The 71,008-nt window shown below is 50.3% G+C and overlaps 1 protein-coding gene, 6 non-coding genes and 1 pseudogene across 9 annotated transcripts in view; 5 read left to right on the plus strand and 3 right to left on the minus strand.

The window, feature by feature from the left end:
* Positions 1-7,998: 7,998 nt before the first annotated feature.
* Positions 7,999-8,175, plus strand: LOC117868723. The gene has a single exon (XR_004643700.1). It is a non-coding gene; the product is annotated as a U2 spliceosomal RNA (small nuclear RNA).
* Positions 8,176-9,012: 837 nt separating this feature from the next.
* Positions 9,013-9,170, minus strand: LOC117868732. Its single transcript, XR_004643708.1, has one exon. It is a non-coding gene; the product is annotated as a U1 spliceosomal RNA (small nuclear RNA).
* A 4,199-nt stretch (positions 9,171-13,369) lies between these two features.
* On the plus strand, positions 13,370-13,556 carry LOC117868726. The gene has a single exon (XR_004643702.1). It is a non-coding gene; the product is annotated as a U2 spliceosomal RNA (small nuclear RNA).
* An 833-nt stretch (positions 13,557-14,389) lies between these two features.
* Positions 14,390-14,528, minus strand: LOC117868722 (annotated as a pseudogene).
* Positions 14,529-23,827: 9,299 nt separating this feature from the next.
* Positions 23,828-23,899, plus strand: TRNAQ-CUG. Its single transcript has one exon. It is a non-coding gene; the product is annotated as a tRNA-Gln (tRNA).
* Positions 23,900-37,757: 13,858 nt separating this feature from the next.
* On the plus strand, positions 37,758-37,830 carry TRNAF-GAA. The gene has a single exon. It is a non-coding gene; the product is annotated as a tRNA-Phe (tRNA).
* Positions 37,831-48,517: 10,687 nt separating this feature from the next.
* Positions 48,518-48,636, plus strand: LOC117868731. Its single transcript, XR_004643707.1, has one exon. It is a non-coding gene; the product is annotated as a 5S ribosomal RNA (ribosomal RNA).
* Positions 48,637-61,389: 12,753 nt separating this feature from the next.
* LOC117868503 (zinc finger protein 501-like) overlaps positions 61,390-71,008 on the minus strand; it is a 118,084-nt gene continuing 108,465 nt past the window's right edge. For all 3 annotated transcript variants that reach the window (XM_034754478.1, XM_034754477.1, XM_034754479.1), the window contains one exon: positions 61,390-64,903. In XM_034754478.1, the coding sequence (XP_034610369.1) occupies positions 63,796-64,899 (1,104 nt within the window). In that variant the 5' untranslated portion in view covers positions 64,900-64,903 and the 3' untranslated portion in view covers positions 61,390-63,795. The remainder of the gene's footprint in view (positions 64,904-71,008) is intronic.

Genomic DNA, 71,008 nt, shown 5'->3' on the forward strand with positions numbered 1-71,008 from the left:
CCTTGTCCCCTGACTGCCCCCTCCTGGGACCCCTGCCCCTAACTGCCCCCCAGGACCCCACCTCCTACCTAAGCCTCCCTGCTCCTGGCTTTCTTACTGTGCCACTCCGCAGCACGCTCCAGGGGGCATCTGGACACAGCCACAACTGGCTCAGAGGGCCTGGGGATGGGGAGACTTCAGAAGACATTAATGGGGGGGACCCCCTAAGGCCTCTAACCATCATCTGTCTGGGGCTTTGTTTTTTAAAATCTTCCCCAAAATCTATCCCCCAGGGCTCAGCACCAGGCTGGGCATGGCTACTGCTGCAAGGCGTCCTTTCCATCGGTCAAGTACCCCACAGTCACCCTCCCCCTGCCCCCGTTCCGTTCCAGCGAGGGCACGACCAGCACCCCGCGAGGAAACGGACACCTGGGCTCCAGACAGGAGCTAAACTCTGTTTTCCCTGCTGCGGGGCGGTTCTCTCCCCCCTACAAAAGCAAGTTAGAACAACCGTGCCCCAGCTCTCCCCAGGGAGCGGCACGCTGGGCAGCAAGGGAGGAGGGAGGAGCTCTAGAGCTGCCGGAAGCTGCCGGAGGCCGCCTGGCCAGTGATTTGAAGCTGCAGGGGAGACGAGGGGGGAAGGGGAGGAGAGGCTCTGGCTGCTAGAGCCCCATGCTAGTGGCTCAATCCAGCCAGCCGCCCTATCACCCGCGCCGTGCTCTGCAGGGGGGAGGAGAATGCCAGACATTTTAAGATATTTACAAATTCCCCCCCGGACGCTATTTTTAATCTAAAACGCCGGACATGTCTGGGAAAATCCAGACGAATGGTAACCCTACTGAGCCATCTGCATGACAGGGGCCTCAAAGTGCCTTAATCCCTCTCCTGGTGCGGAAAAGCAGCCAAAGCTGGAAATAGCCTGTTTTCATGCAAATATCCCTCCTAATTAAAACCCAGGGGATGGTGCTCTGAAGCCAGCCTGTTCCTAACTAGAATGGGTCGCAGTGTCACTCCAACCTGCCCTCACAAGCCAGGATGTGTTGGGGGTTGAGGCCAGATCATGTGATGGAAGCCAGGAGCTGCAAAGGCTGTGAGGCACCTGAAGAAATGCCCCCCACACACACACACACACACCCCTCCTCTGCCCCAATCCCTTGCCCTGAGCCCCTTCCTGCACACAGCACCCCCTCCCACACCCCGCCCTTTATGATGTTCCCCTTTTAAAAAAAAAATTCCCTGGGTGCACACCCTAATGAAATGTGCTGCGCACGCCTATGTGTGGGAAATGCTTGTGCCTCCACCTTTGCAGAAATTCTGCTTCACAGCCAGAAAAGTGAGCTCCATGGGGCAGCAGAGCAGGAGGAAATCAGCCAAGTAATTGCCTGTAGTACTCAGTCAGGCCACTGGCTGGCTTTGGATTAGACAGGAAGCTACAACTGTCTTTAGGTTCTTTAGTGTCCGTCTCTGTAGTTCTCCAACAAAGCTTTGAGCTGAGCACTGCAGGGCTTAGTGACCCAGGCCTTGTACTGCCTCCCTGATCTTCTTTTCGACTGGATGCATCCTACACACAAATCAAATCAAGTTAGCCAGATGCTGCTTGGCCAGCTTACCCAGACCTGTGCTCATGGCTTGGGGAGATGTCGCAACCCAGCTCAGATTTGCTGTCTTTTGTCCTTTAAATGTTTAGTAACTCAGAAAACTTGAAGCTCTCCCCCCAGATTTGAGGGGCAAATACAGCAGGTTGCCCTGGACCCAGTGTGGCTGTGGGTTAGAGCCCTGCAGCAGGCCTGGGATCCCGCAGGACCCGCTCCCATAAGAGCGGGAGAGGATAAAATGTTGCGGGTGGGATTGGGTGGGGAAAAAAAACAAACTGTGGGAATTTGCAGGAAAATACTAAATATCTCGTCAGTTTGTCATAAACAGAATTTCAGCAATGTGAAGCCACTTTCTCTTTAAAAAAATACAAGTTTTAATACTTACATTTAAGTGAAGGCTAGAAAGATTTGCTATCTATTATAACCAGACTTAAAATATTTTTGTCATGATTTAAACAAGATAGTGGTAAAAATGTCTGAAATGTAAATAATCTGACTTTTTCCCCTGAAGTTGCATGGGGAGACCTGTCTCTTGTGGGAGCTAAGGTTTTTGTGTGGGTGGGAGAGGGTATTGCAGGGCAGGACAGGAGGGGCATCCACTGGGGGCTGTGTCTCCGGCAGCAGCCTGGCTGCAGCAGGAATGCACACAGTCTCCAGCCCAGCATTCCCTCAGTGCTGCAGAGCAGCCTGTACATCAGGCTTGCTGTGTCACCTTGAAAAGCGCAGCTGAGAGGTTTGGAGGCCCTTGCCTACAGTGGAGTAAGAAGTGGTGGCTCTAGAGTTTGGAAAACTAGAACTAGCAGTTGGGCAGGTCTTGTGTCCAAGGGCAGGATCATAAGAACATAAAAACGGCCATACTGGGTCAGACCAAAGGTCCATCTAGCCCAGTATCCTGTCTACCATCAGTGGCTAGTGCCAGGTGCCCCAGAGGGAGTGAACCTAACAGGTAATGATCAAGTGATCTCTCTCCTGCCATCCATCTCCACCCTCTGACAAACAGAGGCTAGGGACACCATTCCTTACCCATCCTGGCTAATAGCCATTCATGGACTTAACCTCCATGAATTTATCCAGTTCTCTTTTAAACGCTGTTATAGTCCTAGCCTTCACAACCTCCTCAGGCAAGGAGTTCCACAAGTTGACTGTGCGCTGTGTGAAGAAGAACTTCCTTTTATTTGTTTTAAACCTGGTGCCCATTAATTTCATCTGGTGGCCCCTAGTTCTTGTATTATGGGAATAAGTAAATAATTTTTCCTTATCTACTTTCTCCACATCACTCATGAATTTATATACCTCTATCATATCCCCCCTTAGTCTCCTCTTTTCCAAGCTGAAAAGTCCTAGCCTCTTTAATCTCTCCTCATATGGGACCTGTTCCAAACCCCTTATTTTAGTTGCCCTTCTCTGAACCTTTTCTAGTGCCAGTATAAGATCAGACTCCTACTCCGTGAGTGTGGGTTTTAGAGCAGCAGTGACATGGACACAACTCTCAGGTGGTGCCAACCATGTCTCATTCCAGAACCTCAGAGGCATTTTTCAGGACACCGATGAGGCTGAAGATGACGACAATGACTGAGCTGGGCCACAGGCTGATTGCTGACTGGATGGCAGCCGCCAAACCCAGAGCAAAGCATTTTTCTGAGGCATCAAAATCCTGTGAAACGGAAGAGTGTTCTGAAAAGAAACAAAGCGTGCCAACTATCCCTGCAAGCCTGCCCTTAGCTGCCACTGCCTGGGGGGCCCTTTGGAATCCAGCAGTTGTTTGCATTTTCCTCCAGGGATTGATTCAGTGGAGACAGTTCATGGCCAGGCATCCCCTCAACTGCCCCTGTGGCAGAAAGGCTTGCAGCAGCCAGGGAAGGGTTAGAGGCCACTGCTGGTGCACTAGGAGAAGTCTGTGGTACCCTAGTTTCTCTGTCCAGTCCCCACTCTGATTTCTCCTTTGCTAGGTTGACTCATAGACTCTAAGGTCAGAAGGGACCATTATGATCATCTAGTCTGACCTCCTGCACAACGCAGGCCACAGAATCTCACACACCCACTTCTGTAATAAATCCCTAACCTATGCCTGAGCTACTGAAGTCCTCAAATCGTGGTTTAAAGACCTCAAGGTGCAGAGAATCCTCCAGCAAGTGACCCGTGCCCCACGCTGCAGAGGAAGACGAAAAACCTCCAGGGCCTCTGCCAATCTGCCCTGGAGGAAAATTCCTTCCTGACCCCAAATATGGTGATCAGTTAAACCCTGAGCATGTGGGCAAGACTCACCAGCCAGCACCCAGGAAAGACTTCTCTGTAGTAAATCAGATCCCACCCCATCTAATGTAGCAGTTGTTGCTTTGTGTGAGACTACTACAGCGGTGGGGTTCCTAGAATCAGATACTCACCCCTTACAAGCCAGGAGCTAGTGACCCTGACCGATTCCACTGTCTTTACATGGGATGGGAAAAGAGAGCTCCCATTCTCTGGGGATTGTGTCTGAACCTGGATTCTGGGGCTTGGAGCAGGCAGTGCTGGTCTGTGCCCTCTGCCTCCACTCCCTTGCCATCCCCTAGGCAGTGTGAACTCTCATTCAGTATAAATTGAATAGCTGGATTTCTTTTGAGCTGGGATCCCAGCTCTTCCTTCAGGAAACACTCTGCAGCCCCACTGCATTTATATCAGCAAGGATGCTTGATAGTGCCAAACCCCCTCCTACAAACTGAGTACCATTAAGTTTTGAAAGGCTTGTGCTGTACAAATGAAGGCTTCTGAATGAAGGTTGTCCTAGGTCTGTTCAGGGAAGAAAGGAATCCAACCGGTCCCAGTAAGGCTCAAACCTGACTGAAGTTTAGAGTCACAAGCTCCATACTTCTTCTCTTTGGTGCTAAATGATGGCTCCACTGGAAATGCAGGTGTGCCCTAGCACTGCAGCCTTCCAGAGCAGGGTAAAGAAAGTTCCTGATTGTAAATTTAAATCAAATCAGCTACCAGAGTGGTGCAAAGACTATCCAACAAAGTGAATAGGCATCCAGATCAAAGCAGCATCCAGGTATATATACCATCTATCCCTGCAATAGTGCTGAGAGGGCCCTACATCCATAGGTAGAAGGGGATGGAGAATACAGTCTCTCTTTTAGTGAGTGTGTGTATGTGTTTTTCCTTTGGGTCTGAGCACCCTAGGCTGTGTGCAGAGCTGCTTCTGCATTGACTTTCATGGCTCAAAGCACACAGGCAGCTCTTTGAGAATGGAGTAGTTTGATTAGGGTGGGAGAATTTGTATGAATAAAGACACTACAAAATAAGACCACTGGGTACTGTCTTTGGGGGGAGAGGGTCTGATATGTGTCCCCCAACTCAGTGTGGAGACTGGGACCATGCACAACCCCCTCTAGGTATTGAGCAGATAAGATGCTTTAGAGGGGAGGGCTAACTCAGTGGTTTCAGCATTAACCTGCTAAACCCAGGGTTGTGAGCGCAATCCTTGAGAGGGGGCCATTTAGGGATCTGGGGCAAAATCAGTACTTGGTCCTGCTAGTGAAGGCAGGGGACTGGACTTGATGACCTTTCAAGGTCCCTTCCAGCTCTATGAGATAGGTATATCTCCATATATTTATTTATAAATCCTTAGTCACCTCAAGTTTGGAAGAAGTTCCTCACAGATCACTGAAGAAAGATGGTCACTGAAATACTGCACTGCTGTGGCAACGGGAGGTCCTGCAGCCAAACCAGCTGCTCTAAGTCAATCCTGAGAGTTTTCCTGCACCATTTTAAGAGGCACAAGGCTATTGGAGGTGCCAACATTAGTTGTGCTGAGAAGCCCTACCCATGTGGTGGGATTAGAGCCCAGGGCCTCTTTGCAAGATCTTTGCTTTGCTCTGGTGTCCCCTCTTGGCTCACCAGGACCCTGCTATTCTGCTATTTAATGGCTCAAAGTATTCAGTATTAGTTTATTCATCACAGTACCACCTAGGTCTTACATAGTGCTCTTCCAGCCATTGATCTCACAGCACTTTACAAAGGAGGTCGGTATTATTCTCCACCATTTATAGATGGGGAATCTGAGGCACCAACAGGTGAAGTGACTTGTTCCAAGGTCACCCAGCAGGCCAGGAGTAGAGCCAAAACCAGCTACCTTGTGTCCCAGGCCAGTGTGCAATGCACTAGGTTATACTGTGTCACAGGGTACGTACATTTATTAAGAGTCGTAACACTGTAGAAAGGCAATTACACATTCCTCCAGTATATTTACAGGCCTCCCCTTTAGTCAGGCAGATGAAACCATAACAGAAGCTCTGGGACATCACCAGTGATGCTTTGGATATTCTTGCTGCAGCATTTCCCTTCTGAGCCCTATAAGCCCTAAAGCTCCAGATTCTCCTCTTCCAGCAGGGCCTCATTTTTATGAAACACAAACTGGCTCACATCCTCCATGGCCATTATTTCATCAAGAGAAGACACTACAGTGTCATGTTCCTTCAGCATCTCTGGGTAGTGGGATATGGCATGCTCTATCCGCAGAGAATGCCGCACTGGGGTTAAGAATTTCAAGTCTTGTGTATCAGACAGTACCTTCATTCTCCAAAGAGTAGAAGAGACATGAGGCAGGCCAAGAGCTCTGCGCAGCCTACAGGGAAGTGGGAGGGAGGTAGTCTTCGAGCCGGCGTGTCTCGTCCGTTTCTCCCTTGCCGCTTGGGCGGAGGCGGGAAGGGAGCGAAACGTTCCCGGCTGAAGGTTTTGCACTCGGCCTTGAGGATTAAGCCCGAGCCTCCAGCATGGCTGCTGGGAGATGGGTTTCTGAATGCCATCCAGCACGCTCTTCGGGCCACCATCTGAAAGCACTGAGGCCAAGAGGGACGGTTTTGAGGCGGCAAAAAGGGGCCTTTGAGACTCCCAGTAGGTCTCAAAGAGAGAGAAAGTAGCACAGGCTTACCGCTGTCCCTGGGTAGGCTTGAACCACCATCCTTTTAGTTAACAGCCAAAGGCGCTGACCCATTGCGCCACAGAGACAGGGCTGGGTTGAGCGCAAATGTCGGGAGTCAGCTCAGGGTAGGGTATACCATATGTGTGCAGTGGTTAGACAAGAAACAGCAAGGAACTGGACTGGTATGGAGTGAAACTGTATCTTATGTGTGCCTGATGACTGTACGTTTGAGATAGTTCTGTGGGAAGGAGCAGAAAAGACCATTGGGGCTGCGGTATAACGCTTGCGTATGCTTTCTTTGACCTGTTTTGCTGTAAGAGTTAACAGGGAGAGATTGTTAGTCACAGGTCAGTGGGTGGGTATATGCAAATTAGGAGTGTACAGGGAACCCAGCGAGAGGAAGGAGGCTGAAAGACTTCTCTGTCTTTTGAACAGAATTGTTTATTAACGGTTCTTGCTTTGAATTCCTCCACTGGAGTAATTTCGGGGAAGTGATCCTCACTTAGAGTTACCTAGTTCTCAAAGTCACGTGAACGGTGTTTGGTGCATGTCTGGGAGCTCGTCATGGTGAGGTAGAAAGCAGTGGAGGCAGAGAGGCTGCATAGCGTCTGAGGGCATCAGTCTTGCTTCTCAGTTCTCTATGAACTAAGATCAAGTGTAGTAGAGTACATCACTGGCTACCCACAGTACCAGGAGGTGTGAACCAGAGTAACATTGTTCTTTGGCTATAAGAAAGAGGCCAAGAGACTTTCTCCATTGAATCATATGACCTGGAACCATAAACTCTCTAAACATTAAATTTCACCCAATGAGGATCAATTCATTCTCATCATCATATTCACTCATTATACTCCACACCCGAACATAGCCGCTTTATGAATTTCATATCTCAATTCTAGTACTTTAACCCATCAACCTTTTACCCCCAATCGGGGATATTGCAGATTATGTATTCCTTATGCCACCAGATTTTAAACCAAACTTTGCATCCTCAATAATCTGTATGTTATTCCCTGATAACCAGAAACTTCTATGCTTAAACTCTGTACCGTTCACTTTTTTTTTAACATCATCTTAAAATGATGCATCTGAAGAAGTGGGTATTCACCCACGAAAGCTCATGCTCCAATACGTCTGTTAGTCTATAAGGTGCCACAGGACGCTTTGCTGCATCTTAATAGAGACATTTATAGGGAATGTATTACAGGACACAGTCAATACCACATTGAGTAATCGAGACCGCTGAGCAGGGAAATAACCCACTTCCTTCCCTGACATGTACTCATTCGCTACACCGATACTGACTTGGACTCCTTATACATTCCATGGGTGGCGTACCCGAGCCCACTTATCCACTGACACTTTAAAAACTCTTGCACCCCAATCTGGGTATATGCTGGTTATGGGTGATATGTATGTATCTCTTCACCCTTGCAACCAATACTTGAAATCCCTCATAAATCAAGCCTGACCCCAGATGCACAGTACCTTCCCTCTCAACTCGTGTATATTTAATTTTAAACATTAACTTCAATAAAAATTTTAAAACCTGTTCTTATCAGTTTAATAGCTGATATGTCCTTTATTTGAGGACTGTATGTTAAATTGATTTTTGAAACAGGAGGCTGGAATAGGAGCTTGCTCTGTCCACCTCATGCATTGACCTGGTATTGCAGTGTCTCTGGGAATGGGGCATCTCCTTTTGGGGATAGTCTTCTGGTTAGAAAAACAGGAAGAGTTTCACTGTGTTGATACTTCTTGAAAGCAGATATTTTTTTAAGTAGTTGAAAATTCTGAAATCTCCAGCGTTTTGGGTTCTTTATGAGACAATAGTGTTATGATTTATTGGGAGCGTTTTGGGAGTCGATAAACGTGAGGTTCTTTATTGCACCATCTGAAAAAAGATATATTGGAAGTGGAAAGATTCAGAAAAAAGGGCAACAAAAATGATGAGGAGATATGGAACAGCTTCTGTAGAAGAAGACATCAATGAGATTGGGACTTTTCAGCTGGGAAAAGAGACGACTAAAGGCGGATACGATGGAGGTCTATAAAATCATGACTGGTGTGGAGAAAGTAAACAAGGAAGTGTTATTGCCTCTTTCTCATAACACAAATTTAGGGGTCACCAAATGAAATTAATAACCAGCAGGTATAAAACAAAGAAAAGGAAGTATTTCTTCACACAACCCGTGGAACTCTTTGCCAGAGGATGTTGTGAAGGCCAAGACTATAACACGGCTCAAAAAAAGAACTAATTGCTTTCCTATTTTGCACCAACTGCTAGTGGGAAGAGCAAACGCACCAAGGGCTACAAGCAGGGGAAAAGAGAACAAAGGAGCCAGGCAGCTCCCCTCAAGCCAAGACAGGACACGGGGACTAAGCCATTCTAGAGCAACCTGCAGAAAAGAACAGTCATAACATGGGAAAATAACCACAACAAGAGAGGACAGAGGTTTCTTCAACATGGGCAAAGGAAGAACTTTAGAGCGCTCTAAAGGCAACCCCCAAAGTTTTTTTCTTCCTTGATCAAGTACCAGGAGAAAGCACGAATTCAGTTCTCTACTTTCACAAATTCTGTAGTTGAGTTTCCTGCATTTGGGGAAATCACAGGGGTCAGCACAGCCGCAGTATAATGGAGGAGCCCTGGGAAAAGCACCTTGGTAATCATGGTATCTCTCCTACCACATAAGTATAAACTCCTAGGGCCCAGCTGCCACCCACCCTCGCTCGTCCCACAGTCTCAACCCATGGTGGGGGACGCCACGCCCACGGCCGCCAGCCCCACCCACACCAGCCCCCACTGCCACAAGCTGCCCCGACCTTGCCACGGGGCCCCACTCTTCTCCACACCAAGCCCCAGGTGCCAAATTCAGGCCCTGCTTGGCAGCCTGCTTCCTCTCCCACAATGCTCTTCTCGCACACATATCTTCATACATGCTCAGGGGGCTCCAGCCCTCCAGTTGGGCCCTTCCCCCTGCCTGCCCGGGCCCAGCGCACTCCCCTGGCTGGGCCCGGCTCTTCAGCACTAAGAGCCCAGCCGCCAGCCCCACCAAGTGCCCTTGCCAAAGTGCCGCCCGGACCCCGCCGGGGCCTCTGCTGGGCCCGCTCTCCCCGGCGGACGGGCGGCTGCGTCACGGGCTGCAGCCCAGCTCAGAAAAGGAGGGGCCCGACAAAGCTGTAACCTGATTTCAAGAACACTTCAGTTATGCCCAAGAGTTGTAGCTGGGTCCAGTCCCAGGAATCCAAGGTATCAGAGAGACAAGGGAATAGCTTGTCTTGTGCACCAACTACTGCTGGGGAAAGAGAGAAGCTTGCATTTTGCTTCTCTCTCTCCCCACCAGAAGCTGGTCTAATACAAGAATTACCTCCCCTGCCTTGTCTCACCTCAGTTTCTTGTCATTGCAGAAGGTCAGGTGTTGTCATCCACTCCAGAAACTGGAAGGCCACTTGATGCCTTTTCTTACCTGCCAAGTGAGGGTAAGTGCACAGGCAGAGACGGCGCTGTTTTAAGCTGTTCCCGTGTACCAGGTGAGCTGCAGCTCAGCGAACCTCAAGGATCTGAGATGAGCTACTTTGCAGCAGAGGCAGACCAAACAGCGGGTAGAATGCCGGGTCGCACCCTGGCTGGCAGATAGAATGTCAATGTAGTGTGTTGTTTGAGATCCCGGCTCCTGTTACTTTGCAAGGCCTGTACGTTTGCTCCAGGTTTTAGCCTGGAAGGGGCTGGATGGAGGAACTGGCAAAGGCTGAGGACTTTGAGAACTTCGACACCCTGATGGACAGACTGACCGCAGAACTGTCTGCGGAAATTACAGCCAAAAGGAAGGAACCGCAGGAGGCCACACGGGCCACTCACAGATTCCCTGCGCTGAGCCATAACAACACCGTCAGAAAAGGCAGAAGAGGGGACGTCTGCCACCGCTACAATCCGGCAGCTGCATCCCGTATTCAGAAACAATACAGGATGAACCGGATGAAAGCCATGAGGGAGATCCTCGATGGGGCCTCCTCCTACTGTGCCATCCAGCCCGAGAGGCTCTACTCCTACTTCAAGGATGTGTTTGATCATAGGCCCAGACCAACTTGTGACGCCCAGAGTGCCTTCTTCCGCTACCCCGGATCGACCTCACGGAGGACCTGGAGCGAGATTTTTCCCCGCAGGAGGTGCAGGCGAGGCTGATGAGGACCAAAAACACCGCCCCATGGAAAGATGGCATCTGCTACCCCCTGCTGAAGAAGCGAGACCCCGGCTGCTTGGTGCTTGCTGCCATCTTCAACAAATGCAAGCAGTTCCATCGTGTTCCCCGCTCCTGGAAAAAGTCCATGACTGTGCTCATCCACAAAAAAGGTGAATGAGATGACCCTGGCAACTGGAGGCCCATCTCCCTCTGCTCCACCATCTACAAGCTGTATGCCAGCTGCCTCGCGGCAAGGATCGCAAACTGGTCAGTGTGCGGGGGCGCCATCAGCTCAGCACAGAAGGGTTTCATGTCCTGTGAGGGATGCTACAAGCACAACTTCCTCCTTCAGACGGCCATCCAGGAGGCCAGGAGGTCCAAGAGGGAGTGCACAGTAGCATGGCTTGACCTGACCAACGCCTTTGGGTCCATACCCCACCATCACATCTTTGCCACCCTGGGAGAGTTCAGGATGCCAGAAACCTTCATTCAGATCCTCCGGGACCTTTACAAGGATGGCACCACCACCATCCATGCCATGGATGGAGAGACGGACGCCATCCCCGTCCGCCGCGGCATGAAACAATGATGCCCCCTTGGCCCCATCATCTTCAACCTGGCCATGGAACCGCTCATCCGAGCCATCTCCAGCGGCCCAACCGGCTTCGACCTGCACAGCAAGAAAATCAGCATTCTGGCCTACGCGGACTATCTGGTCCCGATCGTGGATGACCCAGAGAGCCTCCAAGGTATGCTAGATGCCACCAGCCGAGCTACTGACTGGATGGGGCTCTGCTTCAATGCAAAGAAGTGCGTAACTCTGCACATTGACGGCAGGAAAAAGGGACTCAGTGCAGGTAACAGGGTTCCAGATCCAGGGTGAGCCCATCATCCCCCTGGCAGAGGGGCAGGCATACCAGCACCTGGGCACGCCAACAGGTTTCCGTGTCCGGCAGACACCCGAGAACACCATCCAGGAGATCCTGCAGGACGCCACCAAGATTGATGCCTCCCTGCTGGCACCGTGGCAGAAGATAAACGCCCTGAACACCTTCCTGATCCCATGCATCTCGTTCACCCTAAGGGGATCCGCTGTGGTGAAGGTGCCCCTCAACAAAGCAGACAAGATCATCCGGAAGCTGGTGAAGAGGTGGCTTTTCCTTCCCCAGAAAGCCAGCAACAAGCTGGTCTACATCGCCCACAGGAATGGCAGCACCATCGTCCCCTGCATGGGTGACCTGTACGACGTTGTGGTGATCACCCACGCCTTCCGCCTGCTGACATGTCCTGATGCCACGGTAAGGAACATCATGGCGAATGCCCGGCGTGATGCGACAGAGAAGCGGATCAGCAGAGACCCCACCAACCAAGACATCGCCACCTTCCTGAGCGGCTCCCTGGATGGGGAATTTGGACGGGACGGGCACAACATCGCTTCACTGTGGTCCTGCACTCGCAACGCCACGCATCACCTGGGGAAGCGCATCAGCTGCCACTGGGAGTGGTGCGAGGAGCGCCAAGAGCTGGGAGTCTGGGTGCCGCACAGCAGGTCCGACAACAACACCATTGTCACCCCAAGCTCCAGGGGCTTGCTGGAGAGAACTCTGAAGGCCACCATCCATTCGCTATATGTGGAAACCCTGAAGCGTAAACTAGACCAGGATAAAGCCTTTGAGTTAACCAGCAAGTGGGACGCCAGCAACCACTTCCTCACCAGGGGCGGCTTCACCCGTTTCGCCGACTGGCGGTTCATCCACCGTGCCTGGCTCAACTGCGTCCTGCTCAAAGGAGTCGTTCGCCACAGGAACCGAGACAAGCATTGCAGGAAGTGCAGCTACCCCAACGAGACCCTGCCCCATGTCCTGTGCAGCTGCAAACCCCACTCCAGAGCCTGGCAGCTGTGCCACAACACCATCCAGAACCGCCTGGTGAAAGCCATCGCGCCGCGCCTTGGGGAGATCTCCGTGAACTGCACCATCCCCGGTACCGACAGCCAGCTACGACCTGACGTGATCATCACCGACAAGGCCCAGAAAAAGATCATCCTCGTTGACGTCACGGTCTCCTTTGAGAACAGGACCCCGGCATTTTGCGATGCCCGAGCTCGTAAGCTGGAAAAGTACGCCCCCCTGGCTGACACCCTGAGAGCGAAGAGCTACGCGGTGCAGATGGACACCCTGATTGTCGGAGCCCTGGACACCTGGGACCCCTGCAACGAGCGTGTGATGCAGACCTGTGGGATCGGTCGATGCTACGCACAGCTCATGCGGTGCCTCATGGTCTCAGACGCCATCCGATGGTCCAAGGACATCTGCATTGAGCACATCACCGGCCACCGACAGTACCAGGAGGCGTGAGCCAGAGTGACATCGTTCTCCCACTACGAGAAAGGGACCAAGTGACCTTCTCCGTTGGATCATATGAACTGGAACCATAAACTCCCTGAACATTAAATCTCACCAAATGAGGGTCAATCCATTCTCATCATCATACCCACTCATTATACTCCACACCCAAACATAGCCACTTTATGAACTTCATACCCTCATATCTCAATGCCTGTTCTTGACCCATCAACCTTTTACCCCCAATCGGAGATATTGCAGATTATGTATTCCTCATACCACTTTATCTTAAACCAAACTTTGCACCCTCGATAATCTGTATATTATTCCCTGATGACCAGAAACTTCTATGCTCAAACTCTGTTCACTATTTTTTTAACATCATCTTATTAAAATTTTTAAACCTGTTCTTAGCAGTTTAATAGCTGATATGTCATTTATTTGAGGACTGTATGTTAAACTGATTTTTGAAACAGGAGGCTGGAATAGGAGCTTGCTCTGTCCACTCCATGCATTGACCTGGTATTGCAGTGTCTCCAGGACTGGTGCATCTCCTTCTGGGGAGAATGTTCTGGTTAGAAAAGCAGAAAGAGTTTTACTGTGGTGATACTTCTTGAAAACAGGTGGGTTTTTTTTTTTCAAGTAGTTGAAAAATCTGAAATCTCTAGCGTTTTCGTTTCTTTATGAGAAAATAGTTACAATTTCTTGGAAGCGTTCTGTTAGTCTATAAACGTGAGGTTCTTTGTCGCCCCATCTGAAAAAAGATATATTGGAATTGGAAAGATTCTGAAAAAAAGGGCAACAAAAATGATGAGGGGATATGGAACAGCTTCTGTAGAAGAAGAGATTAAAGAGATTGGGACTTTTCAGCTGGGAAGAGAGACGACTAAAGGGGGATAGGAGGGATGTCCATAAAATCATGACTGGTGTGGAGAAAGTAAATAAGGAAGTGTTATTGTCTCCTTTTCATAACACAAGATATAGGGGTCACCAAATGAAATTAATAGGCAGCAGGTTTAAAACAAAGAAAAGGAAATATTTCTTCACACAACACATAGTCAACCTGTGGAACTCTTTGCCAGAGGCTGTGGTGAAGATCAAGGCCATAACAGGGCTCAAAAGAGAACCAACTGCCAGTGGGAAGCACAAACATGCCAAGGGTTACAAGTAGGGAAAAAGAGAATAAAGGAGCCAGGCAGCTCTCCGTGAGTCAAGACAGGGCACAGGAACCAAGCTTTTCTCCAGCAAGCTGCAGAAAAGGGCAATTATAAAAACATGGGGAAATAATCACAGGAACAGAGAAGAACACAGCTTCAGCAGAGACTAAGGAAGAACTGTAGAGAGCTCCAAAGGGCACCACCCAAGCATTTTCTTTCCTTGACCGAGCACTAGGAGAAAGCACAAACACAGTCCCCCACTACCACAAATTCTGCAGTTCAGTTTCCTGCATTTGGGGAAATCACAGGGGTCAGCACACCCACTGTACAATAGATGAACCTCACCCTGAGAAAACTACCTTGATGAGTAGGGGGGCCCCGGGGCCCCACTCTTCTCCAAACCAAGCCCCAGGTGCCAAATTCGGGCCCTGCTCGGCAACCTGCTCCCACTCCCACAATGCTCTGCTCGCACACATATCTGCATACGTGCTCACGCGGCTCCAGCCCTCCAGTTGGGCCCTTCCCCCTGCCTGCCCGAGCCCGGCGCACTCCCCTGGCAGGGCCCGACTCTTCAGCGCTAAGAGCCCAGCCGCCAGCCCCACCAAGTGCCCTTGCCAAAGTGCCACCCGGTCCCCGCTGGGGCCTCTGCTGGGCCCGCTCTCCCCGGTGGACGGGCGGCTGCGTCACGGGCTGCAGCCCAGCTCAGAAAAGGAGGGGCCCGACAAAGCTATAACCTGATTTCAAGAACACTTCAGTTATGCCCAAGAGTTGTAGCTGGGTCCAGTCCCAGGAATCCAAGGTATCAGAGAGACAAGGGAATAGCTTGTCTTGTGGACCAACTACTGCTGGGGAAAGAGAGAAGCATCCATTGTGCTTCTCTCTCTCTCCTCACCAGAAGCTGGTCCAATACAAGAATTACCTCCTGTGATGGGTTGGATCACAGAAACCCCCTTGGGAACTGGCAACTGATGTGCCAAGACTATTTCTGATCCTGCTTTCCCGGCCAGCCTAGGACCCCAGCACCTTGTCTTGCTGAGCCAGACACGCCCGTCTGCTCCAACCCAGACCCAGAGTCTGAATTACTTGCCCCAAACAGCTGTAGGCTTAACTAAAAGAAACTTACAGAGGTGTTCTTGCCATTAACACTCAGATGCCCAACTCCCAAGGGGCTCCAAACCCTAAATAAATCCGTTTGACATCTTATACAGGGTAAACTCATAAATTGTTCACCCTCTATAACACTGATAGAGAGATAGGCACAGCTATTTGCCCCCCCCACCCTCCCCCCAGGTATTAATACATACTCTGGGTTAATTAATAAGTAAAAAGTGGATTTATTAAATACAGAAAGTAGGATTTAAGTGGTTCCAAGTAGTAACAGACAGAACAAAGTGAATTACCAGGCAAAATAAAATAAAACACCCAAGTCTAAGTCTAGTACAGTGATAAAAACTGAATACAGATATAATCCTCACCCACTAAGTTTCCTGTTACAGACTACTTTCCTTTTAGTCTGGGTCCAGCAATCACTCACCTCCCCACCCCTGTAGTTATTGTCCTTTGTTCCAGTTTCTTTCAAGTATCCTTGGGAGTGGAGAGGCTCTCTCTTTAGCCAGCTGAAGACAAAATGGAAGGGTTTCTCCCAGGCTTAAATAGACTTTCTCTTGTGGGTGGAGACCCCCTTCTCTTTCCTATGCAAAGTCCAGCTCCAAGATGGAGTTTTGGAGTCACCTGGGAAAGTCACATGTCCATGCATGACTCACAGTTTCTTACCAGGTAGCAGCCCTGGGTCACACGTGCTGCCTTGAATGTCCTCAAGTAGACTTCTTATGTGAATTGGAGCATTCCAAGATTCATTGTCCATTAAGTGTTTCTTGATTAGGTTCTTAATTTCAACATTCCTTTCTCCAGGAACTGACCAAAGCTCTGCTAAGGTTATTTAGAAATCAAGCCAGTACACAGCCAATATTCATAACTTTGAATACAAAAATGATACATGCATACAAATAGGATTAATAGATTCAGTAGATCATAACCGTTACATGGCATATGTAGCATAGAACATATTCCAGTTATGTCATATATATTCATAAGCATATTTCCATAAAGCCTTATGGGAGGTACCATCACACCTCCCCTGCCTTGTCTCACATCAGCTTCTTGTCATTTCAGAAGGTCGGGTGTTGTCATCCACTCCAGACACTGGAAGACCGCTTGATGTCTTTTGTTACCTGCCAGGCGAGGGTGAGTGCACAGGCAGACGGCGCTGTTTAAAGAATTACTTCTGTGAGAGAGACTGCTACTGACACAGTTCACACAGTGCTGAAAAGAGAGACATGCCCAATGTTAGGCCCAAGAAAATGGAGTACAGAACAGGTTGTTTGACCAGCTTAGCCAAAGTTAGGCTAACAGTAGTTGCTGGGCCATTCCTGTCTCTCCGTGAAACCTGAGGACATGCTTGCTTGATCTGCAAAGAACGAGATGGGGGGGGGGGGCGCATTCTTGTACCAGATGTGCTAGGAACAGTTTGTTTGGGCATATGAAGACTTGCAGTCTCCACTCCCTGTTTCTGTTCTTCATCTGTTCTTAACTCCCTCCTTTCTCCTAGTTTCTGGTGCATGACAACAAAGCTGATAAAAAGTTGCTGAGGCATCATGAATTGTTTGTAGTGTCAAAGAAAATAAATATACATAAATATTAGAAGCTTTCTAACTAATAAAGGGGGGTTGGGTTGTTTTAACTATGACGCGACGGAACTATCTATATAACCCTACTAGTTGTTAAAACCATGGCTGGTTCTCTCTGGAGACGGGCTGCTCTCTATTGTTGTGTGCACTCCTCAATAAAGAGCTTGTCACTGGACCTTGCTGGTGTTGCCTGTCTCTCTCTGCGGTCAGACAACGAACCTTGTCGTCTGAGTTCTGAGTCCCCGACAACAACTTTTCCTTCATTGCACACCTGCAGGTCAGGGAAAGGTGCTCACAGCCTCCCAGATCACAACTCTTCCCATCATTCAATGCAGCTCCCCCAACACAGTGACTGCATCTGATGTTCATGCAGAGAATTCCCTGGGGCTATTGCCAGCTCCAAGAGGCAGAGTGAAGTTTGTATGAGCATTGACTTTAACTCTGTATTTCCAGTTTTCCAGGCATTTGAGGCCTGGTCTACTCTACAGAGTTAGGTTGACCTTACACGTCTGGCTCTGTTGATTTGTTTCTTTATTTCCTTGTGTGGGTATCGTAGTTTTGAGAATGCTTGGTGAAGATCTTGTAGGTGTTGGTCTCTGTCTGAGGGGTTGGAGCAGATGCAATTGTACCTCAGTGCTTGGCTGTAGACGATGGATTGTGTGGTGTGACCAGGATGGAAGCTGGAGGCATGAAGGTAGGCGTAGTGGTCGGTGGGTTTTCGGTATAGGGTGGTGTTAATGTGGCCATCGCTTATTTGTACGGTGGTGTCTAGGAAGTGGACCTCCCGTGTAGATTGGTCCAGGCTGAGGTTGATGGTGGGGTGGAAGCTGTTGAAATCATGGTGGACCCATGTGTACCCACGTGTACCCAGAAGCCTCCTGCTACAAGACAGGCCCCAAAAAGAAACCAACAGAACTCCACTGGCCATCACCTACAGTCCTCAGCTTAAACCTCTCCAATGCATCATCAGTGATCTACAACCCATCCTGGACAATGATCCCTCACTTTCACAGACCTTGGGAGGCAGGCCAGTCCTCGCCCACAGATAACCTGCCAACCTTAAGCATATTCTCACCAGCAACCACACACCGCACCATAACAACTCTAACTCAGGAACCAACTCATGCAACAAACCTCGATGACAACTCTGTCCACATATCTACACCAGCAACACCATCACAGGACCTAACTAGATCAGCTACAACATCACCGGCTCATTCACCTGCATGTCCACCAATGTTATATATGCCATCATATGCCAGCAATGCCCCTCTGCTATGTACATTGGCCAAACTGCACAGTCACTACGCAAGAGGATAAATGGACACAAGTCAGATATCAGGAATGGTAATATACAAAAACCTGTAGGAGAGCACTTCAACCTCCCTGGCCACACAATAGCAGATGTAAAGGTAGCCATCTTACAGCAAAAAAACTACAGGACCAGACTCCAAAGAGAAACTGCTGAGCTCCAGTTCATTTGCAAATTTGACATCATCAGATCAGGATTAAACAAAGACTGTGAATGGCTATCCAACTACAGAAGCAGTTTCTCCTCCCTTGGTGTTCACACCTCAACTGCTAGCAGAGCACCTCACCCACCTTGATTGAACTAACCTCATTATCTCCATACTGATTTATACCTGCCTCTGGAGATTTCCATTACTTGCATCTGTAGAAGTGAGGTTCTTACCCAAGAAAGCTTATGCTCCCAATACTTCTGTTAGTCTTAAAGGTGCCACAGGACCCCCTGTTGCCTTCTGCACAGTAAAGTTTCAAAGCCATATTTAGTCAATGTTCAGTTGTAAACTTTTGAAAGAACCATAATGCCTACTGTCTGTAACTCTTAGGTTCCGCTGTACTGCCAGTTTCATCAAAATGTTCCACCATTGGTGGTGGATTCTCTGTCACTTGGGGTCTTCCCAAAAGATGCACTTTACCTTAACCAGATATTTTTTGCTTGATCTAGAAATTACTGTTTTCAGTTCATTTACCTGACCACGCAGTGACAAGTGTGAGTGAAAGTCTCTAGTCTGCATTATGCAAGAGGTCAGACTGGACCAGTGATTCTCAAATGTGGCCACCATGACTTTTGGAGCCCGGGAGCCCCATCCTCCAGGTCCTGGCTGTGGCCATCGGCTCTGCTCCCTGAAGCAGGAGCAGCCCAAGCCCGAGGTGGGGCTGGTGGGGTTTCATTAGAGTGTAATACGGCTGCTGCCTCTGGCTGTGGGAGGGAACTAGCCCTCTCCATCCCCACCCCCTTTGCCGTGATTGACACGGGATACTGGCAGGGCACTGATTGGCCAGAAACATTTTGTTATAAACTTTTTTAAAAACAGGAGATAGTAAGAACTCATGTTTGTGGTATTAACACATATTATTCTTTACATTGAAGAGATTCATTAGTCGCATGACACTTCCAAAGAATAATATCTCTAACCCAGCCCTAGCCTAACATTTTAACTGTCAAAGCAGCAGCCATTTTGAATTTGCCGTGGCCATAAGTTCAACCAAAGTAAAATGTGTTTGAGAATCACTGGACTAGATACTATCGGCCTAGTGGCATTACAATCTCTGACTGGTGTAATGCCTGTGACACCTCTCAAAAGCAGCTGCTCATAGGGTAAGAGGCTCTTCTGACACTTGAAAACATGTGGCAGTTCTACTGCTGGAAGGGCAGGAGAAGAGGAGAGGCCCAGCCACCTGCCACAGAATTCGGCATTTCCTCAGGATTATGGGACCGTCACTGAAGACTGTTACAGGCATCAATTTATTTTATGGGGGGGGGGCTGTTAGACAGTCATTTACGATTTTTCCCTTTATATACTTAAGCAACCAAATAAAATATTGTAAACAGCAGAATTCTGTAGCTCTGGTCCCTGTTGCTGCTGCCCCATTCTGTAGCCCTTGGTCCCATTTTTACTCCTTTCTTGCTGTCTCAGTTGGATTGGTCTGTAGGATGAGCTCCTGGGCAATACGGAGCCAGCTGGGCTTGCCTGAAGAACAAGTGGAGCTCTGCAAGGTATCTGCAACCCTAGCTCCTCTCCCAGGGCCTACAGCCGGCCAGTACAGCCCATTAACTACATTGGAGGCTTGCGCTTCCTGCTTAAGTCCTCTCCAGTTAGTTTTACTTCATAGCAGGATACCAATGTAATGCAATGAGTGACATCTGGTCTGTACTGCCTCTGCCCTCATCACTCTGCTGCAATGCTGTCTGTGGAATATTTTAACTGTTCAGACTGTGGCCACTGTGAATTTGCTATGACTGCACGTGCAGACAGAGCAAAAATTCATTTGCGAACTGCTAATCTAGGCACTTCTTCAATTCAGATCACTACGTATCTAAATCCCCATGACTGCTCTGAAAGTCTCAGCCTCCATATTGCCACCACGTGATTTTATCATGGGTCTCATGGTATTTGGGGTTTCCAGCTCCTGGTGTCCAATGGCTATATGAGAACTTCAGCTTTCATTTAAAATAATAAAATTAAGTTTCTGGTCCTAGTGGTTGCAGAAGATTGAACATTGAACAGCAAAGAGTGCCTCTTACAGCAGGGTTTGGGGGACCCTGGGGAAGAGCAGATACCCAGCCCAGCATTAAAACACAAGACTATTTCTATATAAGGCTCTGTGGGGTGAAGTGAATCAGCTTTCTGGTCTAGCTAGGTTCTTATAACATGCTCGGTAGCTTTCCTGTGTTGTGTCTCTTCTCACACAGCCCAGTTCCCTTCACCCCAAGTCCCATTTCTACTGGGTGGAGTGATAGTGCTCCTTGCTCTTCTCCCCTCATTCCCTCCCCCATCCCCATTCTCTCCCCTCACTCCCCTTAGTGTTTATAGCACCTATCGGATCTAACCCCAGGATTTTGGCTTTGACACCCAAACAAACCCAGGATTGTGGTACCCAAAATCTGGAGGCCTGTTTGTGCTGGGGTGTACCTGGCCCCTTGTGGCCCCCTCCTGGACGCCCTGTGGTCCTACTACTCCCTGCCCCAGGAAGGAGCAGCAGAGTTGGCTCCTCTAGGCTTGCCTAGAGAAGCCTCATGGAAGCAGCCAATCAGAGCCCAGCAGTCTCATATCAAAAGGAGTTGCAGGACCTTAGCAGCTCAGTGCCTTGCGGGGGGGAGAGGAGTAAAGAAGGGTGCTCAGCTCTGGCCAAAAGGCATTTGAGAGGCTTCATGTGCTAAACCTGGGAGTGAGAGACACTGAAAACTTTAAGTTTAAGAGGTAGGGGTGGGGAGAGGCCCAGGGAATGTAGCAGTAATGAATTAAAGGAAGCAGTATGTGCTTGCTGTGTACAAGGTTGCTGAGCTGGAATCTGGAGCTGTGAGTGGGCCTGGGTTCCTCCAGTGATGAAGTGATCTAAGCCCTGGGCAGGGGATGAGACTCCTCTAGAAACCTGAGCAAAGGGCTGGATTTAAAGGGCCCTGAGTTGGGGCTGAAGACCCTGGGGATGGCAGAAAGGCAGACAGCTCCTTGAACTCTTTGCTACCCTGGAAGGGGTTCATTTTTGACTGTGAGACCTGGCTGGAGGCGTGAGTCACTGGAGACATGCCTTGTGAGGTCAGCAAGGTACAGGGGGCACCAGGAGTGGGGGAAAAGATTGCAGTACCACACCCAGCTGCTAGGAGGTACTCAAGAGATGAATGCCACTCTGTTCCACTATGGGTAAGTGCTTAAATAATCATTGGGCCAGAGAACATGAATGACTCTGTAGTCCAGTGGTCAGGGCATCCACCTGGGAGGAGACCCTGGGTCTAGTCCACCTGCTCCAATCACTCTTTCATTATTTATCCCCAGGAGAACAGCTTCACCAGGAGAAACTTAGGGAGCCCCATATCAGAATATCCCCTATCCCAGTGGTTAGAGCACCTCCTGAGAAGCAGGAGACTCCTGTTCAAATCCTCTCTTTCCTTCTGGCAGACAGGAAGGAACTGAACCTGTGTCTCCCAAGTTCCCAGATGAGTGCTCTGACCACGGAGCTAAAAGTTATAAAGTGGGGACCACAACATCCTGCAGACTTGTAGAAAGTTTGTTACCTCAGTTCTGTACATAGTTCTGGTCATAGTAAAGGATTTATCTAGACACCGAGCTGCTCATCACTAAGGCTACATCTACACTAGAAGATGCTCTAAGCTGCTCTCGTCAGCTTAATTACTCCACTCGCCATGAGAGGCAGTAGCTCTGTCAGTGGGAGATGCTCTGCTGCCGACATAGCACTCTCTACAACGGCGCTTAGATCGGGATCACTTACGTCACTCAGGGCTGTGGATTATTCACCCCCCTGAGCGACGTAAGTTATACCAAAGTATGGTCTAGTGTAGACAAGGTCTAAGATACCAGAACAACTGCTGCTGCTATTTGAACAGGAAGAGAAGGAGGAGGCTGCAAGATGGTGGAGGAGAGAAAAGCAGCACTGCAGCAGCTGGAGAAGGTAAAGAACAGGAGAATCCAGAAGCCAAGTCACCAGAGAGGTGCAACCTCCCCAAAGCTCTCATATTAAGAGGGGAGTGGTCTGTAGAGTATGTAGCTTTCTCCCATAAATTGTGAAGAAATAGCTTTGTGCTCTACTGCTCTATGTCAGGTCAGTTCTGTGATGGGGTTAGTGAGGGGTTCAATGCCATTTAACGAAGCCACTTTCAAGTCACACCTTTTGCTAATCAAAATTCGTTTTGCTGAGTGTCCCCCTGTAGGCAAGCCCTGAATTCGACGCTCTGCTTTGTCTCTTCAGTGCCCGGGGTTTGTGGCACAGAAAGGGCAGCAGGCCAGAAGCCAGGCAGTGTCTGCCGTTGTTCCTAGGCACTGGGGCTCTCTCACTTTTTATAGCGGGGGAGATGAAAGCCTGCGAACTGGGCCCATGTGTGTTCACAAGCAGTGTGAAAACGTGCAATTCCCGCTCAAACTACACAGGGCAGCACAGCTCCAGGGTTCTCCAGAATCACACAATAATGCTGGCTTTGTTCCCACCTGGAGCTTTTCACAGTGAGACATGGGGGTGCTGCAGCACCCGCCACACCCCTCGTTCCCGCACCTCTGTTCTCTGCAGGGAACTTGTTATGCCGCGAGGGGGGCAGGGAGACGGTTCAGGAGACCCAGGCCCACACCCCGAGCACGGCAGCTCCAGGGCTGTGTTCCGGATTCATTTCTGCTCTCTGATAAAACTGCCCCAGGCTCCTCTGTCCAACTAATATTCATCCAGGCTCCCCAGCGCTGTTAGTATCTGTATCAAGCTTTCGCCAGCCCTGCCACAGGACAGCTGGGCACTCGCCCTGCTCTAGGAGAGCCAGGCAGGCCTGAGCGGGGCGGCAAAGTGCACTAGAATGTGTGGGGGGACACAAGGCCCTGCACCCCGGCTTCCTGCGATTCACCATGACTCTCAGCCAGCCAGTAAAGCAGAAGGTTTATTCAGATGACAGGAACACAGTCCAAGACAGGTCTTGCAGGCACAGACAACAGGACCCCGCACCCAGTTAGGTCCATCTTGGGGTCCCAGGGGCACCACAGCCCCAATGGGGGAGGGGCAGAGCCCCATCTGCACTCCCTCCATTACCAGCCAATTCCTGAAACTCTCTCCCCAGCGTCTCCTCCCCCAGCCTTTGTTCAGTTTCCCGGGCACAGGTGTCACCTGGCCTCTAAACCCTTCCTGGGTTCTCATGTTACATGCTCAGGTATTCTCCCTCAAGGCCATTCTCCCATTTCCCAATGCAGACCATCCTAGCCATACTCCCCTGCCTTCCCAGCCAACACTCCCCACTCAGCATTCAAAGACCACATTAAGAACAGTCCCAGTTCGTCACATCGACCTTTGCCCCTGGGGACTGTCAGTCTCAGGGTCCTGATTTCCCATTGACCCTTCCCCCTTCTATTGGTACTGGGATCTACCCAACCAAAAAACCCCACTAAGTTTTAGTAAAGGGCCAACAGTCCCCTTACACAAGCCAGCCCCATGAGAGTCACCAATGTCCAGAAAAGGCAGTACAAGTTGGTCCCATGGTGTAATGGTCAGCACTCAGGACTCTGAATCCTGCGATCTGAGTTCAAATCTCAGTGGGACCTTGTGGTAAATCCCTGGAGCTCAAAGTTCTCACTTTTCCTGTTTCTGGCTGCACAAAAGCAAGTTGTTTCCCTCCTGCTGGGTGACTCACACTCATTGGAGCCAGGTCTTTGGTTGGGATGGGGTCTAGAAGTGGCTATGGCTGGTGGTGATTGGGATTCTCGCTGCTTCACCTGATTCCCACAAGTTTGGCCCTTGTGCTTTCTACCACACTTTTCCTCTTGCCCATATGGCGCTTGAAGGAAGGAGTGCCAGGGCCAGGCTTCATAGTCAGGGATAGGTAGGAGGGAGGAAGAGTCCCAGGCTGGAGCCCAGCACACCTTTCCTCCTCTGGGCACCTAGAGCAGAGGCAGCTGGTGCTGACAGCTCCAAGGGAAGGTTTATAAACCACAGAGCAACTGAGGGCAAGGCAAGATGAGGGGAGGACCATGCCTATGTGTGGCCAGCAGACAGGCAACAAGACACTGGGCCGGGCTGCTCCCTGGCATGCCAAATACCCACTGAAGGCCATCCGCAGACCAACATGCAGGGCGGCTGCTAATGCTCTGTCGCCAGCATCAGGAGATGGTAGGAAAGCAGGCCCAGCCCCCCTGGTGTGGCCTCTTACCGTTCCCACTCACAGTGCTCACTGTGGCAGTGGGGCAAGAGATTTTACCCCAAGAGGCTTTTCCCCAGCTGGCAAGAAGCAGAGAAACACCCAGTGAATTTACACATGAAGAGACAAACAGAGAGACAAACACACAGAGAAAAAAAAAATCACACAGGCCCACACAGATATAAACAAAAACCACACACACACAGACCCACACAGAGCCATATACACATAAGGGAATGCCACACAAAACATAGAAAGAAGAAATGCACACCAAAAAAATACAGCAAAAGCACACAACAAGAAAGCACAAAAACCACATACCAAAGGAATACTAAGCAAAAAACAATATTCATGCAAAAATCATACACACATGCACACAAAACTGTGCAAGGCATCCACAAAAATCACACAGGACCCACATGCACATCAACACGATAGACAAAAACCACACCAACATACAGAAAGCGAGGCACGGTTTGAGTCTCACAGCGAAGAGGGTGTGCACAAAGGTGGTTTGGGGAGCAAAGATTGAGGGGGAGTTGGGGGGTGAAGAATCACAGGATGGGCAGTGCTCTGGGCTCTGCTTGACCCCTCCTGACACAGGCTGCTGGTGGAGAGCAGAGCCTGGTAGATCTGTGGAATCTGCCCTGCTCTCTGTAAAGGAAGGACCTATGAAATGACTGCAGGCACGCTCCTTTCCCTATGGAAGCATTCCAAGGAATTGAGCTGTCAGATGTACATTGTTCAGCGAGAGCTGTTTGAACTTCTTTTACTGCTGTCTCTGTAAGGTCTGTCTGTGTTTTGGGGCGAGAGGGTGAGAAGTATTAGCGACGCAATAGTGAAATCTAAAGAGAAAACTAATTCTCTTTGAGGTTGTTGGCTAAATGTAAGCAGTAATTTGGTTTCGGTATTGAAATATTCAGCTGGCTAAATCTGGGATGCACTGCCTGGGTGAAAATCTCTGATTGGGGTTTCGGCATCACTAAATATGCACCTGCCTCCTTGGGTTGCTGTTTTAGGATTTATAAGGGTTGATTTTCTGCTGTATTCATCTGATGGTTTGACTAAATTGACGACTTGATTCCAACACAATATCCTTGTTAACTCATCGATTTACTCATTTGCCCTGAACTTTATCACTGTATTGTTTAACCCTTCGTTACCTGAGTAGTATTTGTAGTCATTTAGCCTTAGTGATGTGTGTTCTTGGTTTTATTTGTTCATGTTAATAAAACATGTAACTGGGATATTGAGTCATTTCTTTCAATAAGCAACAGGGGCTGGAGCTGTGGAGAATGTGAGCGGAGATCAGCCACTCCCCAGCTGAGCCTTCTCAGATTTCTCTAAATTAACACTGTGTTTCCCAAAGGGCAGCAATGGAGGGGGATCTTTCTTAGCTCCAGCTGTGTCCGGGTGGGGAGGGAGAGCTCAGATCATCACAAGGGAAAATAAGCTCCCTACCCAGGCTTTCAGGAATTCAGGGAGGGGGAGCAGTGTGTGCGTGTGAGGAGAAATCAGTGAGGTGGGGCTGATCTGAGTAGGGGTCAGGGGTCTTACTCTGCAGTCACTGTCATGACCATGCCCAATCCTTACCCCAGTCTGGTTTGCCCAAGGGTTGGGCCTCGTCAGGCCAAGACAGGGTTGGAGGTCTGGTTGGAGAGCTAAAAGGTAGTGAACAGCTTGTAGATTTCAGCCAGCAGGGTGTTAAGGGGACATTGCTGAAAGAAGACAGGATGAAGGTGGAGCAGGCAACTGTAGCTGCATCTCCTGCTTTTCAGAAGTTTGAGTTTTGCAGATGTAGAGGTTCTGCAAGGGGCTGATATTGCACCAGACAATCTTAACTCTGCATTAAGGAAGTGTTTTGCCCTTTAATTAATACTGCTCCCTCAGTACTAACCGGGCTGTGACGCTGACCCCTGAGCTAAATGCTTAGAAAGAAATCCATGAAAATATCCACTGTCCATGACTCATTTAAAACAATTCATGTCCCTCCTGTCTGCACTGGAGTTGGTGAGAGGAAACAAAGCCAAGTGATTCATTCCCTTGGGAGAAGTTTAACCACTTCCATTCTCTGTATATTCACTATAAGGGAAAGGAACAAGAAAAGCAAATTGAGTTCACAGGGAGAAAGTGGCAGATTTCTTTTCTCCCCAAGGCTCTGAGAGCAAACCCTGTTCTCCACATGACCCTTTTCTTTATATTTAACTCCTGCCCATTGGGCTGGATTACTGCTAGTAACAAACCCTCGCTCTAGTCCGTTCAGCATCTCAATGTGGTTACGATTAGATGAGCAATGTCCATCCTTTCCCCTTCAACCTGCCTCAGATAGAGATAAGGAAGTTCTCCCTCATCAGGTGCCCTAGCCATGTGTCTGTGTGTCCACCACCATCTGTCCTTCCACTGGCAATCTTCTCAGATCACTGCACAGGGAAGCGAGCTTAGTGCCTGTAACCAGGCCTCAGTGGGCCACAGCTGAGAGAGACAAATTCAGGACAAACCCCTAAGAAATAGGGCAGATACACCCCAAGACTGGTGCCTAATCCCTCATAGGACATACCAAACCAGCAACAAAAGTAAACTTCTGCTTCACCACACCAGCTAACAAGAAATCATAAAAGCAGTTTCCTTGGGCATTCCAGTCCTTGTATTACCATCGAAAACACTAGACTTAGAAATGAATGGTTCTTTAAAACCAGTCTCTTCAAATAAGAGGTTCTTCTGATCCCACAGGACCAGCCCTCCACCCAGGTCAATATATAACTTAGATATTTCCCAAAAATCACGTTGAAGCCAATCCTTTACTATCTAAATTCTAAACATTTATTTATAAAAATAGAGAAAGAAAGGTGAGAATTAAAATTGATTAAAGGAATCAAAAACAATTGCAAAGTTCTTGGTTCAAGCTTATAGCAGTGATGGAAGAAACTGCTGGCTTGATAAGTCTTCGGGTGCTTCCAAATCACTGGAAGGTCCTCAGTCCCTTGGTTAGATGATCCCATTAGTATAAGTCCATAGTCCAGAGGTNGCTGGCCTGATAAATCTCTGGGTGCTTCCAAATCACTGGAAGGTCCTCAGTCCCTTGGATAGATGCTCCCATTAGTATAAGTCCATAGTCCAGAGGTCTGAGCAGGAAAGAGGCTGGAGCAGGATAGAGGCACAGTGGAGATGTTTCCGGGGCCTCTTATATCTTCTGCCATGTGGAGGGAAACCCATTGTTTCAAAGTCCTCAGCACAGCTAGTGGAAAATCACAGGTGAAAGATGGGAGCTTGGAGTCACATGGGCAAGTCCCCGTCCATGCCTGATTTTTCTCAGTCATTGCAGGATGGATACTTTGCAGGATACTTCAGATGGAACGTTCACAGAAAAGTCCGTTCAGTGTAGATGGGCATCTCCCATGGTCCATTGTGAGTTGTGTCCTTCTGATGGGCCACTCACTGGCTAACTAACTTGTGGGTGTTATCTCAGGAGCAAACATATTTGAAATACAGGTATGGAGCCAATGCTCAAAACTTCAAATACAAACATGATACATGCATACAAATAGCTTAATCATATTCGTCAAATCATAAACTTAGGCCTAAACAGAGACTGGGAATGGTTGGATCATTACACTAATTGAATTTTTTTCCCCCATGTTAAGTTCTCCTCACACCTTCTATGGGTCATCTCGATTATCACTTCAAAGTTTTTTCTTCTGCTGCTACTTATAGCTCATCTCAATTGATTGGCTTCTTACAATCGGTATGTGTACTTCCACCTTTCCATGTTCTCTGTATGTATCAATATCTTCTGTCTGTGTGTTCCACTCTATGCATCTGAAGAAGTGAGCTGTAGCCCATGAAAGCTTATGCTGAAATAAATTTGTTAGTGTCTAAGGTGCCACAAGTACTCTTAATCTTTTCATAGAAATCTTACATGCCACATTTTGTACCAGATTTGTTACAAATATATAACAGTGGGTGCAATAATGATCTATATGGTCATATTTTTATCAGATAATGTCACCTGATTTTTGCATCTCCCTGTGAAAAAACAACTGACACGTGTGGCTTTCTACTGGGTGTCATGATGTTAAAGTTGGGGAATTCAATCTCTGGACTTGTGGGGATGGGGGGTTGTTGCTTCTTTACAGCTGACTCACAGCTTCTAGCCTTGGGCTGCCCCTGCCTCACTGCCAGGCACACCGGGCTGTTAGCTGCACCCTCTGTCCTTGCCAGGGGCCCCTGCTTAACCCTGGGCAGTGCTGGGGTGACTCTGCCGGTGGAGAAGCTGCTGTGGAGCAATGTAGAGCAGGTGCAGGAAGGAGCCGGGGTCACTAGTCACATTCTGAACTGCCCAGTGTTCCACATTTGGGAATGGCCGAGGGAAAGGTGAATGCAGAGCCGTGACACTGGAGGTGCCCAGACCTCCAATGGCGGCGGTGTGGAAATTAATAATGGGAAGATCATTTGCGAAATTAGTCATCACTGACAAGATTTGTCTCTGTTTTCAGGTTATGCTGTTATTTAGAAGAATCAGAACATATTTTTACTAGATTAATTAAACACTGAATTTTATTTAACCAAGCCAAAAACTTAGTGTCAATTTTTTTTTCTCTGTCCTAGCAAGAATGAATTGAATTTTGTGACTTTCTGGAAAGTGCAGAGAGATTAAATGTGGGGAATTCAGTCTCTGTGTTTGTGAATTGATGTTTTCCTCGCACAGGTCAGTGCCTGCATTGAAATACCAAGAGGGATGTAAGGACTGGTGTACGCTGGGCACTTAACTGGCATAGTGACGTCTCTCCGGGTGTGAAAAATCCACCCCCGCAAACCAATATAGTTAAGCTGACCTAAGCCCTGGTTATAAAAAGGAAGAACTGTTCTGTCAATGTAGCTATTAGAGGGATGGGAAAAGCCCTCCAGTCACCTCTGGGATGATGATCGGTGAAAAAATGCTGGATTCAATGAAAGATGAGACCATAGGAGGGGAAGGTGAACGGCAGCGCCACACAGGGTCATAATACTCAGACATGGGGCTTCACTGTCACTACCCCTGTGTTTTCCATCATTTCTATCCTAAGAAACACCCTCTTCCCCACACACTGTCACACACAACCTTTTCTCCTTGAGCCAGGGCCGGCTCCAGGCACCAGCACAGCAAGCAGGTGCTTGGGGCGGCCAACGGAGAGGGGCAGCATGACCAGCTCTTCGGCGGCAATTCGGTGGCAAGTCCTTCACTCCCTCTCTGAGGGAAGGACGTGCCACCGAATTGCTGCCAAAGAATGAAGCGGCAGCGATCGCGATCACGGCTTTTTTTTTTTTTTTCCTGCTTGGGGTGGCAAAAATCCTGGAGCTGGCCCTGCCTTGAGCCCAATCCAACCCTACCCCACACACTCGGTGACTCACCCAAATGGGGGCTTGACTCTGCATCTCCCCAGCAGGGGAGCAGAGAGCCGAAAGGGCCACAGGAGACCAATGGAGCTCGGCAGGAATAGAAAAGACTTCTCTTCTCTTAAGAGTCTCGTTAATCTCACTCAGGAGACATTCCAGCACCGGGTGGGCTCAAAGCACCAACCTTCCCCTCAGCAGCGGAAGGGTGGACCCAGCTCTATCACACGGAAGGAGGCTCCCCACCTCTGCTGCTGCCATCCTGCAGCCTTTAATATGGATTTGTTTTAGCTAACGCACCGCCCCCCCCGAATCCATCCATGAAACAAGGAGACACATCACTAAGTATGGGCCCCAGTGGTGCAATGGGTTAGTGCACAGTACTTATAGCGCAGTGTTGTGTGGAGCAATGCTGAGGTTGTGAGTTCAAATCTTACCTAGAGCACCAGTTTTCTTTAAGCACATGGTTTCTGCCAATCATTTTGTCCTGCAGAAAATACAATTACAGCTCAGAAGACACTGAGGTCCCCTTGCTTTACAGAGAGCAGGGCAGATTCCACAGATCTACCAGGCTCTGCTCTCCATCAGGGCCTGTGTCAGGAGGGATCAAGCCAAGCCCAGAGCACTGCCCATCCTGTGATTCTTCACCCCCGACTCCCCCTCAATCTTTGCTCCGCAAACCACCTTTGTGCACACCCTCTTCACTGTGAGACTCAAACCCTGCCTGGCTTTCTGTATGTTGGTGTGTTTTTGTCTGTCGTGCTGATGTGCATTTGGGTCCTGTGTGATTTTTGTGGATGCCTTGCTGAGTTTTGTGTGCGTGTGTGTATGATTTTTGCATGAATATCGTTTTTTGCTTAAAAACAACAAGGAGTCCGGTGGCACTCCTTAGTATTCTTTTGGTATGTGATTTTTGTGCTTTCTTGTGTGCTTTTGCTGTATTTTTTGGTGTGGATTTGTTCTTTCTATGTTTTGTGTGGCTTTCCCTTATGTGTATATGGCTCGGTGTGGGTTTATTTCTGTGTGTGTGTGTGTGTCTGGTTTTTGTTTATGTCTGTGTGGGCCTGTACAATGTGTGATTTTCTTTCTCTCTGTGTTTGTCTCTCTGTTTGTATCTTCATGTGTAAATTCACTGGAACTTTTCAAAATCTCCACAGCTTTGCCAATTTTCACCAGGAATTTTTCTCCATCCACGAATTCTCACTTGTTCCCTACCAGTTGGTGACCATTGGCCCTGGGGACTGTCAGTCTCAGGGTTCTGATTTCCCATTGGCCCTTCCCCCTTCTATTGGTACTGGGAACTAGCCAACCAAAAACCCCACTAAGTTTTAGTAAAGGGCCAACAGTACCTTACACGAGCCAGCCCCGATGTCCAGAAAAAATAGCACAAGCTGGTGTAACAGTCAGAACTCTGAATCCTGCAGTCTGAGTTCAAATCTCAATGGGGCCTTGTGGTAAAAACCTGGTGCTCAAAGTGCTTTCCTATCTCCAGCTGTATAAGAGTGAGTCTTTCCCCTCCTGCTGGGTGACTCCTCCCCACTGGAGCCAGGTCTTTGGTTGGGATGGCCACAATGGATTGGGGTCTAGAAGTGGCTATGGCTGCCTCCAGTCCTGTGGTTTGACTGGGTGGTTGGGATTCTTGCTGCTTCACCTGATGCCCACAAGTTTGGCCCTTGTGCTTTCTACCACACTTTTCCTCTTGCCCACATAGCGCTTGAAGAAAGGAGTGCCAGGGCCAGGTTTAATAGTCAGGGCTAGGCAAGAGGGAGGAAGAGTCCCAGGCTGGAGCCCAGCGCACCTTTCCTCCTCTGCGCACCTAAAGCAGAGGCAGCTGGTGCTGACAGCTCCAAGGGAAGGTTTATAAACCACAGAGAAACTGAGGGTGAGGCAAGATGAGGGGAGGACCATGCCTATGTGTGGCCAGCAGACAGGCAACAAGACACCCAGCCAGACTGATCCCTGCCATGCCAAACACCCACTGAAGGCCACCCGCAGGCCAGCATGCGGGGCTGCTGCTGATGCTCTGTGGCCATCATCAGAAGCTGGTAGGAAAGCAGGGCCAGGCCCCCTAGTGGGGCCTCTCACTGTTCCCACTCATGGTGCTCACTTTGGCAGTGGGGCAGGAGATTTTACCCTAAGAGGCTTTTCCCCAGCTGGCGAGAAGCAGAGAAACACTCAGGCTCCAAAGGCGCTATTTAGCAAGCCCCCTCAAGCACAGGGACAGGCGCACATTTGGAAGAGGGAAACTGCTCCACACACTTGCCCGGCCAGCCGCCCATTTTCTTTGGCAAGTCAGGAATGGCAAAGGCTAGACTGGAAGCACCTAGGGCTCATGCCCCAGCCTTTGTAATGCCCAATGCCCAACTCCTTCCTGGGGCTCTAGCTGAAGCCAGAACATTGGCCTGAGTGACCAAGAAGACGTTCCAGCCCTGAAGGGAGCAGGACTTTCAGCACAAAGGGAAGACTGCACAAACACAATGACGAAGGGACTCAAACCCTCAATGGACTGAGCTGAATTCGGACGCCTTATCCATTAGGCCACATGGTCAGAAGCCCCTCCAAGCACTTCTTTGGGAAAGGTGGATACTGTGTTTCTTGGGTCATCTACTGAGGGGGGGCTGATACACTCTGTGCACAAGAAGTGGAGTTCCCAGCGAGACATGAGACTTAATTCTCCGGAGCCAGGAGCAGGACTTTGGCAGGGAGGCTCAGGCATGGGGGATTGGGGTGCAGCGGGGGGGGCGGCTGTCTAGGTGTGGAGATTTAGTGACCCCGAGGCGCAGGAGGGAGGAAGAGGAGGAGGAATTGGCAGTGGCCGTGGAGAAGAAGAGGGGGGGTGGAGGCTCTTAGCAAGCCCAGCTAGCTCAGTCTGTAGAGCATCAGGATCTTAATGGGCAGGGCCAGGGTTTGAGCTGCTGTCCAGGGACTCAGCTTTCTTTTAAGTTGCCTTGTGTGCCAGGAGCCAAACAATTCCTGGTGGTGCCCAGAGCCACGTGTGGGACAGGGAGGCTGAGACTTGTGGCGCCTGCTCTGCGGCAGGGATCCTGGTAGCTCAGACTCAGGGAAGGCATCTGCACTCAGAGGCGCCGACTTTGAGAGTTCCCGGGGGTTGCTTGACCCCTGCTCCACCTCAGGCTGTGCCCCCAAACCCCCACCCCATCCAGTCTCTTCCCAGCCAGCCCCATTTCTTTCTCTCCCCACCCCACTCCTCCAGCACACCCGATCATTGGCAGGCAGGAGGTGCTGAAGGAGAAGAGGAGGAGCTTATCGGCCAGGTCTGCTAGCAGGTGGGAGGTGTGGGGCGGAACGGGCTGCTGAGCACCTATGTTTTTTTTCTGTTGGTGCTGCAGCCCCGTAGCACCCGTGGAGTCACTGATTTGGCTCCTTTCACACTCTAGAGAGAGGAGCAGCAGCCAAAGCTATGGCTGATCTATGGGGCGCTAGGTGAGTGGCAGAGGCTTCAGGTGCTGAGTGTGCCTGACAGCTCAGGGACACAGGGTAAGGTGGTGTCCCAGGCATCTCTATGAAAGGAGCAGAACAGGATTTACTTGGGGTGGGGAGAGAATTGAGAGTGTCTCAGGGGGTTGTACAGAGGTATTGCCCGGATTAGAGACTGGCTAAAACACAGGCTTCGCTGTGAGCAGGATTCAAACCTACACAGAGGATCCTTATTGGATTTTAAGTCCCACAGCTGAGCTCTCCCCCCACAAAGCTCAGGACAACCCCGACCGAGCCATGCTGTGGGCTCGGGCTTAATCCTCAAGGCCGAGCACAAAACCTTCAGCCAAGTACATTTTGCTCCCTTCCCGCTTCCACCCAAGCTGCAAGGGAGAAACGGACGAGACACGCTGGCTTGAAGATGCCTCCCTCCTACTTCTCTGTAGGCTGCTGTGACATTATTAATATGAACTGGGACCGTAGAGATCATTGTTGCCACCACTCTTGGTCTCTTGGAGTCATCGTGGATAGTCCTCTGAAGATATCCATGCAGTGTGCAGCGGCAGTCAGAAAAGCAAACAGGATGTTAGGAATCATTAAAAAAGGGATAGAGAATAAGTCGGAGAATATCTTATTGCCCTTATATAAATCCATGGGATGCCCACATCTTGAATACTGCGTACAGATGTGGTCTCCTCATCTCAAAAAAGATATGCTGGCTTTAGAAAAGGTTCAGAGAAGGGCAACTAAAATGATTTGAGGTTTGGACCGGGTCCCATATGAGGAGAGATTAAAGAGGCTTGGACTTTTCAGCTTGGAAAGGAGGAGACTAAGGGGGGGATATGATAGAGGTATATAAAACCTTGAGTGGCGTGGAGAAAGTGAATAAGGAAAGGTTATTTACTTGTTCCCATAATATAAGAACTATGGGCCACCAAATGAAATTAATGGGCAGCAGGTTTAAAACAAATAAAAGGAAGTCCTTCTTCACATAGCGCACAGTCAACCTGTGGAACTCCTTGCCTGAGGAGGTTGTGGAGGCTAGAACTATAACAGAGTTTAAAAGAGGACTAGATAAATTCATGGAGGTTAAGTCCATTATTGGCTATTAGCCAGGATGGATAAGGAATGGTGTCCCTAGCCTCTGTTTGTCAGAGGGGGGAGATGGATGGCAGGAGAGAGATCACTTGATCATTGCCTGTTAGGTTCACTCCCTCTAGGGCACCTGGCATTGTCCACTGTTGGTAGACAGGATACTGGGCTAGATGGACCTTTGGTCTGACTCAGTCTGGCCGTTCTTATGTTCTTGCCCTGATGCTGAAAACACTTCAAGGACATGCATGTACTGTTACCCGTAGTCATGAGTGCTGGCAGCCACCAGGCCACTCCCACCAATTAACAAATACACAGAATTAAGGCAGGGAAGGATAGCCCAGGCTTGTGAGTTCAATCCTTGAGGGGCCATTTAGGGATCTGGGACAAAATAATCTGTCAGGGACAGTACTTGGTCCTACTGTGAAGGCAGGGGAGTGGACTCAATGACCTTTCAAGGTCCCTTCCATTTCTACATTTCTATGATTTATTACTGGAATTTTTCCTAGTGGAAATTTCCCAGGGTACTGCCATAGGGATGCAGTACTGGAAGAAATGGTGGATGCGGGGTATTTTGGGCACAGAGCGCGTCTGCCCTGGAGCAGCAGTGACACCTTGTGGCCAGTCGGGGTAAGGCACAGAGTGCATCCGCTCTGGAGCAGCAGACACACCTTGTGGCCAGTTGGGGTAAGGCACAAAGTGCATCTGCCCTGGAGCAGCAGTGACACCTGGTGGCCAGTCGGGGTAATACATAAAGAGTGTTTCCCAAAAAGGAGTAGTGACAAGCTGTGGCCAGCGGGGGCAGCACCACCCTCTTCCCAGTGGGGGGAACTGGGGTGAAGTAGACAGAAGATTGTGGCAGCTGTGCCCCCCTCTCGCTATGAGTCCCTGCCACTCTCTGTGGCCCCACCCCATGCAGCTCCTCAGTGAAATATCAGCCCCACTTCCTCCCCTCTGAAGCCCCGCCCCCTGCCCAGGCCAGAAGCCAGAGCCGGGAGGGGTGGCTGCTGCACTAGCTGGTGCCATGTTGCAGGCAGCCGCAGCGCTGCCCCATCTTGTCCTCCTGCTGCTTGGAGCTGTGACTGCTTCTCAGCTCCTGGTTGCCGCCCTTCGACTGCTCACAGCCCGTAAAAGCTGCCTGGGGCGGGGGGCTGGCCGGGGGGGGCTGGCTGCCAGCAGGGTCCCCGGGCAACAGCAACCACGGGCAACTGACATCTCCTTGAGAGGGCACAAAGGGCCCCCCAAGCTTGCCAGCCCCAGTTAGATGCAGAGGCCTTTCCTCAGGGACCCCCCAGGCTAACATAACCAATTCTCTCCACAGACAAGAGTCTTTGCAGCCCTCTTGCAATACTTAACATAAGCAAATTTCTGCAGCTCACTGTCTGGTTTCCGTCCCCAGGGATGGGTTCAGGGTGGCTGTTCCTTCTTTTGGTCTCTGCCACAGGCTGGCCATTCTCTCAGCTACCCAATGGCATTAGGAACTGAAAAGAGAAAGTGACAACACTTGTAAGCTAGGCCGAAACTGGTGCATGGAAGATCGACAGACAGACAGACACGTGCCACCCGGCTGCTGCTCATTGGATCCTTCTTCTCTATTCTCCTCCAGACTCCCCAGGGCCTAAAATGCTCATCACTTGTAAGGGTTCCGTCAGCCCCCCAGGTCTCTCCACTCCCTCAGCCTGCAACACCCACACCTGCACAGAGAGCTCTGGTCCTCTAAAGAAAGGGAGGATTGTTCTCCAGTTTCATACTCAATGTGGTGCCCAGTCACTCAGGATCTCCAGGCTAGCAATGTGACTGACAGGAACACAGCTCAGCTGTATTTGTTCACAAGAAATGTCTACCTTAGAACAAACCCAAACCCTTATGGAAGTAGCCACAACTACTCGTTCCAAACACACCCACCCCCTCTACTCCTCCTGTTAGAAGAGCAGAAAAGCTCCACCACAGAACACAAGTGAAGATAAGGTGACCCACATGTCGGGCACTAGAGGGAGGATGTTGCGCTGTCAGGGTATGAGGCTGCCATGTCATCCCCCAGGCCCAGCCGTGCTGAACGTTGCTCACTCACCCTCACCTTTGTGATCCTTTAAGCCCCGGGTCTCCAGGCTCCTTTAGAGCCAGTTTCATATTCCACGTCCTCCCCCGAGGTCTCTCCGAGATGGCTGAATGTGTCGTCTCTTCCAGTGCCCGACTAGCCCTCAGTCCTGAGAACGCTGCTTTCAGCTTGCTGTGTGCACAGGGCAGGGGCATCCTGTTAACATCACAGTTTTGACAGGATGATATTAACATGGCTGAACAAGGCAGGCAAAAGCGAGTCTTGCTTTCATGGGCCGCTCACAATGTCCTTTTTGTGTGCCATGGCTGTGTTACCCCAAGGGGAGTAAGGTAACACTTCAGAGAGAAAATACTAGAAAAAATTGTAGGGGGAAAGATAGAAAAGGAAAGCCCCTTTTCTTAGAAGAGCAGACTCGGCTCCCTTCCATGTCTGTCACCAGTGGATTTAGCTTACCCTGTGTGATATAATAAAAATAAAGAGAGACAAGGTAATATGGTGCAAACAAGGGTACATATATTAAGGGCAAAGGTTCAGAAAACTGGGGAAAATGGATGGATGGGGGAAGAAACACAAACTTAACCATACAGTGATTCAGTGACTGACTTTAGGAGCTTGAATCTCAGACCCACAAAACCTCCCTTGGCATTTAGAAAACAATAAAAGAAACCCCAATACAGAAACCTTTCCTATGATTGAGGTGCAGTGGAAACAGCATGCAGGAGCGAAGCCCAGGACCTTCTACTCTCCAGCTGATTTAGAGCCTTCGAGGAGAACCACTGGAAGTCCCGACGACTGCTGGACTTCATCGCAGGTGGGGAGACCCTCTGGGAAGAGGGACCCTCCACAAGTAAAATGGATCCAGTTCGCTGTGACGGGGATAGTGATGACAGGCCTCTCCTTCCTCAACCTCACTGTGGGATAGATGGTGCTCTTCTCTCTAGCTCTGGAGTGTTAGGAAGACCCGACCGTGCACATGCTGCCACTGGAATGGACAGACCCACACAGGCACTTATAACGCCTTTTTGGCAGGAAAAACTGGTTCTGTCCAGTTTCAGCCAGAGGACTCCAGTGTCTAAGTTGTAAACAAGTTTGCTTACAAGGATGGAGTCCAAAGGTCATAGTTCATATACTCCATATTAAATTCTATTAAAGCTAGTGATTCACTTATCATTACCTTAAAAATACATTATTAAAACAACTAATTGAACATATTAAACAACACCAACATTTCTTACTTCTTTATACCTTACAGCTGACAAAAACATCCTGGACAGAGAAGCAGGAGGCCAAAGGAGGCCATACAGCCGCTGAAGTGACTCAGTTGGGAGAGCATTAGACTGAAAATCTAAAGGTCCCTGGGTCAATCCTGGGCTTTAGTAGCCTTTTTCATCCCTCTTTGTGCAGGGGTGGCTTGTTTTCTGGGAGCGCAGTGGCACCTTTACCTGACACAAGTCCCTGATCTTGAGCTCCCCAGTAGGACAACAGAGCGTGGGCTTCTGCCCCTAGTTGGCCCACCTGACCTTTAACAATGAGGGACAGGAGCTGTCTCTTCCACAGGACTTATTGGTCAAGCCAATATGGCAGTAAGAGAGTGGGGCAGGGCAGCCCTTGGAGATGGTGTCAGAGGGGACAGGGACTGGGGACGAAAGCTCCTCTGCACAGGTGAGTGAGGGCAGTACTGGGAAAGGGGCATCTGTAAAAGTGGCCACATGGAACGTGGCAGGGATTCGGGGGGCCTGGAGGAGGGGCTTGATGTACAGTGCCTTGGAGAAGCTGGACTTGGACATGGTGGGGGTTCAGGAAATGCACATTAATGACTTTAGGGTAGCTCGATGGGCAGGGGATCATTGGAGGAAGGACCTGTCTTTCTGGTCCTCCAGGCCAGGGAAGAACGATGGGGTTGGAGTCTTGTTGTTCACATTCGCAGTGCGAGTACAGAAGATGGTGGAGCTCTGACTAGGGAGCTAATTACTGGTGGACTTTGTGCTCCGTGTGATACCAGTCAGCTCTGTGTTCTTGGGGAACCAGGGCGCAGTATCCAGACTGTCTGACTCATGAAAAATATCCCCCCAGCCTCTGCTTAAACCAAAACCTATCAGAGAAAAGACTTGCAGAGAGCAATGAAGGGCGCTGGGAGACATACCTAGACCCCTCCTGACAAGGGTGACAAGATTAAGACACCTCCATTAGCATACAAAATGGAGAGCAGAGACAACTCCCTTAGCCTCATCTGCATCAGAGATGGGGCAGGGAGACATCTCAATTTGCATACAGATTGGAGAACAGAGAACCGCACTGAACTCTGGGACCAGAAAAGCAGGGAAGCACTGCATCATGGGAATCTCTGTTCCAGATGCTAATGAACCTACACCTGCCCACACCCAGCTCAGCAGTTATCAGACCAATTCTAGTAAGGAATCCTTGATTGATATCCAAACTACTGAAGCAGTCTAGTTGGATTGTGAGCTCCCTGGAAGAAAACACCATCCATAGCTAGGAGTGATCAGCTCCTATTGTCTAGCCTAAAGAAAACCCTTGAGTCATCAGTTTACCCATAAACAAATCTAGTGTTCTCCCTTGGACCATTGTATTTTCGCTACCAAAATCCCTACTCATCCTCCAGTCAGTTTTCTGATGCTTAGATCCAAACTATGCATCGTTCCACTGGGACTCCATCTTCTCCTGACTGATTGTACTGGGGGCTCTGCCTGTGTCCTGCCCTCAGGATCCTGAGCTACCACCATCACCTGGGAACCCCGACCAGTTCAAGCTTCAGGGAGCGGTGAGATCCCCTTCTCTCTCTCTCTCTCTGTTTTCCTTTCTACCTTACGTATTAACCGTTAATAATGTATGTTATGTTGGTTTAGCCCTCCTTGTGTAGTTATCGCTATTATTCAATAAATAACTTTTATGGTTAAAATCTGGTTGCTTCTCTCTCTCGCTGAACTTTACTCTTTTGTGTTTTTAGCTTCCCCCAGTTACTATGGAGCAACGCTTCTTTTACCTAAGCTAACGATCCCTGCAGCGCCCAAAATACTGTGGGGTTTGCTCATCAAGTAGGTTACTGCCAGTACAATTGTGATGTGAGACTGGGGATAGGGACGTGCTGAATCTGGGTAACAGCTTGAAAGTGCTGCTTGACCCAGTTCATGGAGCCCAGGTGCATATAAGGGGGAGCAGCTTGAAAGTGCTGCTTCATACAGCCCAGTGAGTCCAAGGACATATAAGGAGTCAGCTCGACAGTGCTGATTGACCCAGTCCGTTCAGACTTGCTCTGTTAATGTATGTGTGGGTGTGGGTGTGTACATCCAGTTCTGGGGTTAGAGAAACCCAGCCCTAGAGAACCTAGGTCCTGCAGGATAGCTCCATTGGGAGGGGACTTGCAGAAGGGAGAAGTAGGGCTCCATATAAAAACACAAGTGACACAAGCAGTATATTGATAGAATTACAGGAACCCCCCCCCCCCGCCCCCGAAGAGTAACCCAAATAAATGAGCATATACCAAAGTAACAGGCAAATCTGGTAACACGTGGCACTCGTTACTGCTATATTACTGTTTATGGTCCCCAGTTAAGGTATGAAAGGAAAGATCAATGGAAGGAACTGGCTCCCTTCCTCTGGACCTCATGGTGTTTGGTGTTGGGGGGGATTTTAATTGTGTCAGCCGGCCTGAGGTCCACTGGTCCCATTTTCCTGACCGTCAGAGGAAACGTTTTTACAATGAGCACTACCTGGCGCAGGTCTGTAGCAAGGTCGCTTAGAGGACGTGTTTCTCTGTAGTGGAACCAATGGAGGGAGGGCAGTAGCCTCCTATTCCTCTGACCCGAGCTCACACCAGCCGCTGATGGGGTACACCTTTCTGCGGGGACAGGCCAGGAGTCGCACTGACTGGATTTACGTGAAGGAGAGCACGTCGACAGCCCAGTGCAGGGTGGTGCCAATGGACTGTTCAGATCACGCAGCTCTCACCGTGTGCTCAATGTGGGCAATTCCCTGACCCACGGCAGAGGATATTGGAAGATGAACATCCAGAGCTTGCAAGATAAAGGAGCGGGACGGCGAGGCCTGGCGGTGTTGGCAGAACAGGAAAGTATCAGAGGGTTCTATGGCAACCAGGGGGTTGGTGGGAGTTGGTGAGGGAGGAGTTAGTGGCTTTGTTCCCGCAGTCGGGCAAACACCGCAACATTAAAGAAACCAACAGTGCCAAGTCCTGCAGCATCGCCTGTGGGATTTCCACAAGAGCACCCAGGCAGGGGAGCCAGTTAGCGTGTGACTGTATGACCGGATCAAGTGACAGCTGGCCAAGTTCCGGGAGATGAGGCTGCAGCTGGCTGATATGAATGGGACCACTGACTGAAGGGAGGGGCGGCCTTCCCTGACATTTTTGAGGCCTGCAGGGAACAGAGACAAAGCAGGGGTGTGTGCGGACTCAGGGCAGGACCTGCGGATCCGGTAGAGTAGGACTATAGTCACTGGAGGAGGAGAGTCCTGCGAGAGGAAGCCGCCGGTGGGAAGCAATAAGTGCAGCATGCAAGCCAGCCAGCTGACAGTCACAGGGGTCCAGAAAAAGAAAGACTAGTAGGTGCCATGGTGTAATGGTCAGCACGCAGGGCAAGGGGCTCGATGACCAGTGGGATGTGAGCGATGCCAGTGTGGTGAGCAGCTCCAGTGCGGAGTCACTGAGAAGGGCCCAGTGTGCAGGAAATGAGACTCGTCTGACTCACTGTGACAACTCCACGGATGAGACAGGCCAGGCAGGAATTGCTGAGGACGTTGGTGTCGTTTGTTCAGGTGATTCATTTCCAAATCTCACAAACATTCTCTGTTCAGTAGGAAAATACACATTAAGAGCTGGGCTCTATCCCTGCAGGGAGCAGGCGGATCAGACTGGTGAATGGGCCAGGTCGCTGCGCCGGGAGAGTGGAGATTTATTACAGTGGCACCTGGGGGACAGTCTGTGATGATTTCGGGGACCTGCCAGACTCCAACATCATTTGCAAACAACTGGGATGTGGACATGCCAGCAATGCAACTGTCTCTGCTCGTTATGGGCAAGGAAATGGGCAGATCTGGCTGGACGACGTGAACTGCTCTGGGAATGAATCCGATCTCTGGGAGTGTCCTTTCAGGGGCTGGGGCCAGCACAAATGCAGAGACAAAGAGGATGCGGGAGTTCTCTGCTCACGTCTGTTCTGGGAATGCTCTTGTGAGCCGGGTTACCAGGGGATTTAACAGAGGGAGCAGATGTTTAAGGAGATTGCTGAGAATGATCCTCTACCTCACTGTCTCTGCCTCCCTTTCCCTGATGTATGCATCACCATTAGAAAGTCCTCAGTCCCACCCAGAGGTACTGGATATAGTGCAAGCTTTCCCTGATGTATGAATGCTGCATCGTGGGTGTCTGAAGGAGACTGAAGGACACCAGTGACAGAAAAGGATTTAGGGTCCTAGTGAAGAAATAACTGAACATGAGCTCCCAGTGCCGTGTGTGGCAAAATGGGCTAATGTGAACCTTGGCTGTACAAACGGGAGCAGTGAGTAGGAGCGGGGACTACATTGTACTGTTGTGTATGGCACTGGTGAGACACAGACTGGAATATTGTGTCCAGTTCTGATGTCCACAGAAATTGGAAAGGGAGCACAAAAGTGATCTGGTGGCTAGAATAAAAGCCTTCCGGTGAGAGATTTAAGCATGGATCTAATAACCCCTCCATTTGATTTTGTATCCGGATTTGGGGAAAAGCCAGATGGTGAAGTCGTATCATATGATCCTGCTCTTTACATTCCACTAGTATCTCTGGAGGGTGTTAAACAGCAGCAACTAAAGTTAGAAATTTTAAAATCAGCAGGTCCAGATAACTTGAATCCAAGAGTTTGAAAAGAGCTGGCAGAGAACCTCACTGGGCTGTAAATGTTGATTTCTCAATAAGCCTTGGAACATTGAGGAAGTTACAGAAGACTGGAAGAAAACTAACGTTGTGCCAGTATTTGAAAATGGTAAATAGAAGGTTCAAGGTAACTATAGGCCGATCAGTCTCACATCAATCCCTGGCGAGATAGTGGAGAAGCTAAGGAACTCCATTAATAAAAGTTAAAGGAGGGTAATATAATTAATGCCAGTCACCACTGAGAATAAAATTAGAATAATCAAAAATTATTTATGGAAAATAGATCCTGTCCAGTGTGGCTGATAAAGGTATTAGTGTTGATGTAAGACTTAGATTTTTGTAAGATGTTTTATGTGGTACTGCACAAAATTTGATGAAAAAACTAGAGCAATACAAAATGAACATGGCACACATTAAATGGATTAAAAGCTGGCTAAGTGATGGGTTTCCAAATGGAATTGTAAACAGGGGATCGGCACCAAGCGGTGTGTTTCTAGAGGTGTTTATAAAAATATAAACTAACTTACAGACCAGGAGTATTCCTAATGGCACAGGTGTGCCTGCTTCTCCTTGCACTTTTTTTCCAGCTGGGGACATATGTTAGAAAGACTCAACCTGATCTCATCTTCAATTTTCAGCCTTTCAGCCAGCTCAGGGTGCAGGCAGGGAGTACCTAGGGGCTATGTGCAGGCAGGGTGGAGGGTGGTTAGAGGCTACTCCAGAGATATACCGAAGAAGCCTCGTGCTGCCCACAGTCCTTGCACCCAGGGCGCCCTGTGGGACGATGAGCCGCTGGGACACCAAACGGATCCATGTCCAGGGATCTGACAGGCTACTTCCATGAACACAAATCAGCAAACCCTGCAATGGTCCCAGCTCCACAGGATGCAAGCGCTGGCAGGGGAAGGCAGGGCACACAGGGTTGGCTTGGGACGCTCTTTAGTTTGCCAGCATGAACAATGGGGAGATGGCAGGCAGCTGGCAAAGCGGAGCCCAGAGGCAGCTGTTAGGATATGGATATTCAGGCCTGTTTGTAAAGGCCTAGACTTTAAGAATGTAGGTAGATGTTTATCATTTAGCTAGTTATCGAGGTATAAAAGAAAGAATCACAATCACTGTTTGCCTGTGTAAGGGCCTTCTCTTACTGTGACAGTCTGAGTTCAATCAGGAAGTGGGGGGGAAATTGGAACCATGTTTTTCTAATGGGGGGGAAATGGGAACAGGGACACAGGCAAGACTCTGTGGTGTCAGAGCTGGGAAGGGGGACACTGAGGAAGGAAATGGGAATCATTGCTTGCTGGAAGTTCCACCCAATAAACATCAAATTGTTTGCACCTTCGGAGTTCGGGTATTGTTGCTCTCTGTTCATGCGAGAAGGCCCAGGGAATGGGAGGGTGAAGGGATAAGCCCTCAAACACTAACTAACATGTAACACACATTTGAACCTCTTCTTTTCACACCATTGCTCATTCTCAGGGTCTGCTTTGTCTCCAGACAGATCCATTCCCTTTCAGGACGGCTTTCCTCTTTCTGTCTGTTTCGCTCATGAACGTGTTGGAGTAAACACTCCCCTTCACTCTACTCTCAGACGAACACAAGTATTAACTGTTTGCTACTGATGGTTCTAGAAAACATTTGACAAGTGGAAGATGCCATTTCTGGGGGATTGTTCCCAAGATGCAGTACTTTGTGTTCCAACATCTCCCAGCTTCCTTGGTGAAAATAAGACTAAGGTTTCCTTGCAATACACACATTCCTCACATTAACTTGGAAGCCAAATACCCACTTTCTGCACCTTACAGAAATGTATGTATCCCCTGGCAGCGAGGCAACGGGGCAGGTCGCTGACAGAGCTGAGCACCACCTTTCTGCCAGCCATCTTTAGAGAAGAACCCCACCCTAGTGTCACCCCTTCCTCCGTCAGCACCTCCACGTCGGTGGCTCTGAGTGGCAGTAGGATGATTAGGGGGCGAATCCGGGGCTGGAAGGGGGGTAATGTCAGCCTGTAAGGAGTAACCAGGTGGGGCAGGCCCAGGGGGAGGCTGTGGGCTGCTGGTCGGTTGTTGGGATCCGAGCTCTAGATCAAAGCTGCACAGCGACCTGACACCCAGGATTATAAGGCCGACATAGTGAAACCCCTTACTGGCCTCGGTGAACCCCAACCCCTTGTTACTAAGGGCATTGAGGAGTCTCTGTCCCTTAATATCTTCTGGGAGCTCCCCAGTAGGCCGCGGGCATCAGCCGCCGCCTGCCTCACAGGTTAGACTCTTGGCGCTGTGCCAGTCACCCCCTCGCTTGAAGGCCCAGTGTAAGAAGAAGGAGGCCCGGTGCTGGCAGAAGAGGGTTTTGATTAATCAAGCTCTATGTTATGGGCCCAGCACGCTTCCTCTGTGTCACTCTGCTGGTTCTTCACCCACAGCATCCAGCCTCTAGCATCCACACTAGCACTTTGGCAGGCAGATGCACAGGCTGCTAGGCAGCAGCCTTGGTAACAGCAGACTTGTATCTATGTGTCTCTGTGGTGCAATGGGTCAGCGAATTTGGCTGCAGACTGAAAGAATGGTGGTTTGACCCCCCCGGGACAGCGGTAACCCTGTGTTACTACTTTGGTCCTCAAGACTTGCTGGGAGACTGAAAAGCCCTGTTTTTCCACCTCAAAAGTGTCCCTCGTGGCCTCAGTGGTTTCAGCTGGTGGTCCGAAGAGTGAGCTGGATGCAATTCAGGGTGCAGGCAGGGAGTACCTAGGGGCTATGTGCAGGCAGGGAGGAAAGGAGGAGCGGGGGCCCCGCCACGAGGACTGGAGGCACCCCCGCCCGGGAGGGAAGGAGCGGGACCCGCGACGCAGCGAGAGGCGGAGGACCGACGGGGATGGCAATCCCCCCAAGATCGGCCCCGGGCCACCCGACGGATAGCGGGAGAGAGACGGAGGACCGTCAGGACCCCGACCACCTTCCAGCTGCCTCGGCTTCAAGCCCGCGGCAGAGTGCCCCGGGAGCCGCCAAGGAAGGACGTCGGAAGAGATGGGGTGAGCCTCCGAAGAGAGCCCCCCTTCTCCCCGCTTTCCCAGGCGGCCCGGGTTACACCCAGGGCGAAAGCCGGTGGAAGAGAGAGAGAGACAGGGCGGGGGGGGGCCGTAAAGACCCCCCTCCCGGCACCTCCCTCGAACCTCTCTCCCCGCATTCCCCGGTGTTCCGGGTGACACCAGGGAGAGTCCGGCAGCGGAGAGGGTGCAGGGCCCTCGCGCTGCTTTTCTTCCCCCACCGCGGTGCCCCGGGTGGCATCGAAGAAGGATGTCGGGGGTCAGACGGAGCCGGGCCCCCTCGAGCCCCCCCTCTCTTCGCCCCGCTTTTCCCGGTGTCCCTTTTTACGTGGCAACGCGGCGCAGAGGCCGTCACCACCTTCCAGGCAACCCGCTAGAGAAGAAGTCAGCGACCCAGACAGGGAGGGCAGCAGGGGTTACTGGTGCTCCAGCGAGAGGGTGGTACGGGGGTCCCACCGACGCCAAGGGCCACCCCACCTCCCGCGGCCCACGCCGTGTGGTGTGGTCCTGTCGGGTGTGGCGGGGGGGACCGCAGCGCGCCCCTGCTCGCTCTCGTGACCGTGTTTGGCCCTGCTGAGCCTCGCAGCTCCCTGGGTTTTTCGGACCCCTGGGTGGTCTGCCGGAACCACTCGACCTCACACGGCGGAGATCTCGGCCAGATGGCCCCACGCACGAAGGGCCGGGCACGTGCCCAGGCCGCCCCGAGGAGGGAAGTCCCTATTGGTCCCTGGATCCGTGCACGTGAAAAGGAAGAGGGTCCCGATCTGCCTGAACACCGGATGGCCCCGTGGTTGGGGTGCCGGCCCACAAAGGTCCCTTCCCGTCGCGAACGTCAGCGCCACATCGATCGGCGGGCGCGAGAGGAGCGGGCCTCCCTCCCTCCGGGGGGCGCCGACACTCAGAGCTCGGCTCCCGGCCGCTGCGGGGCCCGGGAGCTAAGAGCTGGGAAAAGCAGGCCGTCTCGGCGGAGGGCCGGGTGCTGCCCTCCGCCGTCAAACGTGCCCGTTTCCCCCCCGCCCCTCCACCGGGCAGGGTCGGGTACAATACTCGGATTGATCCCCTAGGCTGAGCTCCGGTTCTCACAGGCTCTGAAAAACCTGTCCTCAGAAATCTCCGCACACAGTCCTTGAAAGACAGGTCGAAAAAGCCAAAGCCCCGCCTTTGGCGGTACGAACCTGGAATCGCGTGCCGCCTCGTGGTTCCCACGGTCGGCCGAGACGGCGTGGGGCGACCCCTTCCGGACATCCGCAAGACGACCGGCCTTCAGGTCAACCCATTCGCTCCAAAAGGGTTGACCAGGTGGCCAAGAGGGGACTGAAAACTTTTCGGACTTGGAAAACTTTTTTTTTTTTTCAGCCCTCTTCCTCCGGGTTGACCCGGTGTCCAAGCCTCTCACTGTCCCCGGACACAGCGAGGGACTGCCTCCCGGCCGTCAGGATAGGGCCCACGGAAGTCTGGTAAAAAAAATTTTGCCCGACGCCACCGCGGAGGGCTACCCGGGCACCCCGGGCCCTGGAGCCGGAAAAGGAAAAAAAAGGATCAGGCCCACTAGAGACATGGACCCAGACGCCAGGCAGCCCGCCCTGGGCTCACCCTCCCGGGCCGCAGTTAGGGACTGCCTCCCGGCCGACTGGATCAGGCCCCTGGAAGTCTGGGGGGAAAAAAATGGAACCCGAAGCCTCTGAGGCGCCACTGAGGACCCGCGGCCCCCAAAGTTGCAGGAGGCGCCCCCAGCCCCGGGGCCGCTTAGCCCCGTGTCGCTCCACGCCCCCCGCCTCTCGCTGCCGGGACCGGGCACCGCCCCAGAGTCAGCCGCAGCCGGCCGGCCTGAGAGCTGCCCTCCTGTGGACAACGGTGAGTTTACCTTGATACTAACTGGCCATCAGCCAGGTCAACCCCATTAGTAGACTGGGGTCGACCTGGTGACCGAGTGGGGACTTTGAACATTTGACAGCTGCTTCCCGGGGCTTGACCGGTTGTCCTGAAAGCCCCCCACCCCCAGCCCCCGGCTCCTGCTCCCCTCTCCCCAGCCTCAGTGCTCCGCTCCCTGCCTCGGAGGATGCCTCTCTGCGGCGCCTGCATCACCTCCAAGGACGCGCACCCTCCGGAGGCTGGATGTAAAGCCTGACACCCACCACTGCCGCCGACCCGGCTCTCCGAGGGACGACTGTGAGGCCTCCCCCGATCCCCGGACCGCCCTGGGGACAACTGCTAAGCCTCCCCCACCGGACCGCCTGGGGGAAGACTGCTAAGCCTCCCTCCCACACACACACACTGTCGGGGGGAGACTATTAAGCTTTCCCCCTGGAGCGCCCGGGGGGACGACTATTAAGCCTCTCCCGGACCTGCTCCATCTCGACTATTAAGACCCCCCCACTCTGTGGTCCTCAGGACCACTGCTGCGCTGCCCTCGGAGTGGGGTGACGCCTCCGAGGAGGCGGGGCACCCAGGGATGGAGGGAGATCCGGGTTGACGGCAAAGTGGCCACCGGGCGTGCCCGTTAAAACCTATGGGTTGACCTGGTTGCCGGAAAGCAAACCGGCCACTGGGTAGGCCCGTCGGCAACCTACGGGTTGACCTGGTGGCCGGGAAGCGAACCGGCCAGCAGGCGAACCCGTTGGATTCCACGGGTTGACCTGGTGCCCGGGAGGGGACTGAAAATTTTTCAGCCCTTTCGACTCGGGGTTTACCTGGTGGCCGAGAGGGGACTCGGACGGTTCCCCCCGGGCTACGCCTGCCTCGGCGCGACGGAACAGGGTCCGAACCAGGTGCGGGGGCGGGGTGGGGAACCGTTGGGTGGTGGGGGGGAATGAATCAGGCCCGCCAGGACCTGGCCGCCAGGCAAGCTACCCTGGGCTAACCCTCCCCGGCCGCAGCGAAGGACTGCCCCCCCACCCCCGCCAGCTGACAGGATCGGGCGCACTGGAAGTCCGGGACAATATTTTCCCCGACGCCAGGGAGGGCGTGCAGGCGGAGGGGCTCTGGCAGCCAGCCCGGGCCCCGGAGCTTGAAAAGGAAAAAAAGACCGGGCCTGCGAGAGACGGGGGCCCTGCCACAGGGGGCAGTCCGACCGGTGCTCACCGTGTGGCAGGCCCGGGTGTCGGCAGGGGAAAGCGGGCGTGGAGGCGTGGAGCCGGTGCCTACGGCCATACCGGACCGAACGCCCCCTATCCCATCCGATCTCGGAAGGTAAACCGTCCCGGGCCTGGCTAGTACTTGGATGGGTGACCGCCTGGGAATCCCAGGTGTCGTAGGCAGCTTTTCCCGGTCCGAGCCAGCTCTCTCTCCTTTTCTGGAGAGGAAGGAGAGGGGGACGGGCCGGAAAGCTCCTCATCGCTCCTGCCGAGTCGGAGGTCGCGGCCGCAGGTCACGGGTCTGGGCGCCTGGGGTCCGGCTCCCCCCAACACCCACCCGGCTTCCTCCGCGGAGGACCCCCCCCGGCCACCGAAGCCACTGGGAGAGACCCCAGGCATGGGGCGGACTGGCCCGGACCCTCCCGGCCCCCCCCCTGTGCCCGGCCGCTGGCCCACAGGACCGCCCTGAATCCCCCCGCGGCCACCCAGGTGAGGCCTGGCCAGGCGGGATGGACGGCGGGTGTCCAGAGCCCAGTGGCTTCCTCCAGCGGGGACCCAGGGCCCCCAAAGCCGCAGGGGGAGAACCCGGGCCACGGACGGACTTGCTTGGACTCGCTCTGTCTGTTATCGTGTATGGGGATCGAGCGGAAATCCTCCAGGGACATCTCCAGAAAGCTCTCCTTCATGTACTCCCAAAGCCTTTGCAAAAGGTTTCTGGGGAGGGCTGCCTTATCCCGTCTGCCATGGTAGGACACTTTACCATGCCAGGCCAGTAGCACGTAGTGTGGAATCACTGCATGACAAAGCATGGCAGCGTATGGTCCCGGTGTTTGCTGGCATACAGACAACATCCATTCCCTATCTCTCTTTGTTATCCTCAGGAGAGTGATATCATTCACAGTCACCTGGTTGAAATGGAGGTATTTTATTAAGGGGACATTCAGAGGTGCCCGTTCCTGCTCGGCTGAACAGAAATGTTCCCCGCTGTTAGCCACGCGGTGGGGGGGAGGGATGAAGTGATCATCTCAGAGAATTGGGTGTGTGTGGGGGAGTACTTGGGTTTGTGCTGCATGTTAACTCCGAAACTGCAGCCCCTCGTTTTACATTGCAAACCCATTTTAAATGGCCAAACGAATGGGTGCTTGGTATTGGAAATGAGGGCTCTGCTGTTTTAAATCATTCCCACATGTTAAGAAGGTTAAAAAAGCCAAAAGACTGTGGCTTACCATGGCTGCCTGCAAGCCGAAATCTTGCCTGGCACTGCGTGAGTGATCTCTCACACCAAACCGGCAGGCACTCAATATAAGAGGAAAAATGCGACCTTGTAACGAAAGCACATGTGCTGTGTAATGTGAACAGCAAAATTTAACGTGAAAGAGTGTCCCCATTCTTCTCTAAAATGTGTCTTTTTTAACAACCTCTCCCTTCTCCTCCACCAGCTGCAAATGTTTCTCCTTCACAGAGGCTAGTGAAGATTAGAAAGAGAAAATGGCAGACTCGGGATGATATGTTCTTGGAGCTCCAGATGTCCTCCCACACTGACAAAGCACAGCAGAATGTGTGGAGGCACTCAATGTCAGAGTGGAAGAAAGCACAATATGAACGAGAGGAGAGGTGGTGGGATGAATCGCGGGCTGAGCAGAGCAAGTGGCGGGCTGAAGAGGATAGGTGGCGTCAGCTTGCTGACAGAAGGCAAGAGTCGATGCTCCGGCTGCTGGAGCATCAAACTGATATGCTCCAGCATATGGTTGAGCTGCAGGAAAGGCAGCAGGAGCAGAGACCGCCGCTACAGCCCCTGTGTAACCAACAGCCCTCCTCCCCAAGTTCCATAGCCTCCTCACCCAGATGCTCAAGAATGCGGTGGGGTGGCCTCCGGCCACCCAGCCACTCCACCCCAGATGATTGCCCAAGCATCAGAAGGCTGGCCTTCAATAAGTGTTAAAGTTTTAAAGTTTTAAACTGCAGTGTGTCCTTTTCCTTCCCTCCTCCCCCACCCCTCCCGGGCTACCTTGCCAGTTATCCCCCTAGTTGTGTGATGAATTAATAAAGAATGCATGAATGTGAAGTAACAATGACTTTATTGCCTCTGCAAGTGGTGCTCGAAGGGGGGAGGGGAGGGTGGTTAGTTTACAGGGAAGTAGAGTGAACCAGGGTGGGGGCAGAGGGTTCATCAAGGAAAAACAAACAGAAGTTTCACACCGTAGCCTGGCCAGTCACAAAACTGGTTTTCAAAGCTCCTTTGATGCGCTCCACGCCCTGCTGTACTCTTCTAACCGCCCTGGTGTCTGGCTGCGCGTAATCAGTGGCCAGGTGATTTGCCTCAACCTCCCACCCCGCCATAAATGTCTCCCCCTTACTCTCACAGATATTGTGGAGCGCACAGCAAGCAGCAATAATAATTGGAATATTGGCTTCGCTGAGGTCTATCTGAATCAGTAAACTGCGCCAGCACTCTTTAAACATCCAAATGCACATTCCACCACCATTCAGCACTTGCTCAGCCTATAGTTGAACCGGTCCTGACTACTGTCCAGGCTGCCTGTGTACGGCTTCATGAGCCATGGCATTAAGGGATAGGCTGGGTCCCCAAGGATACCGATAGGCATTTCAACATCCCCAACGGTTATTTTCTGGTCCGTGAAGAAAGTCCCTTCCTCCAGCTTTTGAAACAGACCAGAGTTCCTGAAGACACGAGCATCATGTACCTTTCCCGGCCATCCCACGTTGATGTTAGTGAAACGTCCCTTGTGATCCACCAGGGCTTGCAGCAGCATTGAAAAGTACCCCTTGCGGTTTATGTACTCGGTGGCTTGGTGCTCCGGTGACAAGATAGGGATATGGGTTCCGTCTATCGTCCCACCGCAGTTTGGGAATCCCATTGCAGCAAAGTCATCCACTATGACCTGCACGTTTCCCAGAGTCACTACCCTTGATATCAGCAGGTCTTTGATTGCGTTGGCTACTTGGATCACAGCAGCCCCCACAGTAGATTTGCCCACTTCAAATTGATTCCCGACTGACCAGTAGCTCTGTGGCGTTGCAAGCTTCCACAGGGCTATCGCCACTCACTTCTCAACTGTGAGGGCTGCTCTCATTCTGGTATTCTGGCACTTCAGGCAGGGGAAAGCAGGTCACAAAGTTCCATGAAAGTGCCCTTACGCATGCAAAAGTTTCGCAGCCACTGGGCATCGTCCCACACCTGCAACACGATGCGGTCCCACCAGTCTGTGCTTGTCTCCCGGGCCCAGAATCGGCATTCCACGCCATGAACCTGCCCCAGTAACACCATGATTTGCACATTGCTGGGGCCTGTACTTTTTGAGAGGTCTATGTCCATGTCAATTTCCTCATCACTCTCGTCATCGTGCTGCAATCGCTGCAATCGCCTCCTCGCCTGGTTTTGCTTTGGCATGTTCTGGCTCTGCATATACTCCAGGACAATGCACGTGGTGTTGATAGTGTTCATAATTGCCGTGGTGATCTGAGCGGGCTCCATGATCCCAGTGCTATGGCGTCTGGTCTGAAAAAAGGCGCGAAACTATTATCTGACGGAGGGAGGGAGGGGCAAGTGAGAACATGGCTTACAGGGAATTAAAATCAACAATGGTGGCTGTGCATCAGGGAGAAACTCAAACAACTGTCACACAGAATGGCCCCCCCAAAGATTGAACTCAAAACCCTGGGTCATTGATTTCACAGAGGGAGGGGGAAGGAAATAAATACAGAACAAATCTGGCGCATATTTTTTACATCTTAAGCTGGCAGCAGACGGTGCAGCATGACTAATAGCCATCGGCATCTTCTGAGTTCTTGGCAGAATATGCTGTACTACGACTGCTAGCCATCATCATCAAGATGGTCCAATAGGACTGCCGGCAGGACTGAGTCTCCAGGAGACAAAACGTGTCTGCCCAGGTGCCTCTGATCGAACTCACTGAGGAATACGACGACGATAGATACCAGTCGTAATACACCATCTACTGCCAAAAGGCAAGGAGCTGCTGCTGTATAGCAATGCAGCCCCATGTCTGCCAGCACCCAGATAGCCAATGACAGCTACCAGTCATACTGCACTGTCTATTGCCAAAAGGCAATTAGCTGCTGCTGTGTAGCAATGCAGTACCACGTCTGCCGGCACCCAGATGACATATGGTGACCGTGAGCTGAGCTGAACTGAGTGGGCTCCATGCTTGCCGTGGTATGTTGTCTGCACAGGTAACCCAGGTAAAAAAGCGTGACTCGATTATCTGCCATTGCTGTGATGGAGGGGGAGGGGCCTGACGACATGTACCCAGAACCCCCTGCAACACTGTTTCTGCATCATCAGGCATTGGGATCTCAACCCAGAATTCCCATGGGTGGCGGAGACTGTGGGAACTGTGGGATAGTTACCCACAGTGCAACGCTCCTGAAGTCGACGCTAGCCTTGGTACTGTGGACGCGGTCCGCCGACTTAATGCACTTAGAGCATTTTATGTGGGGACACACAAAATCGACTGTATAAAACCGATTTCTATAAAACCAGCTTCTATAAATTCGACCTAATTTCGTAGTGTAGAGATACTCTGACACAGGGGAGGAGTCAAAAATGCCCCCTTCACTTATTACCTCTTCTCCAGAGAGCAGGTGAGAATCTACAATCCTTTCTCCCCCACCAGCCCCTGTGCCAGGAGCCCTCAAGCAGAGCCTGGAGTCCTGCCCATCTTTTGATCCTGGACCCCTGAGCCTGGGGCAGGAGAGGAGCAAGGTAGCCATTGTTAGAGGGCTTTCGCTTGCCCCACCCCCTTCCCTGGTTCTTGTCACTCAGACAGCAAGCAGCAAAAGACCAGAAGTCCGAAGTGCAGACAATGTGATGTTTACCGGGGTTAGTTTCCAAGCAAGCATTTTCCAAAACCCTTCACACCAGTCAGGCTTATCTTTATACACCGATAGAGTCTGTTCCCCAGGGTTCCCCTCCCAGTTCTGATGCCACAGGGCCTTGCCTGTGTCCCTATTCCCTGTTCCCATCCCCCCCACTTAACAAACATGATTCCAATTTCCCCTTCCACTGCCTGTTTGATCCCAGTTTATACAGTAATATTCTCAGCTACACCTTAACCAATCATTTTCCTGAAATTTAACTAACCAATTCTAACATATTGTAACATAATTCTCTAACCAATTATATCCCACTACCCTAATTAACTTACACCTAGCAAAATTAATTAAACAGTGGACAGAAACAACTAGAGAACCAGACAGATTGACAATAGAAAAGTGGTGGCCATAAAGATAAAACCTACAGAAATGAGGGTTTCACAGCCACAACCATTAAGATGCTCTCTTAAGATCTGTTTCTTTATCTGGTGGTGATGGGCACTATCAGGACAGGATCGTCTTCCTAACAGCCCATCACCACCTTATTTCAGTGTGACTGGTTAGGGATGTGAGGATGTTACTGTTCGCTTCCGAGTTTATGGCTGCCCCTGCTGCTTAGCCAAAGGCCTTAGCCTAAGAACAAGGCCTCAGACTCTCCTAGTGAGCAAAGGTCCAGACACAGGCGGACTGTGATTTTGATTCTTTGTTTTATACCCCTGTCACTAGCTAAGTGATAAAAATACACCTAAGATCTTCAAGTCTAGGCCTGTACAGGCAGCCTGAATATCTCTATTCTAACAGCCCTCAGTCCCTGGGGCAGGATTATCCATGTAGCTCACTGAGTGGTTGGTGGACTGAGCTTCCCCCGGCTGGAGCTTTTCAGGGATGAGATTTTGATGAATTGCAACAAGAAAAATGTCTCTCCTGTTCCTGTTTGTCACCTTTTGCCCTTCTTGTGCCCCCCTCAGCCTCTGTTTGCTCTGATAGGGGAGATGCAGAGCCAAGCCCCAGTCTTTCTGAGTCATAGAGTCTGTATCCACCTCTGAAATATTTCCATTGGAGAATATGGCTCCCAACTCTTCCATAGAGGGACTGCAACAGCAGCTATCCAGTTGGCTCTGGGGGCACCAGAGATCCAGGCTATATGGTGCAGGTGATATAGGGCCTATAAGTCCCCTGCCTGATGGGAGGCCAATGCATGTGGTGGGCCATACGCGCCACAGGTTTTAACCCTGTCTGCACCTTCCCCTTGTCTCTTATTTAGATTATATTGAAGTACCCCTATGGCTGGTGTGACGAACTGGGCCTGTTCTCACTGTGGTCTGTGAATGCTGACAGGGGAGNTGAATCGCAGGAAGCCGGGGGTGCAGGGCCCTGACTCCCCCACACTCCGCAACAGCTGGGGATATGGATTTGTGGGCACAAGCATTGTGCAGTGGGCTTCCAAGACAGCCCGTAATTCAGCAAGCGGTTTGCAACTGGGCCTTGGGCTGGAGGTGACTCTCTCTCCACACAGCAGATGGGGGATGCACTGGGACCAGCTCCTGGCTCTTTTTTTGTGAGCTGGTTCCCCATGAGGACACACCAGACATCACTGCTATCTACCTAGGGGAGAACTTCCTGGGAATGTGCTCCAGGCCCAGCTGATTTTGGAAGTTAAACAGGATAGTGGACAACACAGCAATGTGGGGCTAGGTCCCTGAGAAAACAAAGGGGGGGTGGTAAAAGCAGAGACAAGAACTAGAGATGGGGGAGGAGAAAGGGTCTCGAGGGAGGGAGCAGCTGGAGAGAACGAAGGAGTGCAGTGGACAAGTCTGCCATCTGAATACTAGTAGTCACAGGTGTTCTAGAGAAAAGCCAGCACCAGCTGGTCCTGTGGTGTAATGGTCAGCCCTCCAGCCTCTGAATCTCGCAATCCCAGTTCAGATCTTGGTTGGATCTTCTGGAACTGTGTCAGATTGCTACGAAACCCTGGAGGTCCTGCTGCTCAGCATCCCAATTGGACAACAGTCTCTCTTTTCCCTCCTGCTTGGCTACTCATGCCCACTCAAGGGAGATCTCTGTTCCAGATGGCCCCATGCTATTGAACTTGAGAGTTGAGCTAGAGATGCCTTCCAGCCTTTGGGTTGACTTACAGCTGCATTCCTGGCTGCCTCAACTTATGATTACAGGCTCTTCTGCACATAGGTGCTGAATTCCCCTCTTTCCCTTGAGTGCCCCCGGCCCCGCCCCCCACTCCACCCCTTCCATGAGGGCCCGCCCCTGCAACACCCCCATTCCCACCCCTTCCCCAAAGTCCCCACCCAACTCCGCCCCCTCCCTGCCCCTATTCCAACTCTTTCCCCAAATCCCCACCCCGGCCCCACCTCTCCCCTGAGCGCACCATGTTCCCACTCCTCAGCCTCCCTCTCGGAGCGGCCAAACAGCTGTTTGGTGGTGGCCGGGTGGGAAGTGCAGGGAGATAGGTGGAGGAGCTGGTATGCAGCGCGCTCAGGGGAAAGGGAGGGTGAGGGAGTGGGATGGGGGTGAGGGGAGCTTGACTGCCAGTGGGTGTAGAGTACCCACTAGTTTTTCCCCATGGGTGCTCCAAGGCTGGAGCACCCACAGAGTCGGCACCTATGCTTCTGCACCCTGGCCCCTAACCCAGGGCAGGTGGAGGGTTTCGAGCTCCCTATAGTGGCTTGGGCTCCCTAGGTGGCTTTTACCATGGCCTGGCTTCAGCTTCTGTCCTGGCTGGGGGCAGGGCCTGTAGAGGAAGAGGAGAGGTGGGGCCTTGGAGAAGGGCAGGGCCTCGTGGCTCCCCCACTTCTACCGAGGTTCCAGGGCTTTTGCTCAGGAGCAGAGGCTGCATCAGTGGTTATATCTAAACCAACACCAGATGAGGATGGAGACATTCCCCAGGGATCTCAGTCCTAACCTGCCTCCTGTCCTGCTGCCAATGCAGCTCAGGCCAAGCCTGCAGCCCCCAGCTGTTGCTGCTGCAGGGTGTGATGCCCTTTCACTTGTGTTGCCAAGTGTCCCTAGCTCTGCGGCCTTTATCTCTCTTCATCCTGAGGGACCTTCCACTCCATTCCCAGCCCGCATTATAATGATCCAGGGGGTCTTCTCCCAGAAGAGGATCATTCGGGACTGGATCCCTCTTTGCCTTTTCTCTGTGTCTAGCACAGTTCGAGGTGCCCATGGGTGGGGTGTTTGATCCCAATGACCCTATGTGGAGCTGCCATTCAGCTTCCTTATTTGGTCTCATCTTTCACTGAATCCAACATTTTTTCAATCCCTCATTGCCATCCTCCCAAGCACATTTCAATTGCCTCCACATCCCTTAACCAGGCTGTATCCCTGTAGTGTGTGCTGTCTTCATAGGTCCTTTCTCCATTTTTCTCGCCCTCTCATGTCTTTTCAATCTCATTAACTCTCCTGTGTCTCTACTATCTAAACACAGACTGACTGCATTTCTGGCTGTTCAGAGGGAAGGACCATGCCTATGCATGGCCAGCAGACAGTCACAAAGACACCTGGTCAGCCTGCTCCCTGCCATGCCAAACACTCACTGAAGGCCACCCGCAGACCAGCATGCAGGGTGGCTGCTTGATGCTCTGGGCCAACATCAGAAAACAGTAGGAAAGCAGGGCCAGCACCCTTGGTGGGGCCTCTTACTATTCCCACTCAAAGTGCTCACTTTGGCAGTGGGCAGGAGATTTTACCCCAAGAGGCTTTTTCCCAGCTGGTGAGAAGCAGAGAAACACCCAGGCTCCCAACGCGCTATTTAGCAAGTCCCCTCAAGCACAGGAACAGGTGCACATTTGGAAGAGGGAAATTGCTCCACACGCTAGCCCAGGCATCTGCCCATTTTCTTTGGCAAGTCAGGAATGGCAAAGGCTAGATTGGAAGCACGTGGGGCTCATGCCCCAGCCTTTGTGACACCCAAACCCCAACTACTTCCCGGGGCTCTAGCTAAAGCCACAACATTGGCCTGAGCGGCCAAGAAGAGGTTCCAGACCTGAAGGGAGCAGGACTTTCAGCACAAATGGAAAATGGCACAAGCACAACCACGAAGGGACTCAAACCCTCAATCTCCTGACCAGAAGTCAGATGCCTTAGCCATTAGGCCACACAAGAAAAAGCTCTCCAAGTACTTCTTTAGAGAAGACGGACACTATGTTTCTCAGACTCAGGTCACCCAATGAGGGGGGCCAAGACTCTCTGTGCACAAGAGATATGTGAGACTTAATTCTATGGAGCCAGGTGCAGGAGGGTTAGCCATGGGGGATTGGGGTGCAGTGAATGGACTGGCTGTCTAGGTGTGGAGATTTAGTGGCACTGAGGCACAGGAGGGAGGAGGAGGAATCCTGCTGATAGGCAGTGGCTGTGGAGAAAAAGAGGTGGCAATTCCCCCATCCTAAATGGCCTGACTGGCTTGACCCTTCTCCCCTCTGCGGAGTGTGGCGGGGGATGCAGTTCACCCCTGTGGGGCAGGTGGGCACAGGTGCAGTGTGCTGGGCTGCAATGCACCTGGAGGGCAGCTACGGTGGGGTGAGGTGGGGCCTGTGGTTTCCGTTCTGCATTCCCTGGTGCTGGGCCGTTGCACAATCCCAAGGCACGCCACACAGTGCACCCCGAGAATGGGTGGGGGGCCAAGCAGATGATCCAGCACAAGGGGGAGAGGATATGTGGCTGGAGGGAGGGAAGGCCTTGAACTGCAGTGGGGGAATGCAGAGCAGAGGTGACACCTCAAAAACCTGCAGCAAAGGGATGGACAGGCTGGATGGTTGGATAGACAAGGCAGTGAGCCTAAAAGGGGAGTGGGGGTCTAGTGGCCAGAGTGTGTGGAGGCTGGGTGCCAGGATCCCTGGGTTCTATAACTGGCTCTGGGAGCTGAGGTGGGTCTAGAAGTGAGAGCAGGGGACTGAGAGCCAGGACTCCTGGGTTCCATAGTGGTGGCTGTTTTTTTCCTGTCTCTCCCTCCCTAGAGATACCAGCCCAGCCCCCTAGCGGAATCTGAGTGGGAGTAGGTTGCCCTGCCACTTCAGACTCCTGATTTGAACCCCTCCCCCCCCACGGGCTGTGACATCACGGAATCTCCCACCCAAGTCACAAAGTAGGAGCCTCTCTCAGCATGAGGAGGAAGCTAGTGGGTTTCTTGGTGGTCTCTGGCAGAGGTGACAGCACCCACCAGACACCCCCTCATGGCTGCAAGGAGACTCTCCTGGACATCCCCCTGCTACGAAGGGCCTGGGACGCCCAGCTAGGGTCAGGAGGTGAGATGGGGTCGCAGTGGCAGGAAGGGGGCAGAGCTGGGGGCTGGTGCCGGGTCGGGGGCTGGCTACATGGGAAAAAAACACACTGCTCTGTTACATATTTCCCAAGGTTATGGCTGAATACAGGGTTTGGAATAACTTCAGGGAAATATTTTGTTTCTAAACAGACTCCAGATACCAAACGAGGGTGCTAATATGCTCCCCCTGTGCCCCTCCCTGCACCCCAACCCCCTGCTGCACCCCTCCTGCACCCCACACCCCCTGTCACCCCCTGCATGCCTCCAGCACTCCCTGCCCTAAGCCCCCTGCCGCACCCCTCACACCTCCTGCACCCCACACCCTAACTCCCTGCCCTGAGCCCCCTGCACAGCTCCTGCAGTCTGTGCACTGAGCCCCCTGCCGCACCCTGCACCCCGGCCCCCTGCCACACCTCTCACCCCTCCTGCACTCCACACCTCAACTCCCTGCCCTGAGCCCCCACCACACCCCGCATCCCTCCTGCACCCCCTGGGGGCAGGGAGGGGGCAGAGTTGGGGTGAGGACTTTGGGGAAGGGGTTGGAATGGGGGCAGGGAAGAGGTGGGGCGGGGCAGGGCCTCATTGAAGGGGTAGAGTGGGGGCAGGGCCAGGGGCAGCAAGGGATGGGTGTCAGTGACGTGGCCCTCGAGCCAATGCACTAGTCCTCATGCGGCTCTCATAGTCATTTGAGTTTGAGACCCCCTAATCTACATGGTAATATTTTAAACAGATTAATGTCATGGGGACAGAGGACTCAAAATATTCCCCCTTTTCTCTCTGCTCATGGTAACAACACCTGGAAGGACAAGGAACCACTGAATTTGGGGAGGGGTCCTGGCTAGAATCTTTCAGCCAGCAAGGCTGCTAAAGCATATGGTGAGAGAAACCTTTTGCTTTGAATTCACTTAGCTTATTATGTTAGGCATTATTTTTTACCTTTTATTTCTTTTTAAATAAGTCTAACTTGTATGCCTCATTACTTGTCATCACTTAAAATCTACCTTTCTGTGGTTAATAAACTTGTTTTATTGTTTTATCTAGATGAGTGTTTGGATTGAAGTGTTCGGGAAACTCCCTTGGAGATAACCAGATTTGTGCCCATAATTTTCCATTAATGAAACGAAGGACTTTATATGAACTTGAATTGTCCAGGAGTGTGCTGGGGAGTACAAGACTGTGACAGGGTCCCTGGAGTGCACCATGGAGTGTGGGACCACTGCATCCTCCAAATGCACCAACCTGGGCTGCCTCTCACACTGTAATAGTCTGTACATCAGGTTCCAATCAAACTGCCCCATCACCACAGACCTGTTTAGTAGTGAATGTGAAAGCACCCAGCCAACTTTATTATTAATGAAGCACAGTCCTAGTATCCTGTAGACTCTACAGGAACCACTACCACATGTATGCTCATCACAATGGACCAGCTCAGTCAGTGGTGGGACTTTCCACTTCACCTAGACTGGCCAAAGACACTTCATCTGAGACTATTTTGTACACTGATACAAACAAGTTTCATATTGCCCCTCTGACGAGCCAGTTACTACCCCTCTGACATGGTCAGTAACCACTCTTTATCTTGTACATGTTGGTTCAATCAAAACATCTCTATACATCACACTGTCATCCTGACCGTGTCTTTAAGAGAGGTCAGGGGGTCCTGGTACCATCCTTCTGGAATGTGTTTGTGTGAATGTCCTGTGCCTAACACTTCTCAGGAATGTATATGTTTTTGCAATACAATCCCTGTTCTTGACAGATTCTGAGTGTCTGCATGCAGGCAGAGCTTGACTTCTGCTCACAGCCTGTCTCTTGCAAGGCTTCACCACTGTGACACCGGACCCCATATTCATCATAGTGGTATCATTATATGATTAAGACATAGTTATAATGCATCTTGTACAAAATATGCCATGTAAGGTATCTATGGAAAAGTTATGATTTGCTCAATATGATTATCCTATTTGTATGCATGTATCATTTTTGTATCTGGCGTTATGAATATTGACTAGGTATCTGTATTTCAAATGTGCTTACTCTGGGTAAAATCCAGAACTAGCCTTTCAGGCACAACAATGTAGAAGCTAGACAAGTGGTGATGGCTCATCAACAAAGACAATGGCGCATGGAAGGGTTTAGCCTTCCTGAGAAGGCACCAGTCTATGAGTAATGTCTGCTATGACTCAGCAAGGCAGGCAAGGGCATGTGACCAGACCACATGACTCTGAGCTCCATTTTGGTACCTATATTTTTCGACAAACTGGCTTGTGAACTTAGCTTTAAACAAAGGATTCCCATCATATGGAAAAACTACATAAAATGAGGAGTGACATAATCTCTGGGCCTCACTCCCCCCACAAGAGAACTCTTGGAAACATCTGAGGAAAAAAGACTGAACTGGGGGAAGTGCTGGTCCCAGGCTAAAGGGATTTGAACCTGTGTATGGAAACTTGGTGGACTGCTTGTATCATCAGTCAGGGTGAGAACTTGCTAATTCAAATCCTATCTACCTAGTATATTAGGCTTAGTTTGCAGTTTCTTGTTTGTTAGGTAATCTGCTTTGAGCTGTTTGCTATCTCTTACAGTCACTTTATTAACTACAGAAAGATAGATTTTAAGTGAGTATAAGAGATACACAGCTCAAAGCAGATTACTAAGCAAATAAAACAAAACACACAAACTAAGCTTGATTCACTAAAGAAACAGGATACAGAATGTAATTTCTTACCCTAAATGTTGAATTAGGCAGGATGAAGAGTTTCTGTAGCTCAGAGTCCCAATTATTTCTTCTTACAGACCAGAACCCTGCCTCAGTCTGGACTCTCCCCTGCCTTTCCCTTCAGGTCAGTTCCTTTGTTCCTCCAGGTACTTTCAGCAGTCCTCCTTCTTGGGAAGGCAATGGAGGAGAATCTCGTTTGCCCTCCTCCCCACCCTTCCCTAAGATTTACATAAACCAGGAATCTTTTGCTTCCCAAACTTGACACTCCTTCTCCTTGTAGTGGAAAGTTACAAGAAGTCCAAGATAATGTTTAGTATCAGGAGACAAGACCACCTGATCTAGCACCGTCACAGCTACATCCCAGGAAGGAGAGAGATTAGTATCTTTATAGTCTTGTTGTGTCTTCCTAATGGCCCATCAAATCTGATGGCCTATCATCTGGTGGGTGTCTTCCCAATACACTCCCAGTTGTAATTATTACATAGTTGATATTCCTAACTTTAGATACAGAAATGATACATGCATACACATTGGATAATCACATTCAGTAAATCATAACCTATCAAATGATATCTTCCATGAGCCATCTGCAGAAAGTATATCTCAGTTATGTCATATCCATATCATAAGCATATTTTCATAAAGGATATGGAGTGTAATGTCTCCATGCCTTGTACTAAAATTACTGCAAGAGTGTGTAGGGTGTGAGCACTGGGATATAGTCTGTCACAAGAGCCTGGGTCAGAATTGCCTTGGGAAACAAACACATGTACCTTTTGCCTAGTTCCTAGTCACTTACTGTGGACTTCTCTCCCCAAATCATGAGAGACAATATTGACCTAAACAGCTGAACAACACTCTGATTGTATCCAGTTATTTCAGTTAGTTGCACAATTTGGGGTGTGCTGTTGTTCACCATTTCAGATGGGAGATGTAAAAACAGTTGGCAGCATGTCCAAAAGCTTGGAGTATTCTCTCCTGTTTGATTGAACTGCACTTGAAGTTTCTCCTTCTCATCACGGAGGGGGCAGGGAAAAGCAAAAATAAAATAAGAAAAGACTATTTGAATAAATTGTCATTTTGTCAAAGTCCCCAATCAATCTGAGCTATAGTCAGGCAAGTCAAACTAATATCTGGTTATGGGACCAAATGGCCCTCAAAAAAGAGGAAAAACCCACAACAGAGAGAGGTATAAGATACATCCAGTTTCATATAACTAGAAATTCCAGAGCAAGTTAAAGGTGATGACTCAGAATCAAGACAAGAGATTCTCCCATTACATTCTCTTTTGATCCATTGAAACCTGCTTCACTCGTTACTATTGAGTTGTATCATTTACAAAACTTCTAGCATCATCATAATGGGGGAAAAAACCAACCTCTCCATCTGCAAACAATTCCATCTCAATAGGAAAAATCTGAGAAGAGGCTTTGCCAATAGTTGGAAACTGAGATTTGAACTCCAAATGATTATACTGCATTTGAGATCCATTCAAATTCCCCTTCCAGGTCTGTGACACTTTCATCTCAGGCCCTAAATCACTATGTTTTAGGATCAAATCTAAGTGTTATTCCCAAGCAGAGGGCTGAGAACACTGAATCATAAGACACAGTGAGAGGTGGAGGTGTAGAAAGTGGAAAACATAAATTCTGGCTCAAAGAGAAAAACACTGCTGGAGTAATTCGGAAAGGGGGAATCCTTGCGACTCACCACTTCTTCTTCAGGTGTCATGGAGGTTGAAAAAACTTATTTTCCTATCCCTAATCCTGCTCCTTCTCTTTGTTATATTTATATACATTTAAAATGAGAAAAATGGTACAAAAACGTTTAACAGAACCCAGTGCAATGTGAAAACAACTGGGAATCAGACAATCTGTCCATAGTGGGGGAATGTGGTGACCAACAATTGCTTTGCAGTGGGAGGAAAAGTATATATGGGATGCACCAAATTTGTTTACACTAGGAAAAGTGATGGATGTTATGTCAAGTCTTCACAAAATTTGCTAAATTACCATAACCACTATAAATAGACTATCTTTTTAATTGAAAAAAACTTTGTTTTTATATCAAGATCACTAATTGAAGCTAGCTAAATCCTAGTGGAATCAAGGCCCAAGTACATTAAACCTCCATGTCCCTAGTTGAGGTCACTCCTGGTTCCCCCACCTGGAGTTGACAGACATTCTTGTTTGAGGGAGACACACTTCCACAACATAGAACAAAGCAGTTGATCATAAAGACTCTGGGGTTCTCCCCAAGGGAGGATGTGCTACAGCAGGGAAAAGCAGACAACTCATCTGGGAGAACTGAAAGATCACAGGGACGCAAATTATGCCTTAAATTTCACTATGTGGGAATTAGTGAAAGGAAAACAATCTTTTCTCAGCTCTAGACGGGGTTTGTATGGTCTATCTCCCTTGCAGTATCTCTAATGATAAATAAAGGCTGTGTTCAGATATAAGAACTTGCCATATTCATAAAATTCATGGGGTCACTCTCTTCTGTGGATCCTCTGATGTCTAATAAGTTTTGAGCTCTGAGCAAAGGTTTTCCCGCACTCACAACATGCGTAAGGTTTCTCCCCTGTGTGGATTCTCTGATGTTGAATAAGGGCTGAGCTCTGAGAAAAGGTTTTCCTGCACTCACAGCATTCATAGGGTTTCTCCCCTGTGTGGATTCTCTGATGTTGAATAAGAGCTGAGCTCCAAGAGAAGGTTTTCCCACACTCACAGCATCCATAGGGTTTCTGCCCTGTGTGGATTCTCTGGTGGCTAATAAGGGTTGAGCTATCAGTGAAGGTTTTCCCACACTCATAGCATTCATAGGGTTTTTCCCCTGTGTGGATTCTCTGATGACTAATAAGGTTTGAACTACCCGTGAAGGTTTTCCCGCATTCACAGCATTCATAGGGTTTCTCCCCAGTGTGGATCCTCTGATGTCTAATAAGCTGTGAACTCTGAGCGAAGGTTTGCCCACACTCATAGCATTCATAGGGTTTCTCTCCTGTGTGGATTCTCTGATGTTGAATAAGGTGTAAGCTCCGAGAGAAGGATTTCCCACACTCACAGCATTCATAGGGTTTCTCCCCTGTGTGGATTCTCTGATGACTAATAAGGGTTGAGTGATCAGTGAAGGATTTCCCACACTCGCAGCATTCATAGGGTTTCTCTCCTGTGTGGATTCTCTTATGTGTAGTAAGGTTTGAGCTCTGAGCGAAGGTTTTCCCACATTCACAGCATTCATAGGGTTTCTCCCCTGTGTGGCTTCTCTGATGGATAATAAGATGTGCTCGCTTACTGAACTTTTTCCCACAGTCAGTGCATGTGTTATTTCTCTCTCCCTTGAGGATAACCTGCTGGGCCATGGTATTCTTGTTGTATTTCTGATTTCCCTGATAATTAACAGATTGACCAGTTTTCTGCATTGGTTGGTTTCCCTGCTGCTTCTCTGGCCAGTACTGACTCTCACAGGCTTTTTCCTGCTCACAACTCCTGGACACACTCTCTTTGCATCTTTGCAGTAACACTCCATGTGGTTCCACTTCCTCATCTTCCTGCTGAGGATTCTGATCCATGGTCTCATTCACCATCCTCATTCACCTGGTGGGACAGAGAAAGAAAAACCTCAGAAACCAGAATGGAAAAGGGGAGAACAAACCAAAAGAACAGCTGGAGATGGAAAAAGTTTCCCCAAACTCTTCTTTAAAGAGGAGAGAGTAGGGGATCAATTCTGCATCCAGTTCCCATCTAAACACTCAGGGAGAAGGAAGTTCAGGGAGGGAGCTACTGCCATGAGTTAGTCAGGATGGGTAGGAAGCCATGAGCAATATCTGTCCTGAGCATATGACACCTGCTGGAGACAATCCTGAATTCAGACAGCTCACAAGTCTTTGTTGGGAATCCCAGCTGTTTCCTTCAGGAACTGATAGTATTTGAGTTGGTTTAATGATCACTCACCTGTACTGCTGCCTCTCAGGATCTCGCTTTCCTCTGAGCTCTGGGGGAAATGGCTCTTCCTCACATACCATTCTCTAACTAATCTCACCCTTCGCTGCCTCCTGGGACCCAAGGAACAGCCACTCCTTGTGTTCTCTCCTCCCCTCCCATTGCCCACAGCCCTCCTTGTTATCAGTGCTCCCAAATTCTCTGCTCCCCAGCCATTTTCACCCCATAATCCCACTGTCTCAATTGTTCTGTGGTCCTGATTCCCAAGAGCTCCTGCCAAAAATGTGTCCCATTTCTCCCTCCCATAGCTAGCACCCCTTTTTCCTGGAGCACCTGCTACCCAGTACCTATGCTCCCCTTACTCTAACCAGCAGCAATCCTTCCAGATCCTTGAGTTCCATTTCTTCCAGCCCTCCACAGCATCCTAACTCCCTATAGCATCCCCACCACTAGTGCCTCCAGCACTCCTGGCTCACACGAGCTCTTTGCCCAAAATCTTCCTCTCCCCATTTTCTGACAACCTCCCCGTTATTATCATTTATGATTTCTGTTATCATAACACCTAGTAGTGCAAATGGGACAAGGATCCCATTCTGCTGGACATTCTACAAACACAGAACAAAAAAGTCTTTGCCCCAAAATATGAGAATCTAAGAATAAGACAAGAGAAGGATGGATACAGACAGACATGGGTTTGACAGAGATGACAATTTTCTGCAATATCCTGGACCATCCTTACTGAATTAACTTAAACCTTACTGAATTAAGTTTTCAGTATCCTAGGAATTTATTGTATTAAAAATATGAGTGTGTATGTAATACTGTAGGATGGTCTGTAACATCTCTGGGGAGGGGACCTGGCTAACAAAAGTCCTAGAAAGTGTTATGAGCGCCAAAGGACTTTTTGAAACAATGTGCTAGATAAAGTTAAGTGGGATAGATTCCTAGGAAATACATGGGGGGAGGAGAAGGCAATGTCTCACCTCCACACCAAAGCTATGGAAGCTGCACCCTGAGGAGAAACCATTGCCCGCTGATCACCTATTACATGAATGTAAGTTCTACTCCTGGGAGCATTCTGCACCAAAAAAATAAAAATTCTGCTCACAGTATTTTAGAATTCTTTATATTTTGTGAAAATAACACAATTTAATCACACCAGTTTCAATTATTTTGGTAATTTATTTAAAAATACCTGTCAGCAAGTATTTCTCTATCAATACAGAGCACAAAAAGGTTAAGTAAATGGTTTTTGACAAAAAGATTCATTACTAGGTATATTAATACAAAACTGAAATAATTCATTTAAACTAGAATAGAGAAATGTATTTCCAGCACTCCCAGAAGCAGTACAAAATCTTGTGGGAATCAGGGGTAATGGAGGGGAGGATGGAGTGGAAAGTAATTGCTGGGAAGGGGTCTGGATGTTAATCTGGAGGGTTTGCGGGGGCGGGTGGGAGAAGTATAGAACAGTTTTTGATGGGGAGGATTGTTAGGGAGCCTCCCCAATGCAGACCCTAGCTGACCCCTAGTCTCTCTCTCTCTCATTCAGTCAGGCACATCTGCCTCTGTCCCCATGTGTCTTTGAACCCCCACTCAGGCACCCCACTCCCCCATGTGTCCCTGCACCTATTCCCCCATCCCCATGTGGCCCTGCGATCTCACTCAGCCACCCTCTCCTCTACCCTAGGTGTCCCTGCACTCCCTCCCCCTTCCCCATATGGCCCTGTGTCCCCACTCAGCCACCCCCTCCCATCCCCATGTGTCCCTACACACCCACTCAGCTACCCCTCCTCCTCCATTCCTATGTGTCCCTGCAACCCCTCTGTCCCTAAACCCCCTCTCCCATTGAGGCCCCACACCAGTCTGTCCCTCCCCACTAGGTCTTCTGAACCTCAGTCTGACCACTCAGCAGCCCCATGTGCCCATGCTGTCCATCCCTTCATAGCCAGTACTTCCTGACCTGGCCCCACAGTTAGTGCGCTATGAGGAACCCAGCCTCTTCTCCCTATCCGCAGCAGGAGCCAGTCGTGCCAAGGGCGGCTGCTCTCTGTTCTGGTGCCACACCAGACCCAGGTAGGAAAAAGGTACAACTGCAGCACATCTCTGGCAGAATGTATTTTCTGCAGAGAAAAAAAATTCTGCACAGCACATGAATTCTACACATCTGCAGAATTCACCCAAGAGTAAAGTTTAGAGGCTCAAACTGGATAAAAAAGAGTGACTCTCAGATGCATGGGTATGCTTGTTCTGAGCTAACAATTATGAGCTTGCAACCAGAAAAAAAACCAACAACCTCTTGGTGGGGTTTGAAGGTCTGTTCCAGTGCCTCAGCCCTTGGTGGGGCAGGGGTGATCTCTGGTAAGCTTATTAGCATGCATATAGGTTTTACTATTCTTTTTTAAATGTTCGCTCTGTAATCTTTTAACTTGAGAATCATTGTTTGCTGGGAAATGGCTGTGTGGTAAGTTAAGCAGGGGTAGTTACACTGTTCGTAGCCTCTCAGGAAGGAAGGCAAAGCAGGCCTGCTGAGGGGATCTGCCTTGCTGGGGAATTCACAGGGTAGGCAGGGAGCTGTGCAGCCTGGATATACATCTCTCTCCCTCCTGACTGTTGTGGGTTTCTACCCAAGAGAGGGGCTGGCTGGGCAGCCTGAGAGTGGGTGCCCTTGCTGGACCACAGAGGGGGAATACAGGTCCAATGAATACAGGATCTGAATAGTGACAGGGGGACCACAAGGAAACAAGACAAAATTTGTCACCCTGATAAATAATGGTCTCAGCACACCAGCACCCTAACCGTTGTCATATGTTTGAAGGCTTCATGGAACAAGGGAGTTGTATGGAGGGATGGGAAGGATGATAACAAGATAGGTCTGGGGATGCTTACATAGGCGCCAACCTGCTGGCGGGTGCCTGCGCCCCCCTGCCCCTGGCCCCACCCTGACTCCACCCCCATTCCAACCCCATCCCGAGAGTCCCCGCCCTAACTCTGCTCCCCATCCCTATTGGATCCCTTCCCCAAATCCCCACCCCAGCCCCGCCTCTTCCCCCAGCGCGCCACATTCCCCCTCCTCTCTCCCTGCCCCACGAATCAACTGTTTTGCAGCGCTGGGAGGGAGGGGGGAGAAGCAGGATGTGGCAGCTCGCTTGCGGAGGAGGTGGAGGTGAGCTGGAGCAGGGGGGGCGGGGCGGGGCCTATGGATGCTTATGGGAAGTTCCTTCAAAGAGCAAGGAGCAGCATAAAAAAAAAGCACAGAACCATAGAAATGTAGGGCTCGAATGGAGCTCAAGAAGTCATCAAGTCCAGACCCATGTACTATGACAGGACCCAGTAAACCTAGACCATCCCTCACAGACATTTGTCCAATCTGTTTTTTTAAATTTTCAATGATGGGGAATTCACAATCTCCCTTGGAAGCCTATTCCAGAGCATAACTATCCTTATAGGTAGAAAGTTTTTCTTAATATCTAACATAAATCTTCCTTGCTGCAATGTAAGCTCATTAAGGACCTGGCAGGTGAGATCTCTGAATCATTAGAGATAATCATTGAAGGTGTCTTCAAGTCAGGAAGACCTGATGAAATCAGCCAGTTCCTTAATTATTCTTGGATGTAAGAGAATCCTGAGCCATTGATGATTATCTTTGAGGACTCATAAAGGATAGGAGATATCCCAGAGAACTGAAAAAAGGGAAACATAGTACCTAATTACAAAAAGGGATCAAGGACAGCCTAGGGAATTATAGACCAGTCAACTTAATTTTTGGTAACCAGAAAGATGATGGACCAAATAATCAAACAAATTGTAAGTCAAGAAAATAAGGTGAGACGCAACTGTCAACATACATTTGTCAAGGATAAATCATATCAAACCAACCTAGTTTTCTTTGAAAGAATAACAAGCTTTGTGGATGGGAAGAGCAGTAAATATGATATATTATGTCCAGGACTCAGCGGTCCAACGTAACCTGCGACCAGGCTGAACGGTAGGGAGAGAGGGTCCTTGGGGACCCAGCCTATCCCTTAATGCCACGGCTCATGAAGCCGTACACAGGCAGCCTGGACAGTAGTCAGGACCTGTTCAACTATAGGCTGAGCAAGTGCCGAATGGTGGTTACATGGGAGGACATCTGGAGCTCCGAGAACATATCATCCTGAGTCCTCTGTTTTCTCCTTCTAATCTTCACTAGCCTTTGCGAAGGAGAAACATTTGCAGCTGGTGAAGGAGATGGGAGAGGTGGTTTAAAAAGACACATTTTAGAGAACAATGGGTACACTCTTTCACGTTAAATTTTGCTGTTCACATTACACAGCACATGTGCTTTCGTTACAAGGGCGCATTTTTCCACTTATATTGAGGGCCTGCCGGTTTGGTGTGAGAGATCACTCACGCAGTGCCAGACAACAGAATTCAGGTTGCAGGCAGCCATGATAAGCCACAGTCTTTTGGCTTTTTTAACCTTCATAACATGTGGGAATGGTTTCAAACAGCAGCGCCCTCATTTCCCATACCAAGCACCCGTTGGGTTGGCCATTTAAAATGGGTTTGCAATGTAAAAGGAGGGGCTGCGGTTTCCGGGTTAACATACAGCACAAACCCAACTACCACCCCCCCACACACACACACACCCATTTCTCTGGGATGATCACTTCACACACACACACACACACACACACACACACACACACACACACACCGTGGCTAACAGCGGGGAACATTTCTGTTCAGCCGAGCAGGAATGGGCACCTCTGAATGTCCCCTTAATAAAATCACCCCATTTCAACCAGGTGACCGTCAATGATATCACTCTCCTGAGGATAACAGAGAGATAAGGAATGGATGTTGTCTGCATGCCAGCAAACACCGGGACCATACGCTGCCATGCTTTGTTATGCAATGATTCCAGACTACGTGCTACTGGCCTGGCATGGTAAAGTGTCCTACCATGGAAGACGGGATAAGGCAGCCCTCCCCAGAAACCTTTTGCAAAGGCTTTGGGAGTACATGAAGGAGAGCTTTCTGGAGATGTCCCTGGAAGATTTCTGTTCTATCCCCATACACGTTAACAGACTTTTCCAGTAGCTGTACTGGCTGTGATTGCCAGGGCAAATTAATCATTAATCATTAAACACGCTTGCTTTTAAACCATGTGTAATATTTACAAAGGTACACTCACCAGAGGTCCCTTGTGTGCCCTCAGGGTCTGGAAGCATACCTTGGGTGAGTTCGGGGGTTACTGGTTCCAGGTCCAGGGTGATCAACATATCCTGGCTGTTTGGGAAACCGGTTTCTCCACTTCCTTGCTGTGAGCTATCTTCACTGTCTTCATCATCATCTTCCTTGTACCCCGAACCCACTTCCCTGTTGCATGATTCTCCATTGATGGAGTCAAAGCACATGGTTGGGGTAGTGGTCGCTGCACCCCCTAGCATGGCATGCAGCTCCGCGTAGAAGCGGCATGTTTGCGGCTCTGCCCCGGACCTTCTGTTTGCCTCTCTGACTCTGTGGTAGGCTTGCCTTAGCTCCTTAATTTTCACGCGGCACTGCTGTGCATCCCTGTTATGGCCTCTGTCCTTCATGGCCATTGAGACTTTTTCTAATATTTTGCCATTTTGTTTACTGCTACGGAATTCAGCTAGCACTGATTCGTCTCCCCATATGGCGAGCAGATCCCGTACCTCCCGTTCTGTCCATGCTGGAGCTCTTTTGCGATCCTGGGACTCCATCATGGTTACCTGTGCTGATGAGCTCTGCATG

The sequence above is a fragment of the Trachemys scripta genome, chromosome 21 (assembly GCF_013100865.1).
Source record: "Trachemys scripta elegans isolate TJP31775 chromosome 21, CAS_Tse_1.0, whole genome shotgun sequence".
NCBI classification, from domain to species: Eukaryota; Metazoa; Chordata; order Testudines; family Emydidae; genus Trachemys; species Trachemys scripta.